This window comes from Primulina eburnea, chromosome 4, assembly GCF_022965805.1.
Source record: "Primulina eburnea isolate SZY01 chromosome 4, ASM2296580v1, whole genome shotgun sequence".
Taxonomy (NCBI): domain Eukaryota; kingdom Viridiplantae; phylum Streptophyta; class Magnoliopsida; order Lamiales; family Gesneriaceae; genus Primulina; species Primulina eburnea.
In genome coordinates this window covers 44,659,035-44,724,836 of record NC_133104.1, presented here as the reverse complement: position 1 = coordinate 44,724,836, position 65,802 = coordinate 44,659,035, and the positions used below count along the sequence as shown (strand labels likewise).

At 32.5% G+C, this 65,802-nt stretch overlaps 7 protein-coding genes and 1 pseudogene across 10 annotated transcripts; 4 read left to right on the top strand and 4 right to left on the bottom strand.

Moving 5' to 3' along the window:
• The first annotated feature begins 5,443 nt into the window (after nt 1-5,443).
• Nucleotides 5,444-14,640, top strand: LOC140829476 (nuclear transport factor 2-like). 2 transcript variants are annotated; one of them, XM_073192740.1, is made up of 9 exons: nt 5,444-5,807; nt 6,767-6,901; nt 11,275-11,581; nt 11,893-12,158; nt 12,272-12,446; nt 12,851-12,972; nt 13,050-13,115; nt 13,300-13,381; nt 14,201-14,640. In XM_073192740.1, the coding sequence occupies exons 1-9, from the start codon at nt 5,769-5,771 to the stop codon at nt 14,410-14,412; spliced, it is 1,404 nt and encodes a 467-aa protein (XP_073048841.1). In that variant the 5' UTR covers nt 5,444-5,768; the 3' UTR covers nt 14,413-14,640. The 2 variants fall into 2 exon arrangements, with proteins under 2 accessions (XP_073048841.1, XP_073048840.1); XM_073192739.1 differs by having other exon boundaries at nt 12,266-12,446.
• Nucleotides 7,230-8,432, bottom strand: LOC140829477 (uncharacterized; annotated as a pseudogene).
• A 1,349-nt stretch (nt 14,641-15,989) lies between the features above and the next one.
• Nucleotides 15,990-18,592, top strand: LOC140829474 (uncharacterized). Of its 2 annotated transcripts, none has more exons than XM_073192738.1 (3): nt 15,990-16,578; nt 17,140-18,359; nt 18,550-18,592. In XM_073192738.1, the coding sequence occupies exons 1-2, from the start codon at nt 16,210-16,212 to the stop codon at nt 18,322-18,324; spliced, it is 1,554 nt and encodes a 517-aa protein (XP_073048839.1). In that variant the 5' UTR covers nt 15,990-16,209; the 3' UTR covers nt 18,325-18,359; nt 18,550-18,592. The 2 variants fall into 2 exon arrangements, with proteins under 2 accessions (XP_073048839.1, XP_073048838.1); XM_073192737.1 differs by having other exon boundaries at nt 15,991-16,578; nt 18,566-18,592.
• Nucleotides 18,593-19,489: 897 nt separating this feature from the next.
• LOC140829473 (GDSL esterase/lipase At3g27950-like) lies at nt 19,490-22,529 on the bottom strand. Its single transcript, XM_073192736.1, has 5 exons — nt 21,984-22,529; nt 21,119-21,328; nt 20,878-21,017; nt 20,223-20,493; nt 19,490-19,879 (listed from the first exon to the last, which is right to left on the bottom strand). Exons 1-5 carry the CDS (start codon nt 22,288-22,290, stop codon nt 19,638-19,640), a joined length of 1,170 nt encoding a protein of 389 aa, XP_073048837.1. The 5' UTR covers nt 22,291-22,529; the 3' UTR covers nt 19,490-19,637.
• A 7,140-nt stretch (nt 22,530-29,669) lies between these two features.
• On the top strand, nt 29,670-42,908 carry LOC140829472 (DNA mismatch repair protein MSH1, mitochondrial). 2 transcript variants are annotated; one of them, XM_073192734.1, is made up of 22 exons: nt 29,670-29,920; nt 31,168-31,297; nt 31,412-31,509; nt 31,585-31,660; nt 31,812-31,931; nt 32,835-32,882; nt 33,120-33,184; nt 34,397-34,482; nt 35,037-35,201; nt 36,049-36,158; nt 36,244-36,349; nt 36,624-36,699; nt 37,245-37,303; nt 37,542-37,609; nt 37,754-37,927; nt 38,147-38,353; nt 38,981-39,237; nt 39,317-39,460; nt 39,738-39,795; nt 40,259-40,558; nt 41,006-41,689; nt 42,344-42,908. In XM_073192734.1, the coding sequence occupies exons 1-22, from the start codon at nt 29,799-29,801 to the stop codon at nt 42,569-42,571; spliced, it is 3,381 nt and encodes a 1,126-aa protein (XP_073048835.1). In that variant the 5' UTR covers nt 29,670-29,798; the 3' UTR covers nt 42,572-42,908. The 2 variants fall into 2 exon arrangements, with proteins under 2 accessions (XP_073048835.1, XP_073048836.1); XM_073192735.1 differs by lacking the exon at nt 29,670-29,920 and adding an exon at nt 30,183-30,344 and having other exon boundaries at nt 42,344-42,906.
• A 1,651-nt stretch (nt 42,909-44,559) lies between these two features.
• LOC140830352 (uncharacterized) lies at nt 44,560-48,003 on the top strand. Its single transcript, XM_073193623.1, has 4 exons — nt 44,560-44,622; nt 46,584-47,238; nt 47,287-47,462; nt 47,588-48,003. Exons 1-4 carry the CDS (start codon nt 44,563-44,565, stop codon nt 47,843-47,845), a joined length of 1,149 nt encoding a protein of 382 aa, XP_073049724.1. The 5' UTR covers nt 44,560-44,562; the 3' UTR covers nt 47,846-48,003.
• A 1,405-nt stretch (nt 48,004-49,408) lies between these two features.
• Nucleotides 49,409-51,100, bottom strand: LOC140829998 (strychnine-11-hydroxylase-like). The gene is made up of 2 exons (XM_073193279.1): nt 50,193-51,100; nt 49,409-50,026 (listed from the first exon to the last, which is right to left on the bottom strand). Exons 1-2 carry the CDS (start codon nt 51,066-51,068, stop codon nt 49,409-49,411), a joined length of 1,494 nt encoding a protein of 497 aa, XP_073049380.1. The 5' UTR covers nt 51,069-51,100.
• A 9,240-nt stretch (nt 51,101-60,340) lies between these two features.
• Nucleotides 60,341-62,146, bottom strand: LOC140829997 (strychnine-11-hydroxylase-like). The gene is made up of 2 exons (XM_073193278.1): nt 61,234-62,146; nt 60,341-61,065 (listed from the first exon to the last, which is right to left on the bottom strand). Exons 1-2 carry the CDS (start codon nt 62,107-62,109, stop codon nt 60,448-60,450), a joined length of 1,494 nt encoding a protein of 497 aa, XP_073049379.1. The 5' UTR covers nt 62,110-62,146; the 3' UTR covers nt 60,341-60,447.
• Nucleotides 62,147-65,802: the final 3,656 nt, after the last annotated feature.

Sequence of the window (65,802 nt, the reverse complement as noted above, 5' to 3'; positions counted from 1 at the left end):
CAAAACTAAGAGTGAGTCTCATGTGAGATCGTCTCACGGATACTAATCTGTGAGACGGGTCAACCCTACCCAAATTCACAATAAAAACTAATACTCGTAGCATAAAAAATTATACTTTTTCATGGATAACCCAAATAAGAGATCCGTCTCACAAATTTGACCTGTGAGACCGTCTCACACAAGTTTTTGTCCAAAAGTAAACACAGCTCCACAATGTTAGATTAATTTATATAATTTTATTGTAATCAACCTATTTTATTAAAATAAATATGGAAGACGCGTCATATTTAAAAGAAGATAAATCAATAATATTATATATATTAAGATGACAAATATTTCGAGATTTAATTTATCATTTCCCGATAAAAATCATCAACATAAATCACAATCCATTCAAACTCTCTTGACGATGGTTAGAGAACATCTATAAATAGTGGTTAAAGGAAAGTTAAATCAACGAATTTATTCAGTAATACACAATCACATAAATTGCATAAAGATTTAGAATATTTCTGTTTTCAAAGTTCGTGAGATCTTTCTAGTTCCAGTCTTATTACAAAGGAAAACCAAGAAGACATGTTTGTGTGTGTAGTTTTCATTGAACAAAAATACCAAATGAAAAATATATTTCGGGAGTTCATATACACGCAACTATACTCTAACTAACTTGGTACAGGTAGTCAAATTATAATTAATTAAATACACTCTAAAATGCCCCCTCAAGATGGACTAAAAAAGATTCTTGATAGCCATCTTGGACATAAAGGAAGAAATCTGAGAAAAAGCCAAAGGTTTATAAGTATTTATATTCGTCAGTTGAAGATGAGAGCCAACTGTTAAAAGCTTAATAAGACGATCAACAATCTTTTCTTGGATGAAATAACAATCGATTTCAATATGTTTCGTGTGTTTATGTAAAAAAATTGGATTGGCAGCGATGCGAATGGCTGCTTGATTAACGCAAAAAATAGTATCTGGAATAGGTAAATGAATATGGAAGTCAAGCGGGAGCTGTGTAATCTAAATCAATTCGCTAGTAGTGCTTGCTAATGCCCGATATTCGGCTTCAACAGAAGAGCGAGATGTGGTAGTCTGTTTCTTGGACTTCCAAGAGACTAAGGAGTCTCCAACAAGAACACAGAAACCAATAACAGAGCGCTAGTGTCTGGAAAAAAAAAACAATATGCATCACAAAAAGCTCTGAGTTGAATCGAGGAAGAAGAAGAAAAGAAAACGCCTTTGCCCGGGCAGACTTTAAGTACTTAAAGCAAGTGATGAACTGCTGCCAGATGTGAAGTTCTTGGATGTGCAACATATTGGCTAAGATTATGCACAACATATGTGATGTCAGGACGAGACAAATTAAGGTACAGAAGGCATCCAACTAGTCTTCGATATTGGGAAGCATCCTCTGAAACATCACCATCGGAGGTAGATAAGCAAGCCCTGGAATCCTTGGGAGAGAGTAGATTTACTTGCAAGGAAGCATGTGTCTTACAACAATTGTAGAGTTTAATTAATATTGCTGGTATAAGAAAATACTAGCTTGAGAGCGAGCAATCAAGTCAAGTCACAATCAATTCAAAATCTCTCGATTATGGTTATAGAACATATAAATAGAGGCTTCAGATTTCTTAAATCAATGCAGTTATTCAAAAATACATAATCTCATAAATCGCCTAAAAACTTAAAAGATTTTTGTTTTCAATATTCGTGGGATCTTGTCAGTTTTAGTCTCAAATTTAATATCAATGGCTAGAGGTTAGAATTTGTTCATACCTTTGCTTTTTTCGCATATCGATATTTATGTGTGTTATGTTGTGCGTGTGTAGATCAAATTTAGTAATTACTATAGGATCGAGCGCTTGCCGCTTTACCAAAAGTTATTGTTAATGGTGCAACTCAACCCAACAATCTCTCTCCCAATAATTGCACTCCTTGCAATCAATAGGAATCGAACTCATGACCTTGGCTCTGATATCAATTGTAGGACCGAGCACTTGCCGCTTTACCAAAAGTTATAGCTAGTGGTAATGGTGCAACTCAAATCTTTTAAACCGCACAACAGCTCAAGCACCACGGTTCGATCGCTCTACAAAGTAGGGACAATTATTGCACCCAACAATTACTATGTTAGTATTTGTATTACACAATTAATTAGTGTAATAGAAATTAGGGTTTTATATTGCTTATGCTTTTCACAACGATATTTACCCAAATTAGTCGAGATAAAGCCCCTATTTTCTTACTCAAATTTAGTTACGCATACGGTAGAAATAATTTTGCTTTTTGTCAAGTTAGAATACGTCAATAGTCCAGAACGAAAAAGTATTAAATTAAACAAGACAAATTGACCAAAAGACTTGGCAAAAAAAGAATAAAAAACCTAGACAATTATGCACCTTAGAATTACTTGTAATGATAATTTGGAAATAGTATTAATTAAGGATGACTTAGGAAAATTCACAAATATTATGATTCACCCAAGTCAACGTAACCTATTCAAACCACGTTCTTAAAAATTTATAATCCTTTAAACTCGATCTATGGTATAAAAAAACTGTATATATAGTTTTTTTATTTTAAAAAAGGGTGCTCATTTTTTCATGTTAAGTTTCTCGAAGAAATTTTCTCAATTTTTTTCTAACACGAGCCAGAGATTCTCGTTTTCTAAACAGGAGTGGACGTAGAAATTTGGGCATCGCAGCTAATTCAATGTATTTAAAATAAAAGTAATTATCACCTAAAAAACAATTAATTAATATTTTCTAAAACACTAAAAAAATATAACATTTTTTCATTTGAAGTATCTCTTATTTTTTAAATAATTAACCAAAATTTCGGAAGAGGACTTTTTTTAAAAAAGGAAGATGGGAAATTATTTATCACCAACCAACCCCATCCAGATTTACAAAATGTCCAATTCGTAAAATCCTATTATCAATTTTAAAAAAAGAGTAAGTCTCTGTAAGATAGTCTTACGAATCTTTATCTGTGAGACATGTCAACCATACTGATATTCACAATAAAACGTAATACTCTTAGCATAAAAAGTAATATTTTTCATGGATGACCCAAATAAGAGATCTGTCTTATAAAATACGATCTGTGAGACCATCTCACACAAGTTTTTGTATTAAAAAAAATCTACAGAATTAATTTCATAAAAAATTTCATTGAATTAGGCTGTAATCGCTCCCATTCGCACTTCGGGAGCCCGACAAGATATAAGGTCCACTCCTTTTTATATGTAATAATTGGCCAAACAAATTTTTCTGAATCATTTTTAAAGATTTTACATGGGATTCTATTGTAGTATATCGTCAATTTAGTTGGCAACTAAAATATATCAAAATTTATATATTGGGACCGTATAATTTATTGAAATATAATCAAAACATATTTATCGAGAGTTCGAAATCAGATAAAATATTCCGGTACAAATATTATTCGTGAAATTTATAATAAAATTTCAATTGAATGCGATAGTTTTATATTTATACGAGACTCTTTTATCAAGGGAGAAAATATTGTTGCAAAAACAATAGTTTTTTAATTTACAAAGAGAGCCGAGACATTAAAGAAATGGATGACCAAATTAATGGGATTACGCGTTAAGTTTTTCAAGTTCATTGTATCTCCGTCGTTTTATATATAATCGAGTTGCTTGAATAGATACTTGCCTTTTTTGTTGAAACCCAACTTTGCTCTTATTTGACGTATATTTATAGATATGATAATAACTTTTTTCATGTGTTGCATGTTTATACAGTTAAAATATTTATTTAAATATGATAATTTGTATTATTTTCAAATTAATGATTTTCATTTTTTCTATTAGTGACCACTGCACGAGTTACATGCTTATACAATTAAATTTTTATTTTATCTAAATATGATGATTTTTGTTATTTTAAAATTAATAATATTTTCATTTTTTTATCAAGAGTGATAGACTATATGAATATTTGAAAATATAAATAAAGATAAAATTGAATTTAAAAATATAGATAAGTAGGAGCCTGATCCTAATTTTGAATAAAATTTCATCAAATTATATGATCCTTAATATTAATTAAATACATAATAGCGATGTGTGCATATATATTAATTTTTTTATGTATAAAATAATATTTGTGTGAACTTCTAGATGTTCTATTAATATTAAAATATAAAATCACAAAATAGTTTTATAATATTTTTTATGTTAGAGTGATATAATTACTCAAAATATAGACAAAAGATAAGAAATTATTGATAAGATAAAAAGTGTTTTATGCAAATCTAAAATTACTCTATCGCTATATATATATATATATATATATATATATATATATATATATATATATATATATATATATATATATATATATATATATATATGGTTAAGGTTGAGGTTTTGAGGTCTGTTGATCTCAAATTCGAGCTCCACCGATTACGTGTATTTTTCCTAATTTATTTAGGTAGGCTTAGTTGTTTATATATATATAGGATCGATTGAGAGGACAAACGTTGAGCTACAATAGCTTATACTTGAGCATGTTCTCATTTTAGCTAATTTTTTCACGTAAGTTGCTCATGCTTCAAATTTTTTTCAAAAATTTGTATTTGATCTTCAAGATGTAATATATCTTTCAAAAATTATATATACGGTAAATTCAAGAATATGATTATTTGAGATGATTCTGAACAATTTCTGACATTAAACCAGTCTTTTCCGGATTATTGGTTACTTTTCTCGAGCATGACTAATTTTGAGGTCCAATGTCATCAGGCTTATCAATTATGTTGCTATTCTTGATTTTAAAAACACATAAAACTGATTTTTAAGTCATCAGACAATAATATTTTTTTTAGTGATTATAAACACTCTCTAACTAAGTTAATAACAACAATAATAATAAAATATAAAATGCTGAGCTCGACAAATATATATATATATATATATATATATATATAAAATATCGTAAAATATAAAAAAATATACATACAATAAGTGTGGACTAATCATAAATAGATGGATATATTTTAGGCATAGATTTCAGAAACCTACGGCGAATCTTTATGAAATAATAATGACAATAATTTGAAGATTTAAACAAAGTTTTTTGAAAACTTTTAAAAATTTCTTTCAAATATATCCATGCTAAATTTTTAGATTTTCTAATAATAATTATTTCAATATGATTTTTTAATAATTAAAAAATCATATTGCTGGACTATATACTAATACAACAACATTGTATATTCTTTTAAAATACTAAAATTCTCTCAAAATATTGAAAATGGATAAAAAAAACCAAACAAAAATATTTTTCATTTCAACTTTTAGAAAAAGATCTTACTTTTGGATTAAAAAAATATTTTTGAAAAGATATTTAAAAAAAAGCCAAACACCCCCTTATGTTTTCCCTTGTATATACACGAACACGAAAATTACCAAAAGGCAGCTGAAAACCAGTGGTCTCCAGCACTCTATGCCGTGACAAAGAGCGTCTCCATATATACACACAAACACATCCCAGCCCTAACTACAAAGAATCGCGGTACGCCACAAAGTCTCGTCCCACTCGTCAAGAGTGCCAGATTTATCACTGCTGCTTGTAGTGGCGGGCTTTCGAGCGTATGGGCTGCTTGAATATGATAACGAGTGATGAAAAGTGGCGAAACTGAATCTGGATTGTGATTAGTTCTGTTGATTCACGCGTAGATCTTAACAATTGGGGTTTTAGATCTGCGTTTTGTCTTCTGAATCTGGGTTTTTCTCCATGGCCTCCGCTTTTCCTCTGCCTGTCACTGCTGCCCAGGTCAAGTTTTGAATCTTTCTCCAGGCCGATAAATCGTTTTATTCACATGCAAGTGAATTGATTTTGTTTGCTCATATGTTGTGTATGCATTTATATTTGCTGGTATGCGGATTTGAATGGTCACGGATGGACCAGTTAATTTAGCGAATGGAAACTGGAAAGGAAACTTGTATTTTTTTGTTGAAATGTGTGAATGTCTACGTCTTATTGCTGTTGTACATGGATATGGGTGGTGGTTCCGCCGCCAATATGCAGCAAAAGAAGCTCTCTGGTGCAACAGTTTATTGCAGCGGCTTGTTTGCTTGTGTATGTGTCTACTCTTATCAGTAGATATACGTACATGCTTGGCATGCCTTTAGAATGTGTGGATAAATGTAGTTATGTATCATGCATATGTATCATGTGAATCTTGACTAGTGGTTTAAAAACGTTTGTTCTGGTTTTTGTTGAGTTGTTTCCTTTTTTTGTTACATTTTTTGAGGAATTTCTGGGACCATTGTATCTGTGAGTACATGCTTACTTGTTTATATTCATGGCAAACGGTGCTGTGGACATATACACAGATTTCTATCTATTTTTTTTTACAAATTTTGGGGAATCAGCATGCAAATTAATTTCACCTCGAATGATTTTTTTGTACTATTTGGGTTCTTCGTATGATTCAATTATAAAAAATAATGCTCCATTTCGGAAATTCATCATCTTCAAATAGAAAATATCTTGCATCGTTCTGTTCCCTATAAATGCAGAATTATATGGTTATAAGTATCCGGTCTACATATGATGGTAGAATGCTGCATTCCAAGACAAATTATATTAGTTCTTTCTATGCATCCACAATTTTTCATCACTTGTCATGATATAAGAAAGCAAGGAAATGTCATTAATGCAAACTCAACTCCTCAGTATTTGTGTATGATGGACTTTTTTGTTGACACTTTTTACCTTTTCTTGTGAAGGTGGGGACATACTTTGTCGGGCAGTACTATCAGATGCTACAGAACCAGCCAGATTTTGTGCACCAATTTTACAATGATGCCAGCACCATGCTTCGGAATGATGGAAACTCAAGAGAAACTGCTAATACTATGCTGGTATTCTTAGAAAAACCTCTTGCTTGCACATGTGGATTAGTCAGAATGTTTAAATTTTCTTTAATCAATTTATTCCATATATGTTTAAAATGTGACAGCATAGAATAATCTGCAGCATATGACGGTAATGGCATAATTATTTATCAAGTGATTTTTTTATCCAATCACCATTGGGTCAACCTTGGTTGCCATATTCAGGGCCGATCCTAACAATATTTGGGCCTGAGTCTAACTTTTAAAAAGAGGCCTCTGAATCATAATGCGTATGCATATTTTTTTTAGTTCCGTAGCAATTTTTCAAATTAAATCAATACGTTAAAGGCAATATAAAAATCTAAATGAATAAAAATATCAAACATGTGCAAAATGATCACTAAAAAACAACCCGCCTAACAGTTTTAGAGCTAAAAATACTAATCAAGTCTGTATAATCAAGTTGTTCAGCAATTTCTTTCTCAATCGATAACATAGCTAATCCATTCAATCTTTCTTGTGACATGGTTGATCGGAGAAAAGTTTTGATGAGCTTTAACTTTGAGAAACTTCGCTCTGCACTTGCTACTGTGACCGGGACAGTCAACAAGATTTTATAAGCAATATGAGCATTTGGAAAACATCCATCCATTTTCTTTAAGTAATTCACTACATCAATGGCCGATTTTGCTTCTCTTGGTAATGAGCACCGCAAGAATGTCAACTCCGAAAATAGATCATCCCCATTAATATCAGAACAACCCTTATGAGTCAAAGAATTTTCAAGATTTTTGCAAGACCCCAACAAAGTTTCATCGTCTGCATGTTGTAACCTCTCTAGATTGAACAAAAAACCAAATGTTTCTTCATATTTTTGAAACTGTTAAAATCGAGCTTTCATAGAAGAACGAGCTTGATCGATTATAAAGAGAAAGTAGTTAATTCGAAAAGATTCTGCAGCTGACTGTATCACTTCTTCACTGTTACTTTCACCAAATTGTTTCTTTCTTCGAATAACACGTTTCTCTCGAAATACAGCTTCAATGCCCATCCCACATGCCATTTCTTTAGCTTCAACCATGGCCTTATCGTAACCATCTTCTCTAAATTCTTCAAGAAATAAAACAATTCCTCGTAAAAGTTTGATAGAAACATCAATATCCATATTTTCAGATTGAAGAAATTTGCTCACAGTGTTGATAGCATGCAACAATTTGTACCAAATTACCACACCAAGCAAGAATTCAAAATTCTCAAGTTCATATAATGCTAAGGACTCAGCTTCACTCTTCGTTTTGGGATCTTCACTATCATTTGCCAAGTCATACAAAGCATCTCTTATTTGTGCAATTTGCTCTTTTATAGGTTTAACACTCTCAACATGACTTTCCCATCGTGTTTGTGACAATGGCTTAACTGTCAAACCCTTCACGTGATCTTTGAAAATCTTCCACCGCTTGGTAGAAGAGGAGAACAATGTATAGATCCGTTGTATTACTCCAAAAAATGACATAGCCTTAGGACAACAATTCGCCATATCACACAAAGCTAAATTGAGACTATGACAACCACAAGGAGTATAAAGAGAGAAACATCAGAAAATAAAAGAAACGAATAGATAAATAATATCAATAACAGCAAAAACTCGGGTTATATTCATTACATACTCCTACAAACGGATGAGTAATAATGATAAACAAATAATATGGTTAATATGAAACAGAAAAGACCGATTCTGGAACTCATGAATTGGTAGAAGTGAGATCGCATTACCAATGGGAAAGATTCATACCCTTGCCATTATTAAAGGTGCTTCTGTTGACCCTAGCTGAATATGTTTGGATCAATGATAATACATGCCACTTCACCTAAATAGAACTAACTTGGTGGCAGAGGGTTTCAAAATCAAATTCCCAAATGTTTTGGTTTAGACAAGATCTTATAAATTATTTTTCATCCATTTTGTATAAACAAACCAATTTCAGGGACAATTTGACACAAGGTGAGCAAAACGTGCCACTATACTAATGCAATGCGTTTTTTTATCTGAGAAGGCCTCCATTTCAAATTTCTTTTTATCGAAAACCCAACACAACAAGAGGCAAGACTCAATCAGAAATATCTTATGCTCTCCCTTCAACATCAAATTCTTAATTATTGTAGACATCCTCAACAACCAATTATGTTTACGATAGCTGTGGTTTTCTCAGAACCTACATAAACATTAAGAAAATAAACTTAGAAACAGGAAGTTTATTGTCTTCTAGAAAACCTACATGAACAATTACGTAATCACCTTATCCACCACACAATATCTGGTTCACATCTTTTGAAGCACAAATCAACAACAAACAACAAAGACCCAATTGCTTGACAAAACATCACCAAAAAAATTATATCTAAAAAAATGAATATAAAAAACCGAAGGGTGAGGAGAGTGAATCATACAGTTTTGACTTCAAATTATTACTGTACATAACATTAATACACTTACAAGGGTGAGGTTGGTGAGCAATTGATGCTGGAGAGTGGAGTCGAAGATTTAGAAAACCGAAGACGAAGGGTAGAAGCGTGGAGCGGTGAAAAGAAATTTTACAGACTTTTATTTTATATTTTATGGATTCTTTAAATTTTAATATTTATAAATTTAAAAAAAAACTTTTTTTTATATATAATAAATTTTTTTTAACATTTTTGGGCCCTAAAAAGATATGGGCCTGAGTCAGTGGACTCTTAGGACTCTTAATAAGCACGGCCCTGGCCATATTGTCGTAGTTTGCGGTTACACCATCCCGGTCTCTTGTCCATGACAATAATCATAACCTACCTCCTTTTGTATGTGTTTTCTGTCGTGCCCCAATCCTGGATGAAACTGCAAGAATGAAGAACTTTGACTACTATTTAATATTGATTTTTTGCAATGTAGCGCCCTTACCCGAGCCACTACTAAACAGACTAATAAGCATGCGTCATTAAACTTGACAACAGCTATTAAACATATGAAATCAAATATCTTAATCATCTTATAACCCAAACAAAAATATAATAATAATCTTAGTCTTAATTGTTAATACAACCAAATCAAAATCATAATCATGCAGGAGAATCGGAGAAACCAAATAAAACATTTACTAGATCATCATCGAAAACCCAATTGCTTTAATCACTTCCCTGGCCATCCGAATCGTTGAACCTAAAACCTGTCCCGTGGAATTGGCTGTCCAAGATGAAAACAAGGATGTGAGCGACAATCGCCCAATACGAGAATGTACGAATATACAAACTGATATGATGTATCTGAAATGCAATATGCTCGGATATCAAGGATAAGTCCAGAATCTCATACTCAATCTAGAGGCGCCTAAGTGTGTAGTCTCTGATATACTCTAGGCATGTTTTGACTCCCACACTCATCATCAAGACGTAGAACTACCGACTACGATGTCAAGGGTCATTAGAGCCCGTGAGTCACGTTAGGCACTGTAGCTTTTGATACCCAACCGTCCACAATACAGAACAGGGTTGTTCGGCCCCAACAAACGAGGTATATCTCAAAAGATATCATGCCCAACATGATATGTCAAAACAGTAAAAATATATATTATGCAACATATAAGTGTGTAATAAACTTGGATATCTCAGTACATCACGTACCTCACTTCTAAAACTAGACAATACCAACATACTGAAATCGCTGTCAAGCAAGATCCAAAATCACTAAACACGCCTCTAAGTTCTTCCTAATGATCTTTCAATCTCTATTTAAGTCTTTAGGATTATATCTGCGTCCGTCGTCATCCTGCTGTTGACGTCTTGATCTGTGTGTGCTGGTTTACCGACCCCTCATCGAGTCGACACTAACTTTGAAGCTTTCCGACACTAAACTACCCTAAAAATTGACTAGAAAACCTAAGGTATATGGCTAGAACTCGAGAGAGAGAAACTGAGGGAAAACAATGTAGGAAACAAATAAAATCAGTTTTCATTTATAGGCATCCGGACTAGTTAAGAGGATCTGAACTCAATCTTATCTGTCACTTGATATAATCTCATTCGTCTAGTTGGATTTATCGGATAATGTAATCTGAAGTAGATTGAGTGGTCTATTTTAAATTCGGTGGATTCCAACATGATAATACTCAATTATTTGATTAATTAACGACTCTTTAATAATGTCTTAGTTACTACTTCATTCAAATAAGGTTTCGGGTCACTACAGGCAAATTGATTTGTAAGATTGTACTTGTTACATTTCAGCATGGTATATTTGATGATTAATTCAACGCCTCATGATTCACTTTGATTAGTTCCAATATAAATTTTCATGATCGTCCATCCTGTTTTATCCTTTGTAATTAGAACCAGTAAATGTTGGTTATTGAGCTTTTCTTGCCTCACAGAAAATACACCAACTCATTATGTCGCTGAACTATTCTGGGATAGAAATTAAGACTGCACATTCTTTAGAATCTTGGAACTGTGGAGTTCTAGTGATGGTTTCTGGTTCGGTGCTTGTAAAAGGCTTCAATGGGAGGAAAAAGTTTGTGGAAACCTTTTTTCTTGCCCCTCAGGAGAAAGGATACTTTGTCTTCAATGACATATTCCACTATGTTGACGAAGAACAGATTCTTCAGAATCCAATTGTTTATTTACCTCAGAGAAATCTTGACTCCAACCTGCATTTGCCAGCTACACTTCGAGAACAAGGTTGTCCTTTTCATTTTGTTCCGTTTTTTAAACTTGGTTTCCAGTGAAAATGCACTTAGCCGAAAGGAGGAAAAAAACTCTAAAATAAACTTTTTTTGGACTTGACAATGTGGGAGTGGTGCTAAATATTTAGCCCACTTTCTTTGTGTGCTAGGGAAATTTAACGAGTTAGCAGCATGTGCCTCTGTTTATGTCATTGCACATATAAATGCTAATAAAGTGATTTTCTCCATTCAGTAGATAATATAGAGCTAAATATGGAAAAAACCATGATCCCATTCTAATTATATGGACTTTGGTCATTTTTGCAGTGTCCAATTATGGGTTGGATGGAGATTTTCAGTCTAGGGAGTTTTTGGCGACTGGAATTATCGAAGAGAATGGCCCTGCCAGTAGTTTCAAATATCCAGAAGAACAGCTTCAGCAAGTCCCTGACTCAGAACAGGTTCTGGAAGATACTTTTGATGTGCAGTTGAATGGTTCACTTCAGGGAACTATGAACTCTGTGCCTGACCATTTATTTTCCCCCGTCGAAGAACCTGTTGTTGAGCCCCAAAAGCATACTTATGCTTCCATAGTACGTGGTCAATAATGAGAACTCACACTTTTTGTGTTGTACACTGTATTTATATTGCCAGTTTCTCATGAATTGTGTCTTTTACTATCTTTTACTATGGCTCAAAGTTACAGGTTGCTAAAGCGAATTCTGCTCCAGCGGTGCCAATTCCACCATCTTTGAGCAAGCCTGTTTCTCCTTCAGACTTGCGGCATTTACCTGAAGCCACAATCCAACCGTTGGCTGCATCCTCGAACCCACTTGAAAGGTTGGATAGTCTGGAAGAAGTACAGGTTGTGGAAGATGAAGGTGACGACTTTCTCCCACTTCTCTGTTATCGTGTTTCATTTTCTGGTGATTTATTGGATAACTTAAGTAAGACTCTGTGTTGGATCATGAAGACCTTTTCCCTTTCTTCGGTTACAGAGGTAAATACGAAAGAAATGTTCTAAAAATACATCAATTAGTTATATTGGATAATTTACATTCATCTAATCTTTACTTTGTGATATCCAAATACGTTCAAAGAGATGTGAAATTAAGACTGATTTTACATCTAAGGTAAATGTTAATCAAAATCTGATTTATTGATTGCATTTTTCCCATATTTATTTCCCTTAATTTTATGTCCGATATATCAAATGAGATTTTGGCTTTCATGATAAAAGTTTGTTTCTAACCTTTATTTGTATTTCTTTATATTCATTCTGTAGTTGAAATAATGTCAGTGTATGTGAGCAATGTTCCGACTACTATGGCTACTTCAGAAATCGGGGAGGAGTTCAAGAAGTTTGGTAAACTCAAGCCTGATGGTGTGGCCATTAGAACTCGGAAGGTCATTTCTCCTTTTCTCCCTACCCTTTAGTTTCTTGTGTTAAACTGCTAAAAATGGCATACCTCCTCTTTATGTAGGATATCGATGCATGCTATGCATTTGTTGAATTTGAAGACGTCTCTGGGGTGCAGAATGCGATTAAGGTTTGGCCAGATTATTCTTTGTATTTTCCATTGCTTGTTGTATCTTTATAGGAATTTCTAAACAGAAATTCGGTAGTCCCTATTCCAATATTTTATGTGTCGCTATAATAGCACCTCAGATAAGAGTGAATGCCTCTGAATAAGAAAAGAATTTGACCCCGTAACTTATATCGGTTACTTGCAGGCATCCACAGTTCAGATAGGTGCACATCAGCTCTACATTGAAGAGCGAAGGCCAAATAGAAACAACTTCATTCGAGGGGGAAGTATGTATTCCTGTTTTATGGTTTTGACTTGCATGGATCTATGAAATTTTATGGCATAAGCATTTTTTCCACACTATTTTATTGTTAATTTCCTCGGGGTTTTCATTTAATTAAGACGTGTTGGAAACGAATGCTTTCTTTGCCACAAGATAAACCTTCAAGAGTTATAACTGGATGTTGAAAGAATGGTAAAGCTTGAGTTCCGTAAGTTCCTTGCATATGCATGAAGTTTCCAAGGGATAACTTATTTATCAATCCTAAATTTGCACAAGCCTTCTTTTTGAGAATCACTCTTCGTCTGGTCTCTAACTGGGTACAAATTTTTTTACTTTTCTCCTTGCGACCACTAAAGTGCTGATATAAAAAAAGATACGATAAAATGAATTCCTTATTAAATTCTGCTTATGTCAGAATGGAATGTGAACTTTATTTAACCTTTAGGCTTTAAGTACCTGATTTACTTGCATGAAGGAAATGCAGAGACTTGTTGATTTTTGGTTTAATCAGCAGTTTTAGCAAGCGGCAAGTAGGTCGTTTTGTAACAACTGTTCAGATTATTTTACGGAACATAGTTTCAGGGGATGTAAATGAAAATCTGCTTTTCAAAATGAAAGATCTGTTAAATTTTGTTATGCATTAGAAATCATATGTTGTATCTGAGAACACGGAATATCTGATAGCAAGTCATCGTGGTTGAGTAAATTCGAGCTTTAAATCCTCCCACCCTTGCCACTGAAAACGGATGCATCTCACTTGGTTTCTTCTGGTAATCACCGCTACCATTCTTAAATTCTTTCATGGTTGGCTTGTTTTGAACAGGAGCAAGGGGTAGAGGCCGGGTTAGCTACTATATGGAAGGAACAAGGGGACATTTTGGTGGCCGGAGTTTTGGCAGAGGGATCACACAAGATGGCACTGAGCGTCCTTACAATAGACCACGTGGAAATGGTTTCTATAGGCAGGTACCTCGACAAGAAAGAGCGCATTCCACCTATCAGCAAGGAATGGGCATTACTCGGAATGAGGGATAAGTACTTCGATTTGGACAAGGAATTTCGAGGCATGGAGTAATGTTTATTCTCAATAGTTTTTTCCTTCTTTTCTACAAAGTTAATGGAAGCATGTCTTAATTAAATGTTCTGGCAGGTAATAACTAGTCATTACTGATTTTTTTTTTCTTTTTGTATTGGGAATTGACCAAAACGCCATTTTTTAGATACCTGAGTATTAATGCAGAGGTTTATAATTTTTGTGGTTTATATTTATTGTTGTTGTTATTATTATTATTATTATTATTATAAGTTACTCAAATTTTGGCATTCGAATTTACTATGATGATATGGAGCGACTCTACATGGCATTATTGTTAAAAGGGACCTTTGTTCTCAAATTTCAAGTGTAATCTTTTGCAAAAAGTTCGAACTTCTTTAAAAACATCAAATTGAGTTTCAAGATCAAGTATTTGGCAGATGCTTGTCGGAGTTTCTGATCCCACGTTAATGAAAATAGTCCCACCCGAAAAAAGTAAAATAAAAATAAATAAATAAATAAATAGGTGTAACATCTCAGATTCAACAACTGTCCCTACTACATCAAGATGAGTCTTTCTGCGTGCTTATGTTTTCACTCACACGAACCTTAAGAAACTTATCAGGTGCTCACTTATCCCAAAATTACCCAAACTCAAGCACGCTTAACTTAAGGAGGAAACACACTTAACTTAAGACCTCCTCAACTGTATATTTTCATATCTGAACAGTTTTTGGAATCTCTTTCCTTCATGTGTAAGATCGGTTCATTCATGTTCACTTTGCCTAGAAGCCTGCTAGGAGCTGCTCATTGTTCGTGCAATCTCGTGGCATCTGCGATCACCCCGCCCTCTTCGGCCCCGGGCCTCACATGCCCACCAGGTTCCGATTGGTTCGTCCTCGAACCACACCGTACTAGGAGAAGTCGGCTCTGATACTAATTGTAATGCCCCAGATTCGAAGACTGTCACCACTGTATCAAGACTAATCTTTCTGCGTACTTATGTCCTAACTTACACGTACCTTTGGAAACTTTCCAGAGGCTTATCCATCGCAAAATTGCCCTAACTCAAGCACGCTTAATTTTGGAGTTCTTATGTGATGAGCTACCGAATCCAGGATGCACATTCTTGATATTAGTAATATATATCAAATTTTTTAAACCCTCTTCAACTGCACAATCCCATATCTGAACAGTTTTTGGAATTCCTCTCATTTCGGTGTAAGATCGGAACATTCCTTTCGTCTAGAAGCCTGTCGGGAGCCGCTAATTGTTCATGCAACCTCATGCCGACGATCACCACCTCCCTCTTCGATCCGAGCCTCGCAACAGGTGTGATGCTTGGTAATTTGAAAGGCTTACAAATTATGATTCTTTAAAATCTAAATTTTTGTGACTAATTTTTTGATCTTATGATAATAAATAGATATTTAAGTTATTCAATTAATTTTAGAATCAAGAAAATATCTACCCCACTCAAAATCCTCAACATTCAGAAGACAATAGGTAATCACCGTGTCTCAGGACCACAAACAACTTGGTCAAACATACTGCTGTCTCCCTATTTTCCCCCGTCCCTTATATCCCCTGATTTCATGTTCTTTATAGAGATCATTATCTTCTCTACTCCCAATTTCTTCTTCCTCCCGCATCATACCCACATTACCTCGTCGGAGTGGTGGCCGGAGAACCACATCCTGCAACCTCCGCCACCATCTTCAAGATTCATATAAAATGTACGTAAACCAAAGCTTGACGTTTACTTAGTCTTCATATGTTAAGCATTTTCGGACAAGAACATGGCGCCGGTCTTGAAACCCTTCCAACTTTTGGAGATAAACATTATCTCCGCACAAGATTTGGAGCCCGTGTCCAAGAAAATGCGCACGTACGCCACGGCGTGGATGAACCAGAGCCGGAAGCTTACGACATGCGTGGATGCTGAGGGCAAGAACAACCCCACATGGAATGATAAATTTGTTTTCAGGGTGGATGAGGATTTTCTCCGGCGGGATACGTCCGCCGTCATGATTGAAATCTATTCCGTAAACTGGTTCCGGGACGTGCTGGTTGGGACGGTTCGCGTGCTGGTTGGAAACCTTATTCCGCCGCCTGCCCGGTCGCATGGCCACCGCAACCATATGGGAATGCGGTTTGTAGCCCTCCAGGTATAGTATTCCTTCCAGATCAGACTATGTTATGACATTCCTTCCATGGGGGATCGATAAAAATCGAAATTGTTCGTGTTATCTTTATTAAAATAGTTGATGTCTAAATATAATGATTTTCGACATTGTCCATATTATATATTTGTCCAATTAATCTTCATATGCATTGCTGCATATATATATATATATATATATATATATATATATATATATATATATATATATATATATATATATATATATATATATATATATATATCCAATTAATCTTCATATGCATTGCTGCATATATATATATATATATATATATATATATATATATATATATATATATATATATATATATATATATATATATATATCTTCATGGAACTTTTTAAACAGGTTCAGAAAAACAATTTCATATACGAAATATTCCATTTTTGATTGCATGAATAAATGATTTAGATCACAAAGACGTATGAGAAGAGAAAATTCTTAGACAAATAATAAATATGACTTAGGTGCATTACGTTTACTTGAGTACCATCTTTTGATTCATTAATTCGTTTTGTGGCAAAGGTACGTCGTCCATCAGGACGTCCACAAGGAATACTAAACATCGGTGTGGCCTTACTAGACAGCTCCATGCGGAGCATGCCACTCTACACACAACTCAGTGCATCAGCTGTCGGATTTCGCGATCTAATGGAGGATCCACCCACTCTTCAACAACTGAACCAAAACGAAAACCAAAAGAACGATGATCCCTCTATTGTGAAGCCTATCTTGCGAAGAACAAGAAGTGAACGTAGCGAACGAGTGACAACAGATGATTTCTCCCCACCAAATAGCTCACTCGTTGTTGTGACAGGAACAACTAGTGGAGCTAAAGAAAGTTCAATACTGAGCATTACAGAGCCTGTGGATCCATTTAAAGGAATGGTGTTCAAGAAAGGGAAAGCAAGTTCAGTTATTAGTGGGGCTGAGCTTAGAGAGAAGCCTAAAGAAAATGGTAGAAAAGGGAAAAAAGGAAGTTCGGTCGTAAGTGATTCAATCTTGAGCAAAGAATCTTCCTACTTCTATAAGATGGAAAAGGGTGATTTGAAAAGTACTGATGACATCAAGATTCAGGTGGGAAATGAAAAGGGTGGTGATGAAAACCCTAAGAACAAGGTTATAGATGAGAAATCTGTGACAAAAACTAAAGTGGACAAAAATGGCACTTCACCTAAAGACAAGGTCCAAGAAGGCAAAAAAGGGAAGCCCGTCTCAAAATACAATGGTTACAACGAGTATATTTCACCAAAGGGGTTGATGTCACATGGTAATAAGTACGTGATAGGTGCACAGACGAAGAAGGGCCGTTCGCTTTGGTCGGATTCCGAGGTGGGCCCTTCTCCTTCTGAGGTGGCAGCAGTGATGATGGCTGAAAAGAAGTATCCTTTATCGGATAATCAGAGCTCCGTGTTGGACGGTTGGAGCTTGGATGAAAGTGTCGAAGGGCTTAGGTCTAAGCTCGAGAGGTGGCGAACAGACGTGCCACCGCTGCATGATCGTAGCGGATACTCATCGAGCAGCTACAAGTCATCAGCTAAGCATCCTCGGAGGCACTCTCATGATGGAGGAAGTGGTTTGTTTTCATGCTTCGGAAACATATATGGGTATGAGTGTCAATGTGTCTGTGGTAAGCCACCGGGAAAAAAGAGCCGTAGCACAAGGTTTCATAGCCCATCACTTGGCACCTCGGGGCGATCTTTCCTTTGAAAAGAATCTTACTATATGGTGCAACGATATGATCGGTAAAATATTTCTCTTTGATATCGTCTCTTGTTAAATATTAATAATTGTCGAGGGATTTGATTTTTTATGCAGTTTCATGGAAATGGACATAAATTCTGCTTTTTTCACTTGATTATAAGATATAATCTTTTTTTAAAGAACCGATAAGCTATAATATTCATGATTAACAAAGGAGTTTCAAACTGTCAGACCTATCCTAATGTAGAAAAATTCAAGAAAGGATGTGCCAATATATGGAGTTTGGATCTTCTCGGAGGCAAGCAATTAAGGCGTGGAGGTGGCTAAAGAGTTGTTGCAGAATTCGTGATCTTACTTAACTACTTGTTTCCTTACCTTTTCTTCTTTTGTTTTTCGAGACTATGAATGATGTATTTGTTATTTAGTGTAAACTTGTAATATAACTTCTTGACTGCTTTATTTTCCCCATCAACACTCAAGTCTTAAATGTCACAACTAAGGTTCTAGTTTGCATGTTTGATAGTTATAGTTCATTTTACTTTTCATACATCAATAAATGACACGTATTTGTACTTAAAACACTATTTCTAAATTTATTACAAAGAGTTTGAATTCGAGCTGGTTTGGCATACTGCCAAACAGGCTGATCGACTTGCAGCTAAGCAAGTTTTGAGATGGAACCGAGTAACCCAGGGGGTACAGTATCGAGTTCACCATTCAGTTGTGCCAACCTGGAACTAGCACGTTTGACATCTCGATGGAAACATAGTAATAAAAAGTCAAAACATGGTCGTTTCTAACAGAGGTGTGCCCATGATTTTGTTTGAGAGCGACGATTTGAGTCAACATCGAGCTTGCTCTGTATCTCACTCTCGAACTATGAGCATGAATTCGAGTTTGAACTTTGTGTTCACGTTCAAGATTATATATTTCTACAAGAATAAGGCAAACTCTAACTTGTTTGCACTCCCTATGGAGCATGCAAAGTCCTGTCTCCATGAGAAACAACTCAGTCTTGCTTGAAGGCTGTAAGACCTCATTAATATGATTGGTAGCCGCAAGCAAATCAGCAGGAAGGAGGGACCGCTTAAAACTTCTAGACATCCAAAACATAACGACGTGCTTCTGTGGTTAGCCCCAATTTAAGATTATTAACAACAATACACATAAGTACCGTATGTGAAATTTTCCCATAGAATTCATCAAGAAAGCCAAATCAACTGATTTTCATCAATTCTTTCATCTGTAAATTGTAAGAATAGAGATGGTGTCACAATGACCAGATCTATGAACATGCATGATACAAAATAAATCAACTCCTACAAAGTTTGGAAACATGCTTCAGCTATGGAGATTTTGGGTTCGGAAAACGAGCCATCCAAAATACGATGCGATATCCATTTGTTTGCTGCTTCTGTGTAATGTACACCATCCCAAGATATGTACTCCAATGGGTTACTGCAGGAATCCCCGTATACTTCAGTTCCATTGAACATTGCCTTTTCCCCACATTTTACCACGCCTAATCTCCCGCAGCAATATCCAAAAGGGTCCGGAAATCCTGACAAATCCAAAGCCCAACCAACATTTAAGAATACATAGTTTTGCAGAAAGGAGTATTGAGCGGGGTTGGGGGAATGTTTCGGTATCAACATATCAATATGATTCAGAAGATGTATATTCCTGCTGCAATGTTAAAAAGAGTCTAAATATAACTAAATCACGAAGTTATTAAACATGATTCAAATGATTAATGGACTTCGATTTCGAAAAAAACACAATGGAAAGAAAAAATCTATACAACCAACTCCTAATTAATTTAGAATCCATGCTTGAACCATTACTATCTACATATTTATCCTTAAAATATGAACAGTTGAGGTCTCGTAAAATAATATTTTCACCATGGTTCTTTCCATCGCTGACCAAAGAATATTTAACAGAGTAGATGTCAACGTAAATGAGCATTGCATCTTGAAGTTGGCTCCGTAAACTCATCATTTTATCCTTAAGCTGCTTGTTGAACTCTTGAGCCACCTCATTATACGACTTGATGCAGCTGTTTGGGTCGGTGCTGTTTGGCTTGGCTGTATGACGAAAAATAAAGTAAGGCAAACATCCAATTGGACCAGTATTGTGTATCCAAAATGCCCGCGCACCGAGCTTGTAGAGTTTCTGAAGCCAACAAGATCACAAAAAAAATTATATTAGCATCAAAGGAAGACATGACACTGCATAATTAATGCTGACTTCCTTTAAAAATCCAGATGTATTGATCATCTGTGAAGGGACAGCCAGATATATAAAAATCAACGGGTTGGGTTTTTTTTATTCACCTCCGTATACATTTCACTTCCCTCTCGCATATATTAAAATTTTTACACAAGTGTAAAATACACCAAGTATAAGGAGGTGAATGGAAAATACCCAAAAATACTTCAACAATCTGACATGAGACAGTAATATCAATTTATGATTTCTTCAATAGAAGATGACAGATTAATATCGTTCAGAGTCGTGGTCTTGCTACTACCAACGGGGATTCTTTAAATTACCTACCTCTAAAGCAACAGAAAATTGATCAAGTATACGGGGAACATCTGCCTTCACTTGTTCCTCATTCATCGATATTAATCCAGCATGAAGATCATTCTGCCCACTATCCATAGTGAATAGAGCTTTTGAAAAACTTTCAGATCCTGATATTGGAGTTTTAGAGTCAATGATCTAGGCCGAAAATTCTACTATTTTTTAGCATCATCTATATTTGCCCTACAAAAGTCTGGCAACTATCTCTAACCTTGGCTGTAAGATTCGATAGAACGAGCTTTGAACTGTTCAAACTGCAAAAGCTGTACATCAAGAGAAAAGGGATTGAAACCTGCACCGCATAAATTTGCATCGAGATGCTGAATGGTAGAACCACTCGAAGCAAAATTTGCCCCATAACGAAAATCAACTCCAAAGGAATCAAGATATGCTCTCAAATATGAAAATCCCAGCTTTTCCGCTGCAAATATCAAAAGTGCAAATATCAAAAGTGCCAAGAAAGTAAGTACATTCATATGGTTTGGTCTATACTGCACCAAGAGCACATGTGCATCCTTTGATGCACCGAAAGAAATGGGTGCTCCACATTAAATATAAGCAGGACCATGCATTTAACAGACACGTGGTACATATCGAGTGATTCTTTCAATACAACAGACACAGTCCTATTTATACACAAAAAGGTATCCCATATCAGTCAATCAATATGAGTATCTGAATTGATTAAAAAGGGATCAAAATAGAGTTCTATAGTAATTTGGGTCCATACACAAGCCTATTCTGCTTTTTATCCTCTTTCGATAACGCCTATTGTGCATTCGCATTAGCGGAGATTTGGATTCGGCGCAAAGTCGCCAAAGCAAATCAGCACCAAGATGTTGATTCAGATAGAATTAGAACCGGTAGACTTTCATTCAACTTTCACTTAAAATTTCTTAATAAAGCAAGTTTTACAACAGAAAGTCGTCTCCAAACACATTATTTCATTTATTTTGCTTCTCTGCTCAAATCCGTGTATGACTATCAAAAAGACGAAAAACAATAAAAGAGTGAGATATCATCCAAAAAATTATATCAAGAAAACGGAATTTATTTGGATTAATTGATTCACTTACCAATAAAATCAATTATCAGACGGCCATCCGAGTACCGACCCGAAGGTTTTCCAAAGAATGTACGCCCGTAAGGTGGGGGAACACGCCCCAATGCGGCGGAAGCACTGCCGGTATCAGAATTTGAATCCCCAAAATTGTAGACTCCACTGAATGTGCAAACACTTGTTGATTTCCCAAGCGTCGTCCGCTCTCTAAGCACTGAATATGCTGCAAACAAAACTACTCCAATGGCCACCGATTGAAGAGATCTTCTCAAGCCACAAGAACCCATAAATCCACCTGCAATTCTCTTGCTTCCCCAGTCCATAATTTGAAACAGCACGTAAAGATGATAGGTTCTCAGATTCCATAATCAAAATCAAGTCTTTTCATGTTTGAATCTCCGACTTTGTTCTTTTGTTCTTTTTGATCGGTTTTGACTATGTTCTTGCACATGTTGCTTCTCTGCATAAAGATTCAAACAAAAGGTTAAAATATAGTACTTGGAATTATTATCTCGACGGGACAAGGAGAGCATCCATTGCTGTCTGAAATAAATAAATTGTATATATATGCAGGGCATCATCTTGACACTGGTATTCGCGCTTACTTTTGGCGTCACGCTTCATTTTTTTATATATATTTAATTAATTATTACATGTCAAATAATTTAACTGAACAATAAATAAAAATAATATGAGTAATGATAATAGAATAAACAGCCAAAGAGTGGAAAATATATGTATAAAAAAAAAGAATGGAAAATATATGATGTAACATTAATTTATTATATATATATATATATATATATATATATATATACTAGAAAAATGCACGTGCGTTGCACGTAAAAACCTAAACCGCTGAAAATATATGTACGAAATTTTGATAATATTTAAATGAATTAAAACATGGTTAATAACATTTATCAAATAAAACAAACTAAGCCATAAAAAATAAAAAATCATGACCATAGACGGTATATGAATCAGAGAAATTATCTTATCCAATTGACACACTTTCCAATATGCTTCTTGGTTGATTTTGACAACTCAAAAACTCTTTGTCCAGGGGCGGATCCAAAATGATATGTTTGGGGGGCCCGGTCTACCTCAATTCCTGAACGTAGAAAAAATTCCAAGAATCCTTGTCTTTCCTTCTGACGTGTCTCCGAACTCGCGTCCCACAATATTTCACTCGTCAGTCGACAATATAGCAGATGTTTTGCAAAAGGTTATTATTTCAAATGGCTTTCTTGATTGTGTTTGTATTAACCAACTATAAAGGTTTTAAGTTGGGACTTTGTAAAAGCCCGTTATTTAGGTTTTCAAAAAAAAAAAAAATTGCAGAACAATGTCAAAAAACAGCGTATAAAAAGAATTAAACATGGACCATATGTGTAAACCTCGAAAGTCTTTAACCATTAGACTAATTATAGATACTTAAAATTTTGATGGGTCAAATAATATATATACTAAATAATAAAATATATCTTACATAGTAAAAAAAATTAAAAAAATTCAGGGGGGCCGTGGCCCCCTCCGGCCCTACAGTGGATCCGCCCCTGTCTTTGTCGTAGTTTGTTATAATAAGCATATAATTATTTTGGTATGCTCAGCAAATATCTGATCGTCTATAGCTATAAGATTAATAAATTTTCAACAACTATTTCTCAATCACTGTGAGAAAAATTACTTGAAATCTCTTCAAATGACTATATCTTAGAATTGTGTCCTCATTTAATTTGACACAATTCAAGAAAATCATCTTTGATCGTCATTTTTTGGAAGCTTTGCAATAATGATTGCGTGCATCATGTCATGAGGATGATATAGTTTCAATCTCATTTGTTGCGTTTAGAACATAATATTATATTATTCATTGAAACAAAACAAATTTTCTTCTAGCGAGTTTATATTTTGTTTTATAATATTTTATCTTGTAGAACGACATACAAAATTATTTATTGTATTTTAAAAATCTTGAGAATAGATACGAATAATGTAATTAAAATATGCATATGAGATATCATTCTAATATATGTCAAAGTATTTGTTTTATTCAATATCTCATCTAATAATATTACCATTTAGATTTCATGAGCATTTTACGATAGTCAAAATTAATTTGATGAAATATTGTAGAATTTTATTTGAATTTCAATATTTGGCTAAGTGAATTTACTTGACAAAGAGTTTTCTATGCTACATCATATATGTTATGAATTAGCTGGTTAGACACTTTGACTAAAAAAAGAGACAAAAACAATCTCGTATCACCTCGAAATATATTGAGATAATATTGGAGGAAACAAAGTGAAACTGACTCGATGTCTCAATGAAATGCACAGAATTCATCTATTATATTGTGTCAACAAAACTTTAGAATTGTTCTCATACAATTATAAATAGAATGAAAATTATGTACAATTTGTTTTTCATGTATTTTTTTTTCTGAATGAAGAATTTTTTCTTTTTGAAAAACTATTTTATTGAGAAATATTGACATTTATATGTCGCACAACCATGAAGTAGCAACATAATCATTATATAACACTTAATGTACACATACAATTCTTCAATTTCTTCTTCATTGTGCTTCGTTGAAATTTAAATCTGAATCATTCTTGATCTTAAAATTTTGCTTTAAATATGATTTAATATATATGTATATGTTTCATGTTACTTAGTTGGACCTAATTTCAAATATCTATAAAAAATGTGCTTGAATTATATCATACAGAAATTAGGACATAGTATGTAGGACTGAGCACTTGCCGTTTTACCAAAAGTTATAGCTAGTAGTAATGGTACAACTCAAATCTTTTAAACCGCGCAACAGCTCAAGCACCACGGTTCGGCCGCTCAACCAAGTAGGGACAATTATTGCACCCAACAATCTTCCTCCTATAATTGCACTCATTGCAATCAATGGGAATCAAACCCGTGACCTTGGCTCTGATACCAATTGTAAGACTGAGCGTTTGTCGCTTTACCAAAAACTATAGCTATTAGTAATTGTGCAACTCAAATCTGTTAAACTGCACAGCAGCTCAAGTATCACGGTTCTACCGCTCTACCAAACAGGGACAATTATCGCACCCAACATAGTAACACACAACATATTTTTTTTATTTAACATGTCTTTTTTTTTCATCCTATGTTTGTCGAAACTTTTTTGTTCAAAATTTGACGCATTTCGTAGACTATATATATGAAAAACCAAGAAATTATATAATTCACAGAAACCATTTATTATTCTCTTCATAGAACAGAAAACCCAAAATACGTGGTTTGATTGGTGTACTCTCATACTTATTTTTATATAAACAACAAGACACATCATATAATATCAGAAAAATCAAATACCGCCAACAATACTAACCAAAACGAATAAAAAAATCATAACACAAACAATCTCGATAAGAAAAAAAAATGATAACTCAAAGTTTAAAAATAATTTATTTAGTACAATAACAAAGAAATTGAAGTATATACGAACAATAAAAAGCATAAATCACTCTCAAATTAAATATTAACCCATATTATTTACAATTTGTATAAATTTTCAAATATTTTTGTTAAATAAAGAGAAGACGTCTTATTAATGTAATCGTTTTATAGATATTCATTCAACTTCTTTAAAAAACACAAATGAAAAATGGTGCCTTGAAATCATAATAAAACTATTTAGAAAAGCAGCTGTAAAAATATAATACAAAGGCACACAATTTTTCTTAAACCATAGAAAAATATTAGACTAATATATGTAGCAACAACAAAACATGCGTTAACTTGTGATATAATGAAAATTTAGAATCATGCATAATCATTGAATTAGAACAAAAGCGCATGCCAAAAATCTACTGGATATTATATATTTTAATAATTTATCCATATTTGTCGTTTACTTGAGGACTCTTAGACCTACCAATTTTTGTAGTTCACCTATTATTTTCATAATAAATAATATTATAAAAATAATATAAACAAAAACATAAAAACTCAAATTAAAATGCCTTCTATCAATCTAAGTAAAAAAAATTGATTAGATAATATAATAATGTCGTAAAAAATTTAAATATTGATTTATAGACAGAAGTTTGGAAATATATTTGTCTCAATAAATAAAAAATATTATTCCTTGATATTCTGAGACATAAGGTAAAAACGAAGAAATATTTCAATTTTTTAATATTTTCTAACTCACTTTAAACTAAGTAATCTAAGCAAACAGAAAACATGCATTATGTGTTTAAAAAATAACAAAATATCTTAATAATAAAAAATTGAAAAATAACCATTTATGTTGGATATTTGATTTTGTTTTCTCTTTTCTTTGTGCAAACAAACAAATAACAAAAACAATCCAAACACAATTACATGATCAATACAAATGACTTATAACAATCAAACATGTTAACGCTAGGGTAAAAAAACTCCTCTCATTGCAAGAACAAAAAATGATCAAATATAGCATATTATTTAATAATATTTATTTAGCAGCATTTATAAAAAAATTGACTAAATAACTTAAAAACAGTGTTTGAAATCTATTACAGAAAAATATTTCTCTCAATCGTATATTTCTATTGACACATGAGGAGTCTGAAAATATTTTTATTCTAAATGAGAGAAAGAAATTTTGTATGACCTTAATATTTATTAATACTTTATTTTTATTCAATCCGACTCATCTCTTTTGTCTTCCTATTATTATTTGACGGCAATGTATAAATTTAAGTAATTAAAATTAAATTTAAAGTAAATTAAAACAATAGTTAGTATGATTGAGTTAAATACACTATTAATGATCTTATTAAACTAAAATAAAAAATAACTTAAACACCATTAATATGACAAATTGTAATATAAAAAAATAAAGTGATTTTCTGTGAATTTGAAAAAAAAAATAAAGTGATTTTGTGTGAATTTGATGTCAATGTAATCACAATTCACATTCATATATAAATATTAGTATAGATTAGTATAGATAGATAGATTAATTTAATTTTAATTAATTTTAAATTTTAATTAATTAATTTTTATTTTATGAAAAAGAAAATGAAAAAAAAAACATGTATTCAATTCACGTATTTATATTAGTATAGTAGATATAGATAGATTTTAATTAATTAATTTTAATTTTATGAAATAGAAAATGAAAAAGAAAATATGTAGTAATGATTAATATGAAAATATGTATTAATGATTAATATTAAATGATAATTTTAAATTTTAATTAATTAATTTTAATTTTATGAAATAGAAAATGAAAAAGAAAACATGTATTCAATTCACATATTTTTATTAGTATAATATAGATATAGATATAGATAGATTTTAATTAATTAATTTTAATTTTATGAAATAGAAAATGAAAAAGAAAATATGTATTAATGATTAATATGAAAATATGTATTAATGATTAATATTAAATGAAAGTAAGGATATTTATGTAAATTCACAATTCAATTCATATTATGTAAATTCACAATTCAATTCATATATTTATATTAGTATAGATATAGTTATAGATTAATATAGATTTTAATTAATTAATTTTAATTTTATGAAATAGAAAATGAAAAAGAAAATATGTATTAATGATTAATATGAAAATGTGTATTAATGATTAATATTAAATGAAAGTAAGGATATTTATGTAAATTTAAATTCACAATTCAATTCATATATTTATATTAGTATAGATATAGTTATAGATTAATATAGATTTTAATTAATTAATTTTAATTTTATGAAATAGAAAATGAAAAAGAAAATATGTATTAATGATTAATATGAAAATGTATATCAATGATTAATATTAAATGAAAGTAAGGATATTTATGTAAATTCACAATTCAATTCATATATTTATATTAGTATATAGTATAGATATAGATATAGATAGATTTTAATTAATTAATTTTAATTTTATGAAATAGAAAATGAAAAAGAAAATATGTATTAATGATTAATATTAAAATATGTATTAATGATTAATATTAAATGAAAGTAAGGATATTTATGTTAATTTTATGAAATAGAAAATGAAAAAGAAAACATGTATTCAATTAACATATTTTTATTAGTATATTATAGATATAGATATAGATAGATTTTAATTAATTAATTTTAATTTTATGAAATAGAAAATGAAAAAGAAAATATGTATTAATGATTAATATGAAAATATGTATTAATGATTAATATTAAATGAAAGTAAGGATATTTATGTAAATTCACAATTCAATTCATATATTTATATTAGTATATTAGTATATAGATATAGTTATAGATTAATATAGATTTTAATTAATTAATTTTAATTTTATGAAATAGAAAATGAAAAAGAAAATATGTATTAATGATTAATATGAAAATGTGTATTAATGATTAATATATGTTAATTTTATGAAATAGAAAATGAAAAAGAAAACATGTATTCAATTCACATATTTTTATTAGTATAGTATAGATATAGATATAGATAGATTTTAATTAATTAATTTTAATATAGATTTTAATTAATTAATTTTAATTTTATGAAATAGAAAATGAAAAAGAAAATATGTATTAATGATTAATATGAAAATGTGTATTAATGATTAATATCAATGATTAATATTAAATGAAAGTAAGGATATTTATGTAAATTCACAATTCAATTCATATATTTATATTAGTATATAGTATAGATATAGATATAGATAGATTTTAATTAATTAATTTTAATTTTATAAAATAGAAAATGAAAAAGAAAATATGTATTAATGATTAATATTAAAATATGTATTAATGATTAATATTAAATGAAAGTAAGGATATTTATGTTAATTTTATGAAATAGAAAATGAAAAAGAAAACATGTATTCAATTAACATATTTTTATTAGTATAGTATAGATATAGATATAGATAGATTTTAATTAATTAATTTTAATTTTATGAAATAGAAAATGAAAAAGAAAATATGTATTAATGATTAATATGAAAATATGTATTAATGATTAATATTAAATGAAAGTAAGGATATTTATGTAAATTCACAATTCAATTCATATATTTATATTAGTATATAGATATTAGTATATAGATATAGTTATAGATTAATATAGATTTTAATTAATTAATTTTAATTTTATGAAATAGAAAATGAAAAAGAAAATATGTATTAATGATTAATATGAAAATTTGTATTAATGATTAATATATGTTAATTTTATGAAATAGAAAATGAAAAAGAAAACATGTATTCAATTCACATATTTTTATTAGTATAGTATAGATATAGATATAGATAGATTTTAATTAATTAATTTTAATATAGATTTTAATTAATTAATTTTAATTTTATGAAATAGAAAATGAAAAAGAAAATATGTATTAATGATTAATATGAAAATGTGTATTAATGATTAATATTAAATGAAAGTAAGGATATTTATGTAAATTTAAATTCACAATTCAATTCATATATTTATATTAGTAGAGATATAGTTATAGATTAATATAGATTTTAATTAATTAATTTTAATTTTATGAAATAGAAAATAAAAAAGAAAATATGTATTAATGATTAATATGAAAATGTATATTAATGATTAATATTAAATGAAAGTAAGGATATTTATGTAAATTCACAATTCAATTCATATATTTATATTAGTATTAGTATTGATCGATTGATATAGATAGTTCAGCGAATCTGTCTTGACCCTTGCAGACCATCGAGCTTCTTCATTCTGCGACAGTGTCGGGAAGCGCCACCACTCGTCGCCGTAGTGCCACTCCTTTTTTTCACATTCTCAACGCAGCAAGCAACCATAAGAAACATGTACTTGCAAACTGCCAGAATCGCTGTCATTTTAATCCCCAGGCGCTCTCTCTCATTTCTCCTCAGCCACCCTCTCCACCAACGCAGATGCTTCTTCTCTTCTTCCGTCCCATCCCTAACGTAGCTAACTCTTCTATGTCCTTCTGTATATCTCTTTTATGTACAGTATGTTTGTATTCATAGTTAAATGTGTAAAAATCAAAGCTTTTGTTGTTTCAAGAATGTGGGCTAATAAGTAATCTATGGGTTTTGGTTTTATGGAAGTCTTGAACGGCCTATCTGGGTTGCTTTTTTGTTTTGATGGTGGAGGGTGTGGCATTTTCATTTCTTTAATGTATATAATTTTTTTTTTCAGTGGGTAATTAGGCTTTCAAATTTGGATGACAGGAATAAATGTTTCCCCTTCTAGTTGCATACAATACAATAGGTCCGTATAACCTTCAAGTGCTGTAAAAGTTTCAAAGTTAAATACTCCATTTGGGTTTCCTTGTTCGCGAGTGTAAAGAAAAAGGGGAAATAAATTCGTTTGCGAACATTAATAGAGGTGATATTTACTGAATTTATGCCTGTATTATTTTTATCTATAATTTTAGACTATATTTCTAAAGTTGTTAGGGTTGAAAATCCAATGTATAGTTCTGTAATAGCGAGGGGAGCAACGATGTCATGAATGCCTTATATATTTGGAAGAAAAGCAGCTGTTTGACAATTTTATTTCCAATTTCTTCTGCTGTATCTGATGAAAGGTTAAAAATGGTGCTCATGATGAGTACTATGCACTTTGTCTCAGAATATAATTGATTTAAATTTTGCGTCTTCGATGATATTCTCATGTTTCTCACTGTACGGCAATATCTGAACATTGCTACTAGTTTTTTTTATGTAACAATACACATGAGTATGGTGCATTTCACCAATTCATTGCGCTCAGAAGCTACTAGGCCATGTCAACTTTATTATGAATGCCGATGCTTGACTTAGTTGTTAGTACTATTAGGTAGTAGAAATTTCAGTTGAGATCCGAGGTTTAATGATGATATTCTTCCTTGATTAAACAAAGACCCCATATCTGGAAACACATGATTAGATGGTAGGGTTCAGTACCTTCTTCTTTCTCGCTTTATACTAAGATTAATCGCGGTCTAAACTTACGTAGTATTTGATCTTATACATATGAATTATGGATCAGTTAATAATTTGATTTATCACGATTCTTGATAATCTTGCGGTTTTTTAATGAAGTTTTCTCTGGTTGTATTTTATTGCCTTCCAGGACAAATTTCATTCTGATCTTCTGATGTGTCCTTGTTTATGGGGTTTTCAATAATGACTTCTTACTTATTTTTGGCAATTGTGCTTATAACCAGTGTCCGGCGGTCTGATCGCCTTTTTTACTTCAAAGAGAGAAGGATTTTTACCAAAGCTACTAAAAAACATAAACAATTGAATACTTCCATAGAAGAGAAAGATTACTCTCACATTATCTGGTGGAAAGAGGTGAGATTCATTTAAGTTTGACTGGGTTCATTACATAAGCTGGATGCTTATTGTCGTCGAGCCAACTTTTTCATTTTTTCTTGCATGTCGAACTTACTCATTTTCATATTTCAGAGAATGCAGTTGTGCAGAAAGCCTTCTTCAGTTATGCTGGTTAAACGCGTCACATATTCTAATTTGCTAGGTGTTGATACTGGCTTAAAGAATGGGAGGTAAGCAGTAAGCTCAAAAAATGTTTGTGCTTGAAGAGAAAACTATTTGGTAATCTTTACTTACATGCATTATAGCCTTAAAGAAGGAACTCTTAATTGGGAAATGTTGCAATTCAAGTCAAGATTTCCACGTGAAGTTTTGCTTTGCCGGGTATTGTTTCAGGCTTCTTTCCACCTGTTTCATTGTGTTTATTTTCCTGCCTTACCTTTACTATTCTAATATCCCTTCTTGTGCACATACCAAAACTTTATTATCATGGTGACTTTTCAATCTTTTCTCTCCACTTCTCCCTTCCTTTTAGGTTGGGGAATTTTATGAGGCGATTGGTGTTGATGCCTGCATTCTTGTGGAATATGCTGGATTGAATCCATTTGGTGGTATACGTTCAGACAGCATACCAAGGGCTGGTTGCCCTGTCGTGGTAGAAATCTTAATTTGTTATAATATGCTATATATTTTCTGGCTCTTTTGGGCTTAATAAAATATTAGATTGTTCTACTGTTTACCATAACAAAGGTGGTATACAATTCTGAACATCTGTTATTCTGTTAGATTTTCCTTTAACCAGTTAGGAGTTTTCTAACTTTGCCAACATTGAAGTAGATCAGAAAAGAGATTGCATTAAATTTTTTTTACCAAGAGAATGAGTCATATTCTCAAAAGTCACTTTGATTTATCAGGAGAAAGGTGAAGGCCTCGTAGTGAAGGAATAGTTATTTGTATTTCTGATGGTTCTGTAGATTCCTTGAATAATAAAGGATAATAACTAGGTTAAAGTTCTTTAGATGGAAAAAATAACCTGGAGAAAATGTCTTCCACATTATTGATACTTCTGCAAATATCTGATAGTGCTTGATATTTCTATTTGTTTATTTAGTTTCTACTTTTATGGCAATGTGCTTTTATCTGTAATGGAACTATTTTTAGACTCAAGACTATTTCTTAAATGTGAGTAGCTTACGATGTGAATATAATTCTGACACGGAAACAGTGGCGATAAATTTGAGATTTTCTTAACTAGTGATATATCAGCACCAAGCCATCCCATTATTCCTTCTGGCATAAACATGTGGAAACGATGATAAGAAAGAATTTAACTTCTCAATGACCAAGGAAATAAACTTTGTTAATTTGATCCGACAGAAATACCACTTGGTGAATAATTCAGTGGCTTCTATGGTTTCTTTTGTAACTTATTTTCCATTTGTTATCATGTTCATCATCATCCAAATTTCATGGCTAAATTTACTTTTGCATTTCCAGTAATGGTCTTGACTCGTATCGAAATTCCATTTATTAACTTTTCACTCACTGTATTAAACAGAACTTACGACAGACATTGGATGACCTAACCCGCAATGGTTTCTCTGTTGTGAGTACCATCCATGCCTTGAACTTTACTTCTTTGGCCTTAGGATCGTGATTTGTTTATTCTTGACCAAATTCCACCATTTGTCTTATGTCATACCTCATGGAAAGGGAAAGGCAAAGATCTTACTTTGCTAGGACATTGTTGCTTGATTCTAATTACAATGGGGCCCTTTTGAACGGTCCAAGTACATAAAAAGATTTTTCATATGCACATTGGTTTTGAATTTTGTTTTTGTAGTGCATAGTGGAGGAAGTTCAGGGTCCAACTCAAGCTCGCTCACGTAAAAGCCGGTTTATATCTGGGTAGTTTCATATATTTACTTCAAATTTTGGTGCTGTTGATTGTTTGATTACCTATTTCTTCTGCTGTATTATTGGTATGGTACTGCACGTGATATCTATTTATATGGCCATTGAGTTGAGCTTCAAGATTCTTGTGTCTGAGTTAAGCTAATTTTCTACATTATTGTTTCACTGCCTATCAGTTTGGACGACTGGTAACATTTTAACACTGCATTGTCTAGTAAGCAGTTGCTCATTATTGTTTAACTGTTGCTACTATTGAGCAACTGCTTACTAGACAATGCAGTGTTAAAATGTTACCAGTCGTCCAAACTTGTCCTATCAGTATTTTAGTATGTTGATCACTAATAGACTTTACCGACATTACCTAGTGTAAATGGCTTTGTATGTTGGGGCATATACGTTAAGACCAGATATATGAAAATATGAATAGAATGGATCTTCCATAGATCATTTGACTGAGCCTCACTCTCATTTAATGCTTTGAAGTTGTAGGTTGCACAATAGGAGATAGAGCAGAATGACATAGGAGGATCCATATAGCCGATCCAACTTAGTGGGATAAAGGCTTATGTGTATTGTTGTTGCATAGCGGACTGGTTTCTTTCTGTGATGTTTTCTTAGCTCTGATACTATAATGAAACACCAGCTAATCTGAACCCTCAATGTTTTATGAAGGAAAGAAATTTAACATGTGATGTATACTACATTTCTAGTCAAACAAAGAGGTAGTCATGCTACTGGCTTATTGCAACAGCTGTTGTGCCTTAAAGCATAGTAAATCTAGTCACTGTTTTTTAGTTTTTTTGATGAACAATGTCATTGTCTGTGTTTATGGGTAATTAAACAACTCAAATAACCTCCACATGGCTCACATTTTGTATAATTTTTGTCAGGGAAAAAATCTAGTTTGCTTTTGAAGATAGTATTTTTCTTCTTGCCATGTCTTCTTTAAAAGGGTCGTAAATGCATGATTTATTGAGTACTTCAAATCCAAAATGTCCTGATAGTTAAAAATGTCTGTCGTTTTTTTTTTGTTGCATGCAATCTTTTGTATTCATTCGTGAAGCTATGTTTGAAGTTAAAGTGGCATACTTTTACTTACTAGTTTTGTGTATTAGGATTGTTCTTGAGCATAAAGACCAGATGTTTTATCACACCTGTAATGAAGGTTTAGACCATGTTCTAAACTAACTTAACTTGAGTTTTCAGGCATGCATATCCTGGCAGCCCTTATGTTTTTGGGCTCGTGGGAGATGATCATGATCTAGAGTTTCCAGACCCAATGCCTGTAGTAGGTATGAGCAAAGAAACCTCCTTTTGCAGTTTAGATTGGTTGCCAAAATTCGTTCATAGTCGGTGCATTTAATTTACTTGGATTCTTTTTTTGATAATAGTTAAAAATATGGAAGCGGTTCACATTTAGTGCCCTTGATTTGCTTGGCCTTTTTTCTTGCTAATTGTTAAAAATATGGAAGAACAGGAAGGAATCAATTACTGATAGGTAAGCTGATACATAATGGAGTATGTTATTGAACTTTTGTGGAATTTTACGGTGTAAGCAAATGCAGAATAGGTGTTTTAACCATCTCTGACCTTGTGTAAAATTGAAATTCAAGAATTTGCAGGGAGTGACACAGTATCTAGATTGTACAATGATTAATCTATTTGGATGACATATTGAAAAAAAATGCCAAAAGGCTAAATATGCTGCTTATTCATATAAAAAAATTGAAAAATGTTATAAGAAGGTTATCAACTCTATGACAAACTAATCAAATGGATTAAATACCACTATATTGAATTATCTAGCTTTTTATAACCCGACATTAAAATTGGTTTATGGTATAAGGAATATCTCGATCGGCGAAAGGATACTGCATGGTTTCAGTGCTGGAGACTATGAAGACTTATTCTGCAGTGGACGGTCTAACAGAAGAAGCTTTGGTTACAAAACTTCGTACTTGTCGCTGCCATCATCTGTTCCTGCATACATCCTTGAGGCATAACTCCTCAGGTTATAAAATATTATTCTACACTCGTTGTTTCAAAAATTGGGTCCCTAACTTGTTAGCTGAATGGTTAGATTACTTTTATTGTTCAGTGATATTTTAATTATTTGTTGTCTTTTTTTACTTCACCGTTATATGGGCTTCTATGGGTTATCTAATTAACATTTATGAGAGCCTTATATGGCATGGAAAGCTAAATTATTCTCAAAAGTGCTGTTACTCCAACCTTAACGTTCTCTTCCTTCCACCACCTGAAGTAAAAATTTGGAAAAGGAAAAAACTTTGACTTGTTCATTTTTATTCCAGGAATTCTTACTATTTCTATCTGACTATGCTACTCAAAACTGGTCATTGATTTGATGGCTGCAACTGACAAACATCATGATAAATGTAATAAATATGGCAGCTAGCATGTTATAGGCTGCTTTAATTAGGTAAAACTATTGTTGTTGTTGATTGAGAATTCTAATAGTTTTTACATTCACAATAATTCGTTTAACCATGGTATCATTATGATTTATTGACAAATTTAGCCAAAATGATGGTTTCGGGTGCCAAATCATATTTATATTCTGAAAATGGAACAAAATGATGGTTTCGGGTGCCAAATCATATTTATATTCTGAAAATGGAACTTGGTGCAAGTATTGGAATGTCATGATTTATCCTAATTTCTGTAGTTTTCATGTGACTACACCTCAAGGAATTAACAGAAAGGGTGACTTACAAGTTTTTTTTCCATTATTCTTGTAAGTTTCATAAATGTTCCTTAAAATGTTTTGAATAACTGCTTGTGTGATTCATTTTCGATACTTCAACCCTTCGTGATTTTTTTGTATGATTTTTTTGCAGGAACTTGTCGCTGGGGAGAGTTTGGTGAAGGTGGACTGTTATGGGGGGAATGTAATGCTAGACAATTTGAATGGTTTGAGGGGTATCCTGTGAATGAGCTTTTGTTCAAGGTTGCTATGAAATCATTGTTGTGCATAGATTATGTTCCCTCTTGTTTAATCAATGTTATTTCATTTGTAACTTGTGTAAATTCAGGTGAAGGAGCTATATGGGTTTGCAGATGACATTACGTTCAGAAATGTCACAGTTACCTCAGATAATAGGCCTTGTCCATTACACCTAGGGACAGCCACACAAATTGGTATGCTGGAATTAAGTGGAGTTTTTTTGGCGGTGCTGACTTTTTCAGCTGATTTGATCATACAGTGAAATGAAATTGCAATCATTCTCACAATTTCATAAAAATGACAAAAGGAGCCAAAAAATCTACTTCAAAAGAAAGAAAAAATGAAGGACATGAGGAAAAGAAAATTGTAAATACACCGAATCAATGGTTTTAGTTTTGTGAGCTGGAGCTAAGTTTCCTATAAGTACATGATCGAATAAGTTACATTTCCTGTATTTTATGTTATCAGGTGCTCTTCCAACTGAAGGAATTCCTTGTTTGCTTAATATGCTACTTCCATCTAATTGTACCGGCCTTCCTGCGATGTAAGTGAGAACTTCGCTTATTATTCTTGATCCATACTTAATTCAGAGCGCATCTATGCTTTTGTTTAAATGTGCATGCATGCACTGACAGTGCCAAGATACATGGAGAATCTGTCAAGATGCTTCATCCCCGCTATCCACACTTTGGAAGACATGTTTCAGTTTTTTATGTGATGATCACCCTAAAATGGAGTGTTGTTACCTAACCATATGCACTTGATTATTGCTGACTATAATAAACAAAATTCATTCCATAAAAATTTTGAACATAAGGTGTTGGGCAATAAAATGGATCGTGATTTCTCTAAATTTTCCTGATTTTGGGAACTGGCATTTGAAACTCAAGTTCTGGCTGTTCCATTGACGCCTTTGTTTTCTCAAGCTTGATGCTCAATTGTTGTTCATGATAGCATATTGGTTGCATTCTTTCTCTGCTTGATTTTTTATGTCATTATTTGGTATTTTTACATGTTGCTGTAATATTACTTTTGGCTGAATTTATGTTGTTTCTCTTCTTATTCTTCTTCTTCTCTTTTTCCATGCAGGTATATCAGAGATCTTCTCTTGAACCCTCCTGCTTATGATATTGCGTCAACAATTCAAGGCAAGTTGCTATCATGTTTTTATATTTGTGCAATAGTGGTGCTTACATATACCCACTATTTGAAGATGCTTGAATGCCCAAGCCCAAGCTATCTTATGGTCTTGTTACTAATGAACATAGAAGAATCTCTTAACTTTTTCCGAAACATTACCTAGTATGCAATTATGTGGTTGTGATCCCTCATCAGTATTGCATTTCTTACTTATGAAAGTAGCTGAGCATTTATGTCTCTTAACAGAAGCCTGCAAACTTATGAGCAACATAACTTGTTCAATTCCTGAATTCACCTGCATTCCTTCAGCCAAGGTTCGATTATTTGATTTTGTCTTTCAATACTAACACACTTTCTTTTCACCAATATCAACATGATTATGTGTGCGTGTGTGTGTACGTCAGATCATCTGATTCAATGCTATTATTTTGGTTCTTTGTTTTCTTATTCATCCACAGCTCGTGAAGTTGCTTGAGTCGAGGGAGACTAATCATATTGAGTTTTGCAAAATTAAAAGTTTGTTGGATGATATATCGTTATTGTACAAAAATTCAGAGCTCAAAGAAATTCTGAAGTTATTGATGAACCCTGCTTGGGTGGCTACTGGATTGAAAGTTGAATTGGAGACCCTAGTAAGTGATTTCTTGATTCATGACTGCTCGACATTCTTTATTCAATTTCATATCTGATGATCAGAAGATACCAGTACTTGATCTACCCTTGTGCTTAATGTGCTATCATATTTTAATTCATTTTTTGCACGTGTTGCTTCGGTAATTTTCTTATATTTGCATTTGTTTGATTGGAATTGTTTTGGTAGAATGTAGTAATATTTGTCCTCTTAACTTCAGGTGAATGAATGTAAATCCATTTCTTGTAGAATTTGTGAAATAATTTTCTTAGACGGTGAACATGATCAGAAGATGAGCTCCTATACCACAGTCCCAAATGAGTTTTTCGAAGATATGGAATCGTCCTGGAAAGGCCGTGTCAAGAGGATACATTTGGAGGAGGAATATGCAGAAGTAGATGAAGCTGCAAAGGCTCTATCTGTAACCGTAAGTCTTATTGAATTCTCGAACATAACTGTCGTCAGACATTCCATTCTCTTATGACCCAAGAAGCACAAATGAACAACATGGAATAGGGATTCACAGGATTTGAATTTTCCCATGGTAGGACACCTCAACATGCTAGAGTAGAGACATGTTAGATTATAATTGTGATTGACTATGCACATTAAACGAACAAAATTTTATCATTACACAAGGTCAACATGAGAGTAGAAAAATTGTGAACAAGACAATATTGACTAGTTCTCGGGAATGGGTTGCGGAATGGAATGAGGATAAATTTCACATAAACTTGGATCGAAGTCTGGAAAACAATTTAGTGAAATATAAGGTCATCAAATTCAGGTACGTCCTTAGTTATCACTCATTTTCTTGCCTGTATTTTCCGTTGCTACAAGTTTGCAACATTATAAGTACAATTCTTTTTGGTTTTCGACTTACATTTGACATAAAGCTTTCCTTGGCTTATCTTAGCATAATTTGCAAGTTGCGAGACACTACTGCAATTTTTTTTAGTATTTTGTTCTGTTCTTTTCCTTTTAATTTATGGAATGTCATTCATTAGTGATAAGCGTCACTGTTCGTTACAAATGGACGATGTACTTTTTCTAGATTCAAGAAGATTTTGTCCCCATAATTTCAAGAATCAGAGCTACTACTGCTCCACTTGGAGGACCAAAAGGAGAGATACTATATTCTCGTGAGCATGAAGCGGTGTGGTTTAAGGGAAAACGTTTTGTCCCATCTGTTTGGGCTGGTACACCTGGAGAAGAACAAATCAAACAGCTTAGACCTGCTTTGGATGCGAAAGGCAAAAAAGTTGGAGAAGAATGGTTCACCTCAAAAAAGGTTGAGGATGCATTGACTAGGTAATCTATTGTTTACGATCATTTCCTCTTTGATTAATGTCCTCTTTTTGTCCTATTTTACAATTGTTTTCTCTTTCAGATATCATGAGGCTGGTAATAAGGCAAAAGCGAAAGTTTTAGAACTCCTGAGAGGATTGTCTACTGAACTACAGATAAAAATTAATATTCTCGTGTTCGCTTCCATGCTACTTGTCATTGGGAAGGCATTATTTAGCCATGTGAGGTTTGTCATACCAACCTAAATTTCATGCGCGAGTATATTTTCTTGTTTTTTTGCCTTATATTTAGGAGTTTCTTGTCCTAATGTACTTGTAGCATCACAGACTATTTGTGATATTCTTCAATTGTTTGTCATTCGTTGTACCATGGAATCCACACTGCCATATGCGTGAACATTGTGCTTATGATTGACTTTCTAATTGTAACTATCTTGTTGATTTATGCTTGTCAACCCTGATGCTAATAATGCCCTAAAGCTCGAGTGCTTGTAATTTGTCCAGTGAAGGAAGAAGAAGAAAATGGATTTTCCCCACTATCACTCAACGTCATAGGTCTGAGGTAGTCTTCAGAACCTTTTTTTCCTAAATAAACTTAACCAGGTTTTATCATGGCTTTTATTTTATCTGTTGGTCGAAATTAATTTGCTGTGGTGTTTTTTATATTAATTTCATGAAATCTCCTAAACCTTTGCCTGGAGCTAATTTTAGGTTTAGTTAATTTGCTTTTCCAAATGAGCGGCATTAAAAAGGAACTTTATAGCTCATAATTTTGATTGTTTCTATAGTTTCGCAACTTATGTTAGAATCTTTGAAGAACATTTTCATGGTTTGCATGCAAGCTTTGTTGACATTTTCTAAATCTATCCTATTGCTCAATCTAGCTTCGGATGGTCAATTCAGCAAACATAATTCATTTTTATGTGTTCCCATAGAGGGAAAATAATTTACCGTCTTGCTCCAACTTAGTTTGTATCAGTTAATGAGGATCCTTTTATCAAAGTATGCACATGGAATACTTGCAGGATGCAGAAATACTACGTGGAGCTGATGGCATGAAGATAACTGGGCTATGGCCGTATTGGTTTGATGCTGCTCAAGGTGGTGCGGTGAGAAATACAGTGGATATGAGGTCATTGTTTCTCTTGACAGGACCAAATGGTGGTGGGAAATCCAGTTTGCTGAGATCAATTTGCGCTGCTGCATTACTTGGAATATGTGGGTTCATGGTGCCGGCAGAATCTGCTATTATTCCTCATTTTGACTCCATTATGCTTCATATGAAATCTTATGATAGTCCAGCCGATGGAAAGAGCTCATTTCAGGTTATTCTCTTCCATGCGATATAAACATATGTTTTTTTAAGCTTTAATCGAACTGTTATTTTAAGTCTCAAATATGGTACCATGATATTACCCTTCAGTTTTTATCAGTAAAAAAACAATGAGAAGAGAATGTAATGCAACTTAAGATTTACGTGGTTCTATCATCAAGGTCAGCATCCACCACAGAGTGCCATATTGTTAAAATTCTATGAATCTCGCTTGGTCTATTTGACAAACATAACCTCTTTTAATGGGTGAAAATATATTGGGATAAATACAGTAGGAAATCTTTTCTAAAACTAAATTACAGTCAAATCATATGAAAGATGGATAATAATGTCAGTAACATGAAATCTAATTCCAATCTAGTTCTTTTCACATCTTATATGATTACCTTGAGTGTAAATCTATTGATGTGTTATGCTTACCTTCACGTTAATTTCTCAGATTGAAATGTCTGAAATTCGTTCTATTATTGCTGGAGCCACTTCAAACAGCCTCGTGCTTATAGATGAAATATGCAGAGGGACTGAAACGGCAAAGGGAACTTGTATTGCTGGGAGTATCATAGAAACTCTTGATGCCATTGGTTGCCTTGGTGTTGTCTCTACCCACCTGCATGGAATATTTGATTTACCATTGAGAATGAAGAATGCTGTCTTTAAATCTATGGGAACTGAATGCATTGATAATCAGACCATGCCAACATGGAGATTGATCGATGGTATCTGCAAGGAGAGTCTCGCATTTGAAACGGCTCAAAGAGAGGGAGTTCCTGAAGCATTGATTCAAAGAGCTGATGAGTTATATCTTTCTGTTTATTCAAAAGACAAAATAACTAAAATCGAGTCAAAACTGAAGCAGTATAGACCAAGTCGTCTTGAAAAGGAACCCCCTCCTTTGAACCAATCACTGAAATTGTCGGAGATTTTGTGCAAGGAAGTGGAGAATGCTGTTGTTGGCATATGTGGGAAAAGTGTGAATGATTTTTTCGTGAAGAAAGATATTTCCGAGCCTCAAGCGATGAGGTGTGTTCTGATTGGTCCTAGGGAGCAGCCACCTCCATCAACTATTGGAGCATCAAGCGTTTATCTGATGCTGCGATCTGACAGAAAAATTTATGTTGGAGAGGTACTATCTTGGACTCATATCATATGATCGGTAGGTTATTTTAAAATGTAGGCAATGTATATTGCATGCATTGATTGCTGTTGGATCATTTGGGTTCCATTTATGCCCCTTCTAGTCCCAACACATCATCCAATGGTGAGTAATAGAAAGGTTATTCTTAAAAGTAAACACTTGCAGATGATTTCTGTAAAACCAGGCATTAAAAAATAACTCAAACTGAATAACTTGGAACGGTATTATGGCACATGAATCTAGTAAATAGCTTGGAAGTCGTGGATTCACGGTATTCAGGGTCAGCCTTACTACACCTTTTCGGAGGTGGGCTTCACTTAATTTGTGTGACTGAGGAAAGAAACCAATTATCTGGTTCTGGCTTTCGAATGAACGGGGATAGTAATGTAATGAATGAAAAACTTGAGATGGGAAGTGTTGGAATTGTGGAAGAAATTTCTCTAGTGCTGATCTGCTCTTACCCTCTGGTCCGCTCCTCTTGATTTACTCAATTATATAGCCATTTGCATTATGTAGGCAGTTGAGAAACTCACGCTTAGTTCACACATCACTAAATGCAATTGGAAAAAAAAACCACCTCGAATTATTAATTTTCTTCCAATATTGTACTAAAGTTATCTTCTGCTTTCATTTAATCTTCAGACTGACGATCTCGAGGGTCGAGTGCGTGCCCACCGCCTGAAGGAGGGAACACAGAATGCTTCATTTCTCTACTTCTTGGTACCGGGGAAGAGCATGGCTTGTCAGCTGGAAACTCTTCTTATCAACCAGCTCTCTACTCGAGGGTTCCACCTGACAAATATAGCTGATGGAAAGCATCGAAATTTTGGGACATCTGAGTTACTGGGAAAGGAAATGATGGCCAGATAAAGTTTCTGTCTCTCCTTTCTAACTTGTTAAGGTCCAAGTTGATGCGAAGGAAAATGTACAGGTGATACTATTATTAACTCTAGGTAGTAGAAGATGATCACTTGCAGATTCTACATGTATCGTCTCGTGGTTGCAACGATTTTGGTCTGATTTTAAGCTGCACCGCTCAGGTTTCTTTTTTGACAACTGTTTGGCAAATTCGGACAGGCCTCTTAGTAATGTGTATCCGAGGATGTTTCCCATTTGATATATTAGTAACCAAATTTTTGGTTCCATTTTCACAAATATATTTGACAAATATACAACTACTTGTTTGTGAAAAAGAAGTACTTCCATGCATGGATGAGATGTGTCTGCCTGATTTTTATTTTAAAAAAATTAAATTAAATTAATTCAATCCATCTTTATGTTAATTTTTTCAATATTGTTATAAATATTAGATTTTTCCTCTGTATATATAATTTCTAATACTTGCGGTAAAAAATAAATTATACAATATAAAATCAATTCGATCGTGTGTGTGCAATTTAATTTTTTTTAAAGTTGGTATCACTAATTAGATTGTATCAATAATAATTTATTAAACAATAATTTAATTTTCTATAAATTAATATAATATGGCTATATATGTAGAATCATTTATCGGGTTTATATCGTATTTCAACATTAGATTACTAAATATTAAAGTAATTTTGTAATTAAATGTTTTGTTTTGCACGCAATTATTTTAGATTTGCGTAATGAAAGCCACGATTTTTTCGGTCAAATAACAATAATGATACTCACGCAAAATTTAGGGTCCGATTCCAGCAAGTGTCACTAATCCAGACGTATGTTTCGAATTTACTCTGAGCTTGAAATCACGAAAAAGACCGTTAGAAGGGGGCTAGGAGGGTGTCCCAGCGTAGCCCCTCCGACGCTCAAGTCAGAGACTGATGATATAGGTGAAGAGCAGCTAAGGTGCTGCTGAAATATAATATATTGAATGTATCAACGGAACATTCAAACTTGGTATTTATAGGAGAATATATAAACACTTGATGAGCTTGTCTTCCATTTGAACTAGGGTTGAGCCAAGCTGTCTTCAAATAATAATTTTGGCAGAGACTGATATATTTTGATTAATGTGGGTTTTTAAAATTTTTTCGAAGAAACATGGATATATAATATTAAACCAAATCCGGTACAATTACAGTCGAAATTAAAACAGGAGAGGGGGATGCCCTTTTAGTAGACCAGACATGGAAACAGCTTCCTTAACAAGAAGAGTGGGTCTCATATGAGACCGTATCTCGGATCTTAATATGTGAGACGGGTCAACCCTACTAATATTCACAATAAAAAGTAATATTCTTAGCATAAAAAGTAATACTTTTTCATTAATGACCCAAATAAGAGATTCGTCTCACAAATACGACCCGTGAAACCGTCTTTCACAAATTTTTGTCTAGCAAGAATATGAAAAGCCTGATTTGCTGATTAAAAACAAAAACATATCGACAGAAAAAAATTGTATAATGTGATTTTTTTAGATTTCTTCACATATAAACTTAGATTTATCATTTCCAAAATTAAAAATTTCAAATACAAAAAAAAAATTAGAAATCCGAGAAGGATTTTATACTAAATTTGGATACACACACATATATATGGGCTGATACTTTCTGACAACGGACAAGGTTGACATATGTCTCTCGAAATTTGGTCTCAACAGCAGTATATAAAGCAAGCTAGCGACGTGTGGAGTTTATACCCAAACCCTACAGCCAGCTTTCTCCCATGCAAGAACAGCCGTCATTCAAGATTGAATCTCACAAGCCGCAGAGAACATTCATAACGCTGATCTTTTGGGTGAGCCCAAATTCTTTAGCAACTGGTTTTTATTGCTTTTTTCCTTGTTTTTTACATGTATTTTTTTCCCTGATTTGGATCTCCTTCTTTTATCTTGAAATATCAGGACTTGGGGGACTGACCAGTGGATATAGCGCACGATGAACACTGAAACAGGCCTCTTCAAGCTCTTCTTACCAAAAACTGGTGGAACTGAGATGGTTGTTTTCTCTAATTTTCTACTTCTTCATTTTATGTTTTTTTTCTAATTTTAATTATTTGGCTGAAGTTTTGGTTTTGATGGAAAGAAATATAATTGGGTCTTTTTTAATTCGTTAGCATTTAATAGATGAAGTATTAGATCGATAGGAATCGAAAATGTAGAATTTTAAAATTCGAGGATTTTGTGGGTGGGTTGATGCAAGATTTAGGAAACATTAGCTACGGCTCCACTTCTCCTACGAACCACCAATGTACATGCAACATGGTATTTCGGTTTGAGAAAATTAAATTGCGAACTAATCACAGCGATGGTTTGCAAGGCGTCTAAAAAACCATCCAAGTGCCTTTCTAATAAACCGTCGCTAGAAATTGCTATGAAATTTAAAACCATCGCTGATTTGCAAAGGAAAGGACGATGAACACGATCATTATTTTTCGCGACAATTTTTGGGCAAGCATAAATACGTTTGCGATGGTTTTTGCATCATTAAGCTTAGCGACAATTTTTCTTAAAGCGTCGTTGAAGTCACTGCTGGTTTGTTTAAAATCAATGTTATATTAACAACAGTTTTTTAAAAAACAGTCGCTAAAGTGTTATAAATTAAAATTTAATATATAGATTATTTCTAAACATATAATTTTTTTTTGTAAAAAATATAACAACGTTGGAATAATTTATTTCCGTGAAATGATATATCCACATGTTTATTTCATTATATTTTATTTATTTTATACAAATAAGGTTGTAATTGAGCGGGGTATTTTGGGGAAGAAATTTGGCATATTTCATTACTGTAGTCTCATACTTGACAGAAAAATAACAATAATTGGTGAAAGTTCGCAAAAGATACCCTAATTTTCACGTGTTGAAAATTAGATTGGTTTGATTTATTCATCACTTTGGTTTGCATAAAGAAATATTGCAGCAGTAGTATAAGTAGCTTCTTTAATTGTTCATCGTGAATTTATGATCTTTTGTGTGGATGATTTAATTAATTGCTTGCATTTGATTAAGGCAAAAACTTGCGTGAGACGGCCTCACATGTCGTATTTTGTGAGACGGATCTCTTATTTGGGTCATCCATGAAAAAATATTACTTTTTATACTAAGAGTATTACTTTTTACTGTGACTATCGGTAGGGTTGACCTGTCTCACAGATAAAGATTCGTGAGACCGTCTCACAAGAGACCTACTCTTTGATTAATTTTTCATTTTCTAGTAATTATGTTTAGAGTGAGTTTATCACATGCCCCCTTGGGAAAAATATAGCAACACAGTTTGGTTTTACCTGACACTGGTTTTGCATCTACGTATCGTAATATGTATGAAGGTATATTATGTGGCTTGGTTGTGAACTAAAACGATGCGCCTAATTTTATGGAAACAAATTAATGCATGCCTACTGTGTTAACTGTTCAAATGTTGTAAACCAATTGACCTTGTTCCAGAATATCGGAGAATTAGTACTTAGACAGCAAATGTTGTACAAACAATTGCAGTAAGTTTTTGCTTATTTACGGATGATTTCGGTTGGGAATAAGTCTAGTAAGCAGATTAGGTCAAGTTATAATAAATGGATTATGAGTCCAAATATATCTCACATAATATTTAATTACTAGAATTTTTATTACTTAACTTAAACTATCGAAATAAAAAAGAACCGAAACTTGTACGCAAGGACGAAGCCAAAAAATAGAAGTTGGTAGGGGAGCAAAAAATTTTTAGGGGGAGCAAGAACAAATATGAAGAGGGAAACTGAAAAAATATAGTTGTTTTTAGCCCTTAGTCAATGAAATTTAAAAATCGAGGGGGGACGGTCGCACCCACCCTCCCCCTACCCTCTGGCTTCGTCATTGCTTGTATGTTTAATTTTCATGTATTTTAAATCACAGGAACTTTTCTTTTTCATTGATCTAGTAAAGTGTCTAATTTAAGTTTTGTCATGACTCATGTGATAGTTAATTCCATTACCCTTCATGCGTTGGATTGGAGGATCTTTGCCAAAGAAAATATTCCTTCGAGATCGATACCTCAACTTGTGGCGTGTAAAGACAACACAAGTTGGAGAGAAATGGTATTTCAAAAATGGTTGGGACAAGTTTGTTAAGGATAACAAGATCTTGCGTGGCTATAGTTTGGTATTCGATTATTTTGAAGAAGATTTGTTCGATATCAAAGTGCTAGGGCCAAACGGACGCCAAACCGTAGGAGCTGGCGCTCTTGTGTCCATGGATATTGATGACGAGACAGAAGAGGAGGAGGATGATCGTGAGGAGGTGGATCGTGTTTTAAAGAGACAAGAAGATTTATCTGAAGAGAGCAAGGATGATGATGATGATGATGAAATAGAGGATGACGACGACGAGGAGGATGCTTATCGTGCGTTAAAGAGACATGAAGAATCATCTGAAGAAAGAGAGGATGAGGATGACGATGAAATAGAAGATGCTAATTACTTGCCTGATCAAGAAGGGGAGCAAGAATTATCCGAACAAAGCGAGGGTGATGATAATGAAATAGAGGATGCTCGTTACTTGCCTAATCAAGAAATTAAAGTGGAGCAAGTTAAAAAAGGCAAGTTCATCCTCTCTCTTTTCTTGAAGAATTTGGCGTGATTTTTTGAGTTTCTTACTTTGTTAAACATCTTTACATTGGTTCTAGTTTATATAGATATTGCAGTCGGTAGCACTAAAAGGAAAAGGAAAAGCAAAATCAAAATTCCGACACCCCTATATCCAAAATACAGTGGTTTTGAGATATTTGAGAAGGGATTGGCTAAACAACCAGCCAATCCTCATTTTGTAGTCGAAGTGAAGGCAAAGAGAACGAACGATTTGGTAAGTTTAATTTGACGTCACCAAAATCACAAATCACATCATTATATATCAATGCATTGTGATTAGTACTTGTTTAAATATTCTTATATTATAATGGGATAGATGATTTAATTCTATGTTGGCAGTTTATCCCTCTACCCTTGGTCGACGAACACAAACTTGATCTACCAAAACCACATATGTTATTGGTCGATCCGCATGGGAGAGAGTTTCATGCGAGGTACAGAAGATGGAGTGATGGCCGGATACTGTACACCAGGGAGTGGAAATTCCTTCTCAGAAGGAACAACATTGTAGTGGGAGATACTTGTATCTGCGAGTTCGTGGAAGGAGATATGGGCCTTTACCTAAAGGTTAGTTTCCTTCGTAAAAGTAGTGGCTGAAACTAGTTCCTGTTTGATGAGTAATACCGTTGGATCATGTACACCGATGTGGAATCCGAGCGAGACTCAGTACCCTTTTAAAACTTTCTTGATTCAATGATATTATTTACCTTTATATGTATGCACTGCATTATTGATGGCGGTGTGAACTAATTGTTGTGCCCATCTGAAGCTTTAAGTATTATACTGCGGTTTAAAGGGGCGGATGTTGACGTATTCAGTATTCATAGTATATACTATATTAGTAGGTATCTTGTGAGACGGATTAATCGTGTATATATTTATAATAATAAGGAATACTTTCCAGATAAAGAGTAATATTTTTGATGGGTAACCCTAATAGGAGATTCGTCACACAAAATTGACTAGTGAGATCGTCTTACAAAAATTTTGCGATACTATAAGATTATTTCGAATGTAATGCAATTAACTTCTTCATGATGAATTTCTATGTGCTTTTGTGGTACATAAAAACAAGATTTTTAAAGAGAGCAAATTAGCAATAGTATATGTGTTAAAAAAAAATACTTTTACGGGGCTTTCTAGTTTTATATCGTTAATATTTAAGATATTTATGTTAAATTGCTTTACAAGTATCATTCGTGGAAGAAACATATTTTTCTTATGCGATTTTTCAACTATCTTTTTTTTTCTTGAATGGTATTGGTATATCCACGACTTTTTATTTAATTGATTATTTCATTTATTTGAAATACCCCGGCTATAAATGCTATGATATCTTGTTATTTTTCAGGATAAAGTATAAAAATCTTATAATAATGATTGAGATTCCTCTTCTACGTACAGTATAATAGGCACATTTGCAATTTATATTTAAAGATGTAAAATCTAAACAAACTTGTAATACGCACTAAGAAATTACGAAACACACTGAAATTGAATATCGCAGCGTAAAAGTCTCAGTTCAACATTTGTTTCGACTGTGGATATGCTATGTGAAGAAATATTCCTTTTAACATTTTTTTAGTACCAATTAGTCTATTACAAATAGAAATTCACCACATAGATTGATTATTAAAAGTTATAAAAAAGTTACAACTTATTGATTATTATGAATGTTACAAACCTTCATACACAAAAATCATCCCAACACTAATTTGGAAAAATTCTTTGAAAAGTGGATTTAAGATAATTTTGTAATTTTAAATACAATTTGTAAGCCAGTATATAACTTCAATTCATTTTATATATAGCATATAATCCATTCTTTTTTACTAATCTATATACCTATAAAAGTGTGGATCACTCATTTATTTTCCGATTGTGAAAAGACACAAATGTCTTCTTATTATTATGAATTCAAAAAATCATATAAGGATATACATGTAAAATTGTAACAAATGCTAATAAATTGTCATTACAACATATATTGATTGTAGTAATTTATATCATTTCAATAATAAAATGTAACTCCTATATTAATTTTATCAAATAATTGATCTTTATATTACATTTAAATGTTTTATTTTTTTAATTTTATCTCTATATTATTTTAATTTTTATTAAATAATTAATATTCACGTGCATCGCACGTGCTTCTTGCTAGTTACCATAAACATAGCGTTTGCCGACAAGGCAAAGATCAATTTTCTTGCTACTATTAATTCCAGGCAACGCCTCCATGTCGATGTCTTCGTTCTTCATTCCATGTGGCAACTCCCAGTCAAAGGAATAAAGAAGATTGGCAAGTGCAAGCTCCACCACAGCGATTCCTAGATTGATTCCCGGGCATCCTCTTCGTCCAGAACCAAATGGAAGCAACCCGAAATCGTGCCCTCTGTAATCGATAGTGCTGTCCAAGAATCGCTCAGGGATGAATTCCGTGGGATTTTCCCAGTATTCAGGGTCTAGCCCGATTGCATAAGCACTCACGTAAACTAAGGTTTTTGGTGGGATTTCATAACCATCTATGGTGCATTTTTCTATGGTTTCCCTAGGAACAGAGAGTGGAGCGGGAGGAAACAATCTTAATGTTTCTTTGATGATTGCTTTTAGATAAGGAAGGTTTTGGATGTCACCTTCATCTACGGTACCTTTGTTTCCTACAACGTTTCGGACTTCTTCTTGTGCTTTCTTCATTGTGTGGGGCGTCCTCATCATAGCCGTCATTGCCCAAGCTATCACCACTGCACTTGTGTCTGTTCCAGCTACAAATATGTCCTGTAGTCGCATGATAACAAGTCAGTACTCTTAAGAAGTAGTATTATCTAAACAGGTAGTTTTAGTCCGATCTCGCCTAGCATAACATGTATAATTCAAGAAGACTGTTAATATAAATATATTTTTTCATCAAGGATGATAGAGAATGGATTTGATTGATTCATACGATGAGGATTCCCTTGACGTTGTTCCATCCAACTGAAGCCGCTTGGTCATGTTTCAACCTAAGCAAGAGATCTAGAATGTCACCATTCATGGATTCCGGCCTCTTTGGATCAAGGTGGTCATTTATAAGTTCTTGAATAAACATATCCAAATCCCTAAAAACCTTGTTCAGTTTGGAATCCATTCCACTTAATTTGTCAATCCAACTCAACGAAGGAAAATAATCACCCACAAAGAACCCAGCTAGCATTTCTTGAATTTTTTTGAAAAGTTCATCGAACCTTCTTTTTCCTTCCCCATCGTACTTTCTACCGAATCCAGCTCTACATATAACACCGTTACTCAACGAGAACGCGGCGCTGCTCAAGTTTATCAACTCATTCGATTTGGATTTCTTGATCATATCTTCAATCATGCAAGAAACTTCATGATTCCTAATGGGTCGAAGCGAAGCCACCTGCTTAACACTAAACAGATGGAGGAGGCCTATTTTTCTCAGTTCCCTCCATGACTCATTGTAGGGAGATACAGTAATATCCGAGCCATTGTAAGTAAGTTTTGTTAAGGCAGTAAGTTGTGGCCTTCCTGAGAGCGCTAGGTCATTGTCTTTTAGTGCTAGTTTGGCAACTCTTGCTGATGAGACTACAATGGTCCGTCGAGAACCTAATTTCATCGACATGAGGGGGCCATACTTCTTTGCAAGATCATGGAGCCACCAGTGGGGATGATCCGGATCGAATTCATGCAGGTTTCCGATTAACGGAAGCCCTTTTGGACCTGGTGGGAGGAGAGCAGTTTTTTTGCTTATGTTTTTGTGTTTTAAAAGATTAAAAAGGAAGAATATTGAGAAAGATAGTAGGACGAGAAGGAGAATCATGGCTAAAATATGTTTAGATTTGCGAGAGAGGACTTGTGTTATTATTTGATTCAGCCAGTTTCTTTTTTCTGGTATTTATAGGAAACACCGAAGCTATTGAACCATCCCTTGGTCTTAACTATTTTCTCTAATTAAACATTATAAATCAATAAGTCATAAGAGTTATCCTTAATTGTTTTTCGATTGATGGATTTCAAATCGATGGATCGATTTCAAATGTATTTTTGTTGTTTAGAGAAGTAACATCATAAAATTTAAATACACACCTTATATATTTATATAGTATTTCATGTTAAGAATGATGAAACTTAAATTCACTCAATAATGATATCATTTCAAATTATTCTAATTTGTATTACTAATATATAAGTTAATAAAATGTGAATTTAAGATTTGATATATTATTTTGTTATAAACAATAAAATTAATCGAACTCAAAATCACACTTGCGCACATGACAAATCTATAAATTAAATTTAGATATAATATATATTTGTGTTGACTTTATCATGAGCGTCATCAAATTAATTAAATTACATTTGGTACACATTTTCTTAATCAAGTAGTACCCCGTGTGATAAATACCTATTAATCCGGACCGGTTTTCCAAGCAAAGTGCGTAAATTCATAGAAAGATTGATAATCTATTAAAAGATTATTTTAAATTATGTTTATCTATATTTATGATATTTTAAATAACATCTAAAAATATGGATAAACTTATTAAACATTTTTAAATTTTTTCTAATGTTTGTAAAAATGTTTGTCTATATAGATGAACATATTAAATATCTTTAGATAAGTCGGCCAAAGTGAAAATTGAGGATCCAGATATTTATTTCGAACCATCAAGTCAACGGATTGAAGAAGAAGTTATCAACCTTAGACCTCAAGTTAACAAGAGAAAAACTAAGGTCTGTTCTAAAAGAAAATTACAATTTCTCCATTTCAGACATAATAGAAGAATTAGGAGAAATTAAAAAACTAGAATAAGAATCAACCCATCAACAATATTACTTGATATATCAGGAAAATATCAGAGGGTATGAAGGAAATCAAATTCATATCCTAAGGAGGTCAAGAAATGATATGAATTTGGGGTTCTTGACTAAGTCTATGCTACATCACCAAATTTATTAGAAATATCAGCACTATCAAAGTGGATCTAGGAAACTGTTCATGAAACCTGGGCAAACAATAACTATTTGTCCAGATGAAACATTATAGAGCTCTACTTTTTCAGTGCAACATCATAAACAAGTGAGAAAGACTCACATGAAACCTTTCATTTTATCAAGCACATGAGACCATATGAAAATCCAGAAGCTCAACGAGCATATTATTGAAGAAGATATCTCCACTCAATGAGCATAATAATTATGGGTCTGTCTCATAGAGATGGACAAAGTCGAGTTTTCATTTAATTTTTAACAAAATTTTGTAAATGAATATTTTCTGTTAATCACTATGAAAAGAAAAACTACAAGTTTTGCAGAATTTAAATTTGAAATGAAAAGACATTTTCTGCAAAATACCAAACTACTGGTGAGCTAAGAAACTCGTCGGAAATTCTGCAACATATGACACAGATGAGAGGATGGTAAGAAGAAATCTATCCACAATGCCCAAATCAGAAAGAACTAGAATTTGGAGAGGGTTTTAGACCCAGATCTGATAGAAAATATAATGTGGAGACAAGTCCAAGTGGTGAAGGACCACATAAGTCACGTTTTCCTCGGAGACCATACAAAAGCAAAATATTCCCCGACAAAGGTAAATATGTCATGTGATAAAACCACTTTAATAGTGGAGAATGAACCACTCAATTATCACAAAAGTACGGACTATTAACTAGTGGTTTAAGAGGACCATTGATCACAAGATGTTGTCGGTCACAAGTGACAAGAAAAATAATTAAGAAGTTTGAAGTAATGTTTCAGATCGGGAAGGCTTCTATAAATACCAAGGAAGATGAAAGATATATTCTACCTCTTCAATTTTTTTCAAAATAAAATTTGTAATATTTTCTTCAGTTTATGTATATTTTAATTCAAGTGGGTCTCATTTGAGACCGTCTCACGGATCATAATCTGTGAGACATGTTAACCCTACCCATATTCACAATAAAAAGTAATACTCTTAGCATAAAAAATAATATTTTTTCATGGATAACCCAAATAAGAAATTCGTCTCACAAATACGCCCTGTGAGACCGTCTCACACAAGTTTTTGCCTTTTAATTCTAGCTACAATAAGTAGCTAAACAAGCTCCTTATCCTTTATAGGAGTTTAATAAGTAATAATATTTTGTATGTTTAAATAAAAATACCAAGAGTTTCTACCTCTGTCATGTATTATTTTCAAATTAAACTTATTTATTGTATACTCTGAGGTAAAAAAAAAAAAGATACATGATTGTGTTAAGTGCCGTTGAAGGGATCTACTTCTGGAACCATATGTTATGCCTGCATGGTTAAACTATGAGAAGCAGTCTGTATAACCCTATGGATATGACCCGACGAAATTCCGGTCAAAAAAGTAAATTTTTTAGTGTATATTACGGAAGCATAATGAGCTATATGTATAAACCCTCATCTTTATGATGCATAGATTAAAAACTTTGCATAACCATCTGTCTTTGGATATACTCGATAGATGTAACAACACAGTCCTAAATAGACAAGATTGAATTTGCACAAGTATAAATACTTGTGCGGTGCCTTATGACAAAAATGAATCACTAGAAAACCAACTCTTTTACACAAAAACCTATCACTAGTGATTATTACAAAAAATCAATTTCCTCAATACTTTGAGAAAATAAAGCTTTCTAAAAACTACCAATATTATTAAAATGAAAATAAGAAAGCAAAACTTGATCCCGAAAAGCACGATCAATTAGATGCAATCTTCAGTCAACATCGTTACGGATGTTGTCTGTAGATGTTGGCAATATTCAGAGCAACACGGTGATCGCCACTCTTCAAACAGCAACGGCTTCGAGAATTATTTTCCTCTGAAAAATCTTCTCTTCCGTGTATGTATGATCGATATTCAAGCCGCCGCTCACCAGTATCCTTGACCTCTTATTTATTGGTGAATCATCTTATCTCTACAAAGAAACCTACAACAAAAAGAAAGTAAGAGTTTTATTAGGAATAAACTCTTTTTAAACATCAATATCATATCTTATCAATTCATTCTCAACAGTAACAAATCTTCGAATATATATCTCAATAACTAAGAAAGGTAAAATCATATTAAATATTTATTTAGTCAAAGCAACAAGGAAAGCATGTTGTTAAGGAAATAATTTAAGTAAAGAAATATATCAATTAAATTCGGAAATAATATTTCTCTTCAGACGTAATGTTTGTGGAAAAGAGTTGAAACTCATAATTTTCTGGAGGGGTGGTAATTTTCTGGAGGGGTTGGTATCGATCCAAAGTCGTATTTCGGCATGCAATTCAATGAATATAAATGTGAGAAAAGGACGTTGCTTTGCATGAGAATAATTATGAAGAGTAATTGGCTATATAATTTTCATGGAAAATAGTCAATTTAATATTCTAGGTTGTAATGTTTTCTTTCTAGGTTATCTAATTAGTCAAATTTATCTTTTAATCCTGTAACTTTGGTTTTTGTTGGTTTTTAGTCATATTTCCCCGAAGTCCTAACTTGCCAGACACATCATCAATTTGCGATTCTATGTAAGCATTTTTCAGTGTCATATCAATATTTTTCGGTGTGGCGTCAGTGCTCTAACGAAACAAGACTAAAAACCAACAAAAAAAAACTAAGTTATATGACTGAAACACAACTTTGAAAAATTAAAAGAACTAATTACAAAGGAACAATTAAATTTTTTATTATCTGATTTGTATTTTTTCCAATTTCGGTCCTATTAAAATGAATTTGCATTTTTTGTCCCGTAAATTTTTTTCAATTTCGGTCATGTTAAAAATGAATTTGGATTTTTAGACCCGTAATTACATGTTTTTTTTTTTTGCATTTTTGGTTCTGTTAACAATGTGATTGCATTTTTAATTATGATTAACTAGATCAGAATTATCTAATTATTTGTAAATTGATTATATGATTAACTAATGCTAATACTGAAGATTGATGAACAATATTGAAAAAACCAATGCTGAAGCTAGAGAATTTGATGGTTTAGCTAGCTAGCTGAAGTACCATCAGCCATTTGCACCATTACCTGGCCATTAGTGCATCTTATAGTTAGTTAGTTAGTTAGTGTAATTAATGACATAAACTTATCTGAATAGGATAAAAGAAAACGTTGGTTCGAATAAGAAAAAACCATCTTGTAACTAGTTAGTGTACGTGCTCCCATGCATGACACAAGTAAAACTGGTAGCATCTCTTCTTCACTAAAATATATATATACAATCATATATAGTCCATTCTCTAGTAAAATCTTGAAGTTTTACTTTCTACTGGATTTTAATTCGTTGCCGATTTGGAAATTAGACCTGCTTGTTTGTGAAAGAGTCTCTTGTTTGACCAAGAATATAATGTAGTGTAGAATAATAGTTTAGAAAACCCTGTTTCCTTGTTAATTCTCTGCGCATAAAATTCTCGTTTGGACGTATGTTTCTTCTGGTTCGGGCAATCTTTTGAATTATTTTCCACGTTCACAATTGAGCAATTTTGAGTAAGTCGTGATATTTGTTTAAATTCCTTGATGCTTACAATTTCCGTTAGGTCATATGTGGTTGGTGTCGCAAAATATGGGCACGCGCTCACACCTCGAAAAGACAGATATTTAGTAGTATAACCGGATTGGACGATGAAAAACACAACCTTGTTGATTAACATAAATTGAGTTGAATTGGTCTTTTTACCAAAACCATGTTAAATTTCTAACGTAACATCCCAACTTGTAAAAATATTGATACAGTCGTAGATAAGGATTGGCAGGAATAGTTCCATACAGTCGTAGATAAGGATTGGCAGGAATAGTTCCATATTTGAATATAATAATCAAAGTTGGTTTGTGATTCAAAATAATTATTTGTTTTTGATACATTTTTTATATGACAAAAACTTGTGTCAGACGTTTTCACGGGTCGTATTTTTTGAAACGGATTTCTTATTTAGGTTATCCATGAAAAATTATTATTTTTTTACCAACGGCCGACATGAACTCAATATGTTGCATTTTTAATGCAAAACATTAAAACACCTTACATACCATTAAACTAACTAACTTTATATTATGAAAATCTATAATTTAACAAAATTAATACACAAGACATCTTTAATTAAAAAAATTCGTATTAAAAAAATAAATTATTAAATCAAACATGTAATTAATATTTTATATATACAAATTCATTGTTAAAATGAAACAAATGAAAAATACAATACCAAAAATGTCATTTACCCTATAAAGAGAAAGCAACTTAGAATAACTATTTTGGTGTAATGACCACTTCAAAATTACAATTATCACCCTTATTTTTAATTAATTATTAATTATTTATTTGACAACTTATCCAAAAAATGAAAATTGCTCATGAAAGTAGACAATATATTTTTCTAATTAATTAAATAAATAATTTTAGATAACTATTTGATAGTTTTTTAAAAAAAAATTAATAATAAATAAATAAAAAAAGTTGAGAGATCTCATAAAGCAAGGATGTCAGAGCCCAACCCATGATCCAAAGCCCAGTCCATTTAATATTGCACAGTATTTTGTTTTTAAATAATCATAATAATAAATAAATATTAAAAAAAAAACATCAACCTTTCTCCATCTTCGTTGTCCGAAAACTGCATTTTTTTCTCAACAAACTTCGAAGTTTCGTCTGTCGCTTGTGGCCGCTCCGCTTGCCCAAAAATTAAAATAAATACATATTTGAGAAGCCATCGATGTCAGCTTTCTATTGATACCCATTTTGCAAAGAAAATCACGAATCCAAGCCACAACCATAGCCGACCTCCGCCTATTTTCGTCGGAAAATCAGGAGGAAACATGGGTTTCAGGTAGTTTGAAGCTTGAGGTGTGATTTTCTGGGCTATCCCGAACGGTAACACGAGCTTTACTAAGAAGAATGACAAATTAGAAACCAAAACCAGTTATTGATATATTAGGACGGATATTACAATTGAGTATCGTGAATTCGTACCAAAATGAGATTCTTGAATTGAATTTCGGAGAAGGGGATATAATATTGATTAAATTGAGATGTGTCTGCCTGATTTTTATTTAAAAATATTAAATTAATTAATTCAATCAATTTTTATGTTAATTTTTTCAATATTGTTATATGCTTCAATATTGTTATAAATATTAGATTGCTAGTCTGTATATATAATTCATAATACTTGCGATTAAAAATAAATTATGCAATATAGAATCAATTAGATCGTGTACATGCAATTTAAATTTTGGTGTCACTAATTAGATGGTATAATTATTGAATTTTATAAACGATAATTTAATTTTCTATAATTTAATATAATATGGCTATATTTTTAGAATCACTTATTTGGTTTATTTCATATTTCAACATTAGATTACTAAATATTAAAGTACTTTCGTAAATTTTTTGTTTTGCACGCAATTATTTTAGAATTGCGTAATGAAAACCACAATTTTTTTTGTCAAATAACAATAATATGTAATTCGGGCAGAGACTGATATATTTTGATTAATGTGGTTTTTTAGATTTCTTCGCATATAAACTTAGATTTATCATTTTCAAAATCAAAATTTTCAAGTACAACAAAAAGTTTAGAAATCCGAGAAGGATTTGATGCTAAATTTGGATACACACACACATATATATATGGGCTGATATTTTCTGACAACGGACAAGGTTGACATATGTGTCCCGAAATTTGGTCTCAACAGCAGTATATAATGCATGCTAGCCACGTGTGGAGTTTATTCCCAAACCCTACAGCAAGCTTTCTCCCATGCAAGAACAGCCGTCATACAAGATTGAATCTCACAAGCCGCAGAGAACATTCGTAACGCTGATCTTTTGGGTGAGCCCAAATTCTTTAGCAGCTTGTTTTTTACATGTATTTTTTTCCCTGATTTGGCTCCTTCTTTTATCTTCAAATATCAGGACTTGGGGGATTGACCAGTGGATATAGCGCACGATGAACACTGAAACAGGCCTCTGCAAGCTCGTCTTACCAAAAACTGGTGGAACTGAGATGGTTGTTTTCTCTAATTTTCTACTCTTCATTTTATGTTTTTTTTTCTAATTTTAATTATTAGGCTGAAGTTTTGGTTTTGATGGAAAGAACATATAATTGGGTCTTTTTTTAATTCATTTAGCATTTAATAGATGAAGTATTAGATCTATAGAAATTGAAAATGTAGAATCTTAAAATTCGAGGATTTTGTCGGTGGTTTGATGCAAGATTTAGGAAACATTAGCTACGGCTCCACTTCTCCTACGAACGACCAATGCACATGCAACATGGTATTTCGGTTTGAGAAAAATTACTGCGAACTAATCACAGCGACGGTTTGCAAGGCGTCTAAAAAACCATCCAAGTGCCTTTCTAATAAACCGTCGCTAGAAATTGCTATGAAATTTAAAACAAAAGAAAAGGACGATGAAAACGATCATTATTTTTGGCCACGGTTTTTGGGCAAGCATAAATACGTTTTGCGATGGTTTTGGCATCATTAAGCTTATCTACTGTTTTTCTTAAAGCGTCATTGAAGTCAATGCTGGTTTGTTTAAAATCGACACTACGTTAGCGACTCTTTTAAATTGCGACGGTTTTTGTATCGTTAAACTTAGCGACGGTTTTCCTTATAGCATCGTTAAAGTCAACTTTGGTTTGTTTAAAATCGACATTACGTACATTAACGACGGTTTAAAAAAACAGTCCCTAACATGTTATACATTAAAATTCAATAGAAAGTTTATTTATAAATATATAAATATTTTTGTATAAAATGTAACAACGTTCGAATAATTTCTTAATTTTGTGGATTGCTAGTAGCATGTCTTAAATTATTTATCTTATGTAACAAACGAGAAGTAAGATTCTGTCATTAGGACACTATCCCAACGATGCATCTAAGGGTGGATATACATGCCTGGTTGGGGTAGTTTGAAACTTCTCTTAACAAAATATGTTTTCAGATGTTATTAATTCAGAGAAAGTGCGAGATGAAATATTCTCTATTCAAATTAATGATGCTATTTGCCATTATCGTTACATGTCCAAAAATTATGGAAAATCAACATTATTTCCTTTGTTTCAAAATCCTAGGCGCATCTCTCTCTTTTTTTTAACCTTTTTTGAAGAAAATATTAGAAAATGATATCATATAATTTATTTTATTGATGTATTCAGTATTCATAGTATATATTACGTCACTTGTGAGACAGTCTCACAAATCTTTATTTTTGAGACGAGTTAACATTGCTCATATTTACAATAATAAGTAATACATTTGGCATAAAAAATAATAATTTTTACTGAATGACTCAAATAGGAGACTCATCTCAAAAATCGACTCTTGAAACCGTTTTTAGAAAGTTTTTGCGATACTATATGGTTATTTGGAGTGTAACGCAATTAATTTTTTCGTGATGAATTTTTTTGTGCTTTTGTTGTACATGAGAACAAGATTTTTAGTGATAGCAAATTGGCAATAGTATGTGTATTAAAAAAATATTTTTATGGTGCTTTCTAGCTTTTTATCGTTAATATTTAAGAAATTTGAATTAAATTGCTTCACAAGTATCACTCGTAGAAGCAACATATTTTTCTTATGAGATTTTTCAAAAATCTTTTTTTTTTCATTGAATGGTATTGGTATATCCACGAATTTTTATTTAATTGATTATTTGAATTACTCCGGGAATAAGTGCTATGATATCTTGTTATTTTTCATGACAAAAGTAATAATATTGATTGAGATTCCTCTTCTACAGTATAATAGACACATTTGCAAATTTATACTTAAAGAGGTAAAATCTAAACAAACTTGTAATTCGTACCAAGAATTTACAAAACATACTGAAATTAATACAGCAGAGTGAAAGCTGAGTTCATGAACATTTGTTTTGACTGTAAATATGCTATGTGAAGAAATAGTTCGTAACATTATTTTAGTAACAATCTGTTAATCACAAATAGAAATTCACCACGTATATTGATTATTAAAAATTATAATAAAAAAAAAAAGTTATAACTCATTAACTATTATGAATGTTAGGAACCATCAAACAGAAAATGTTGTTGCAAAATACTTTTTCCTCCTATGCTACAATGAAGACCTAAATTTTATTAGGAAAACCTTATATATGCATACATATCTATATAATTCATGCACGTTATTTTGGGTACTGCTAGCATAATCCATTCTTTTTTACTAATTACCATAAACATAGCGTTTGCCGACAAGGCAGAGATCAATTTTCTTGCTACTATTAAGTCCAGGCAACACCTCCATGTCGATGTCTTCTTTCTTCATTCCATGCGGCAACTCCCAGTCAAAGGAATAAAGAAGATTGGCAAGTGCAAGCTCCACCATAGAGATTCCTAGGTTGATTCCCGGGCATCCTCTTCGTCCAGATCCAAATGGAAGAAACCCGAAATCGTGTCCTTTGTAATCGATAGTGCTGTCCAAGAATCTTTCGGGGATGAATTCTGTGGGATTTTCCCAGTATTCAGGGTCTAACCCGATTGCATAAGCACTCACATAAACTAAGGTTTTTGGTGGGATTTCATAACCATCAATGGTGCATTTTTCTATGGTTTCCCTAGGGATAGAGAGTGGAGCGGGAGGAAACAATCTTAATGTTTCTTTGATGATTGCTTTTAGATAAGGAAGGTTTTGGATATCATCTTCATCTACGGTACCTTTGTTTCCTACAACGATTCGAACTTCTTCTTGTGCTTTCTTCATTGTGTGGGGCATCTTCATCATAGTCGTCATTGCCCAAACTATCAACACTGCACTTGTGTCTGTTCCAGCTACAAATATGTCCTGTAATCGTATGATAACTAGTCAGTACTCTTACGAAGTAGTATTATCTAAAGAGGTAGTTTTAGTTCGATCTCGCCTATCATAACATGTATAATTAAAGAAGACTGTTGGAATATAAATATATTTTTTCATCAAGGATGATAGAGAATGGATTTGATTGATTCATACGATGAGGATTCCCTTGATGTTGTTCCATCCAACTGAAGCCGCTTGGTCATGTTTCAACCTAAGCAAGAGATCTAGAATGTCACCATTCATGGATTCCGGCCTCTTTGGATCAAGGTGGTCATTTATAAGTTCTTGAATAAACATATCCAAATCCCTAAAAACCTTGTTCAGCTTGGAATCCATTCCACTTAATTTGTCAATCCAACTCAACGAAGGAAAATAATCACCCACAAAGAACCCGGCTAGCATTTCTTGAATTTTTTTGAAAAGTTCATCGAACCTTCTTTTTCCTTCCCCATCGTACTTTTTACCGAATCCAGCTCTACATACAACACCGTTACTCAACAAGAACGCGGCGCTGCTCAAGTTTATCAACTCATTCGAATTGGATTTCTTGATCATATCTTCAATCATGCAAGAAACTTCATGATTCCTAATGGGTCGAAACGAAGCCACCTGCTTAACACTAAACAGATGGAGGAGGCCTATTTTTCTCAGTTCCCTCCATGACTCATTGTAGGGAGATGCAGAAATATCCGAGCCATTGTAACTAAGTTTGTTTAAGGTAGTAAGTCGTGGCCTTCCTGAGAGCGCTAGATCATTGTCTTTTAGTGCTAGTTTGGCAACTCTTGCTGATGAGACTACAATGGTCCGTCGAGAACCTAATTTCATCGACATGAGGGGGCCATACTTCTTTGCAAGATCATGGAGCCACCAGTGGGGATGATCCGGATCGAATTCATGCAGGTTTCCGATTAACGGAAGCCCTTTTGGACCTGGTGGCAGGAGAGCAGTTTTTTTGCTTATTTTTTTGTGTTTTAAAAGATGAAAAAGGAAGAATATTGAGAAAGATAGAAGGACGAGAAGGAGAATCATCGTGTCCAAAATATGTTCAGATTTGCGAGAGAGGACTTGTGTTATCATTTGATTCAGCCAGTTTCTTTTTTCTGGTATTTATAGGAAACACCGAAGATATTGGTCTTAACTATCTTCTCTAGATAAACACTATAAATCAGTAAGTCATAAGAATTATCCTTAATGGTGTTTGAAATCGTGAACTCCAAATGTATTCAAATATATTTATGTTGTTTCGAGAAGTAAGATCATAAATTTTAAATACATCATGTACATATTATAGAGTATTTTGTGTTAATAAAGTTGAATCTCAAGTTCATCAAATAATAGTATTATTTGAAATTCATTATATTTTATATTATTAATGTATAATTATTAAGATATAAATTTAATATTTGAAGTTTTATTATAATTAATAAAATTAATTGAAATACATGGATTTCCGGGCTCAAAATCAAACAAGATATAATATATATTTGTGTTTACTTTATCTTTAGCGTCACCCCCAAATAATTAAATTACATGTGGTACAAATTGTCTTAAATGAGCAGTAGCGAGAATGATAAATAACTATTAATCCGATCCGGTTTTCTAGGCAAAGTGCCGTTGATTCAAACAAAAATTGATAATCTATTCAAAAATTATTTTAAATTTATATTTATCTATATTTATGATATTTTAATCTATACTTATATATATTTTGTTAATCTATTCAAAAATTATTTTAAATTTATGTTTATCTATATTTATGACAAGATCAAAGTTTTTCATTGAGTAATTTAGTAATGATGGTTTTTTGTAAAATCAATTATTATGATAAAGACAAAATTGACAGATTACGTGTTTGTTGAATAAGGATCCAGTTTGATTGAAATATCAAAATACTTTGATTTTTGATATTATATTTTTATTTGATTACAAATAAAATGAACATATTGTGTATTGTTAACTCTGTCTTTGGTTTGTACACACTTAAGTAATTTAGTAATTATGCTTTGAGGTCAAAATTAACAAATTACGTCTTTGTTGAATAAGGATCCAAGTTTTTCATTGTGTATTGTCAACTTTGTCCTTAGTTTGTACACACTTAAGTAATTTAGTAATGATGTTTTTGTAAAATCGATTATTATGATAAGGTCAAAATCGAAAAATTACGTGTTTGTTGATTAATGATCTAGTTTGATTGAAATATCAATATACTTTGATTTTTATTATTATATTTTTAATTTGATTACATATATCGTAAACTTATTGTCTTTGGTTTGTACACACTTGAGTAATTTAGTAAGTATGTTTTTGTAAAATCAATTATTATGATAACTTCAAAATTAACAAACTACGTGTTTGTTGAATAAGGATTCTTTTGAATATCAAAATATTTTGATATTTATTATTATATTTTTTATTTTGTTATAAATAAAATGAACATATTTTTTTCCTATGAATACTTTGATTTTTATTATTATATTTTTTATTTGGTCATAGTTTGTTGAATAAGGATCCAATTTGATTGAAATATTAAATTATTTTGGTTTTTTTATTATATTTTTTATTTGATTACAGATAACATGAACATATTTTTTCTACGAATACTTTGATTTTTGTTATTATATTTTTTATTTGGTCATAGTTTGTTGAATAATGATCCAAAATCAAAATAATTTTATTTTTGTTATTATATTTTTTATTTCGTTACAGATAAAGTGAATATATTTTTTCTGATGAAAATCTACGTATGTGTTGAATAAAGATTAAGTTTGATTTAAATATCAAAACACTTTATTTTATTATTACAGATAAAATGAACATATTTTTTTCTAGAAAAATCTTCTTAAAAATCATATAATATACGTAAAATTGTAAAAGAATTTTTGCAATTGAAAACAGGTCATTTATCTCTCATATTATTATTTCCCCTCTCGTCTCTCTCCCCATTATATGAAGGTTCTCTGCCTTTAAATTTTGATGCAAATTCTAAAACTTTTGCCGCCAGTTCTTGTCGTTGGTTTGCCGACGTACGTCGTCAAAACTTAGAAATAAATACATATTCGAAAATATCTCGTCATAATCTTTATATTGTTACCAATATTGAGGGGTATTTTGCAATTTTTTCGTTGACCCTTTTTTTCTTCTGACGTTATCCACTGCATCGGACTCCGCCGTTGCTTGGACTTGATTTTTCAAGGCATTTGGAGTTCGAAATCTTGCCCTACCTCGAGTTTCACAGGCTTCTGGTGAATGATTTTTAACCTCTCAATTTAGCTCGATTTTGATTCGATTTTGGCACTAATATTGTGTATTTTTATATCTTTGGATGTAGATACAATCGTTGCCTCGATTCTAGGTTTCAACGAAAATTTTAGCCCCTATTTTTAGAATTTACAAAATTTCTACTTGTTATGGACATAAAATCTTCTTACTCAAATTCGAAGAGGAATTGATAAAAAAAAAAAAAAAAAAACTATAGTAATTTATCGTCCTTTTCATCTTTGATAATATATTAAAAAAATTTTGACTAATTGTGTTTTTAAACAGTAAGTTATTTGAAGCAATCAATCCATCAATTGAAAATAGTACTAACCAAGGTACATCGATTGAAAATTTCAAATTTGTAGTATTTAATTTAAATAATATATATCAAAATTAGATTCCTAATTAACAAGCTATTTGTTTTTTAAAAAAAAAAATTGCAAATGTATTGACATTTAATAGGTGTTGCACTTTCGAAACAAATATTCGAATTTGGCAATAGATAAAAAAAAATGTCATTACATTAATAATGTTGTGAATTCTAGAAGAAAAAAAGATTAAACGAATGTGAATATAGCAAAATTAAATAAGGAAAATACAATTTGGTTACTGAAAGCTTTGATTCATGAAGGTAAAAACCAATTTTAATTTCATACACATTTATGAAGCATCAAGAAACTGCATATTTTTTTTTATTATCATATTTGTATATATATTTTTTTGTTAGGTTAATCACTTGTTGATCTGCAAGAATTGAAACCTATGAATTATGTTGCTACTGTGAAGCAAGAAATTTTGAATTTGAATCTCCAATATTTTGTTGTGACAATGGTAAAATTAAGTTGGCAAACACTGTGATGTTGTCTGAATTGATAGATCTGTTCACTGGAAATCAATATAACAAAGCTGTTGATTTTCGGGAAAAAAAATAGAGTTTATAATAGTCACTTCTCTTTTACTTCGTTTGGAGTGAAGATAGACAAAGAACTTGCTTTTTTAAATCATGGAATTTACATATTTCGAGCATTAGGCGAAATATTCCACACTCTTCCACCTATAGCACCCGATGAGGCTGGTCCATCTCATTTCCAATTGTATTTTGGGATACAAATAATGTTTTAAATAATAGAATGAATGTGATGGGAAATGTTGATATCGATGAAGACACAGTGAGACTATTAATGGAGGTTCTGAAAAATAAACTCTTACGCTCAATTATTACGCAGAATAAATGATTGGTCGTCTCTTGAGGAAATTATGCTACATATTTGTAAAAAAGTTGTTGTATATCAACGATGTTACAATACACCTACAGCTGATCAAGTTGTTGCCATTTGGATCGAAGGCAATAATGTTAATATGCCATATGATAGAGACATCGTATTTCATAGATGCAATGGTCAGAGTCATAGAACTAAACATTATTTTGGTTGTGATCCTTTACAATATCAGCATCTTTTTTCG

What these genes read in the sequence shown, in the direction of transcription:
- LOC140829476 (XM_073192739.1), top strand. Translation starts at nt 5,769, where the DNA reads ATGGCCTCCGCTTTTCCTCTGCCTGTCACTGCTGCCCAG. An exon ending in AAACTGCTAATACTATGCTG is followed by an intron (nt 6,902 to 11,274) that starts GTATTCTTAGAA and finishes CTTGCCTCACAG; the next exon opens with AAAATACACCAACTCATTAT. An exon ending in GGGTGCAGAATGCGATTAAG is followed by an intron (nt 13,116 to 13,299) that starts GTTTGGCCAGAT and finishes GGTTACTTGCAG; the next exon opens with GCATCCACAGTTCAGATAGG.
- LOC140829474 (XM_073192738.1), top strand. Translation starts at nt 16,210, where the DNA reads ATGGCGCCGGTCTTGAAACCCTTCCAACTTTTGGAGATAAACATTATC. An exon ending in TGCGGTTTGTAGCCCTCCAG is followed by an intron (nt 16,579 to 17,139) that starts GTATAGTATTCC and finishes TTTGTGGCAAAG; the next exon opens with GTACGTCGTCCATCAGGACG.
- LOC140829473 (XM_073192736.1), bottom strand. Translation starts at nt 22,290, where the DNA reads ATGGACTGGGGAAGCAAGAGAATTGCAGGTGGATTTATGGGTTCTTGT. An exon ending in TATCGAATCTTACAGCCAAG is followed by an intron (nt 21,018 to 21,118) that starts GTTAGAGATAGT and finishes CTCCAATATCAG; the next exon opens with GATCTGAAAGTTTTTCAAAA. An exon ending in AATTTTCTGTTGCTTTAGAG is followed by an intron (nt 20,494 to 20,877) that starts GTAGGTAATTTA and finishes TGTTGGCTTCAG; the next exon opens with AAACTCTACAAGCTCGGTGC.
- LOC140829472 (XM_073192734.1), top strand. Translation starts at nt 29,799, where the DNA reads ATGTACTTGCAAACTGCCAGAATCGCTGTCATTTTAATCCCCAGGCGC. An exon ending in GTGAAGTTTTGCTTTGCCGG is followed by an intron (nt 31,661 to 31,811) that starts GTATTGTTTCAG and finishes CCTTCCTTTTAG; the next exon opens with GTTGGGGAATTTTATGAGGC. An exon ending in TGAATGAGCTTTTGTTCAAG is followed by an intron (nt 36,159 to 36,243) that starts GTTGCTATGAAA and finishes GTGTAAATTCAG; the next exon opens with GTGAAGGAGCTATATGGGTT.
- LOC140830352 (XM_073193623.1), top strand. Translation starts at nt 44,563, where the DNA reads ATGAACACTGAAACAGGCCTCTTCAAGCTCTTCTTACCAAAAACTGGT. An exon ending in AAACTGGTGGAACTGAGATG is followed by an intron (nt 44,623 to 46,583) that starts GTTGTTTTCTCT and finishes CTCATGTGATAG; the next exon opens with TTAATTCCATTACCCTTCAT. An exon ending in CAAAGAGAACGAACGATTTG is followed by an intron (nt 47,463 to 47,587) that starts GTAAGTTTAATT and finishes CTATGTTGGCAG; the next exon opens with TTTATCCCTCTACCCTTGGT.
- LOC140829998 (XM_073193279.1), bottom strand. Translation starts at nt 51,068, where the DNA reads ATGATTCTCCTTCTCGTCCTACTATCTTTCTCAATATTCTTCCTTTTT. An exon ending in ACGTCAAGGGAATCCTCATC is followed by an intron (nt 50,027 to 50,192) that starts GTATGAATCAAT and finishes ATGCGACTACAG; the next exon opens with GACATATTTGTAGCTGGAAC.
- LOC140829997 (XM_073193278.1), bottom strand. Translation starts at nt 62,109, where the DNA reads ATGATTCTCCTTCTCGTCCTTCTATCTTTCTCAATATTCTTCCTTTTT. An exon ending in ACATCAAGGGAATCCTCATC is followed by an intron (nt 61,066 to 61,233) that starts GTATGAATCAAT and finishes ATACGATTACAG; the next exon opens with GACATATTTGTAGCTGGAAC.